Source organism: Capra hircus, chromosome 26 (genome assembly GCF_001704415.2).
Source record: "Capra hircus breed San Clemente chromosome 26, ASM170441v1, whole genome shotgun sequence".
NCBI lineage: Eukaryota > Metazoa > Chordata > Mammalia > Artiodactyla > Bovidae > Capra > Capra hircus.
The window spans coordinates 9171692-9232639 of NC_030833.1; the positions used below are offsets into that span (position 1 = coordinate 9171692).

Consider the following 60948-nt stretch of genomic DNA (forward strand, 5'->3'; position numbering starts at 1 on the left):
AAGAGCCTGCTGGACATCCAACTGGGACAGACCTGAAAAGAAACATTGTGTCTAACGACTCAGGAATTCTGGGACTGGTATTCCATGGTCTGCACTTTAAGACTCCAGAAGTTACTCTAAAGCACAGTGAGGATGTTGATACAAAGGATAGAAGATGAGTCATGGTAGAATCTTGATAAATGAAAGAATGTCCACGTAAGGGAAAAAAACCAAGAGTGGATCAAAAGTAGACGTTTGTCAAAAAGCAAAGGAAGCCGAGAAGAGGGGTATCCAACACTATAATGTCACCAATTATGGGTAAAAAGATAACTTTAAGAAAATCATTTACATTCACTGACAAAAGTGAACACCAACCAAAAAGGGATTAAAGGAACAGGAGCTAAGGATGAGCGGATACCAGAGCACTTCTGGAGACTGAAGGAGGGAGCCAATCGGGCTTGGTTTTTCAGTCGCTAAATCATGTCCGATTCTCTGCGACCCCATGGATTGCAGCACACCAGGCTTCCTCTGTCCTGGAGTTTGTTCATTTCCATACAATTGGCCTAGACCAACTACAAGTGAAATTATGAGAGAATAATGTCCAAGTTCCTAGGGAAGCTCTTCTCTCTCTCTTTTTATGATGTGACACCCGGATGAACCGCCCAGCTTTGGTAGCATCTGACTTACGAGGTAACACTCGTTGGCCAGTTTTTCTTTAGGCTTCGTGGGCAAGGAGCACACTTGGGGATATCAGGTCCATGTGTATCTAGCATTTTAAATGTAAAAAAAGAAATTACTTTGCAGGTCATAATAAAACCATGTCAGATTTAACCCCCAGGCCCTGGTTCTGCCCACCCAATTTAAACCTGGGTCCTTGGACTTGAGATGCTTTGAATGTTAGTTTTTGGGTTTTTTTTTTTTGGGTCCAAGAAAATATTATGTTTGAGTACTTCAAGTCAAATCACATATTACAAATTACAACCAAAGACAAGCTGCTAACCCCAAGGCCAGGGTGGATGGTCCAGTTCATGTGAGAGGCCCCCCCAGGGAAGTCTTCCCACTCAGCACACACACACTGCTTTGTGAGGGAGGGTCTTTCAAAGTGGTCAGCGCCGTTTATCCACAGAGGTTAAACCTTCAAGGAATCAGGTGTCAGACCCCTTTTCTGTCCTCTCAGTCCCGCGTGGCTGAATGCAGCTGACTGCATGGCTGTGCCTATTTGACAAAGGCAGAACAGTCAGTTAAAGGTAAACGAATGCACAAAGGGAAAACTTTCAGTAACCCCATAGGTAGCTTTAATTTTATTTTAAATTACACAAGATTATATTTACTTTATTACAATTGTATGTTCTAATATAATTATGAAATTCAAATAGTCAGGATGATACCAGTGATTCCCGTGGCTGCCCTCTTGACCCCCAGCCCCAGGGCAGCCCCCAGCATGTTGACTGTATTTTCTGAGTTTATTCCAAGAATTTATATACATGCTTGGACTTACAGAATATATAGATTTGTACTGTTGTGCACAAATCTTACATGATGTGTTATTTTCTTAAACAATGGAACTTGGTGATGATTTAATCTCGGAACATGGGTCTTACTCTTTTAAACTGCTGCACTGGATTACATGGTGTGTGTGTCCACAATTTATTCTCCCACCTAGCCATTTCTAATTTGTCACTACCGCAAACTCTGCTGCCCTCAAAGTCCCTGACATGCCTTCCTGTCCATCCTCCCAGAGGCACTGACCACAACAGCTGGGTTTCTTTTGTCAACAATCTGTAATTTATATGTTTATTTTCCAATTAACCAAGGTTATTTCAAGTTATGATGAGTTTCTTTTGCAGCCTACCTTTTGGTTATTTACTTCTCATTGTGTACAGTAAATGTTGCCTATAAGTCTGTCTTTTTGGCATTTACAAAAGCTTCCTCTATGGCAAAAATTCAAAATTAGATAAATCACTTGCATTTGAAAAGAAAAACTTCTCCCTGTATATGACTATGTCAAACTTGTTGATTATGCTACCCAGTCCCTCTCTGTTCTTACCATTTCCTACTTGTTGATTTCTAAGTCGGAGGCTGTGATTATGACTTTAGCAATGTTTTCACTGTATTTTTATTATTTGTCTGGTTGTCTATAGTTCCCAGCGACACTGTAAGAGGTATAAACTTCATGACTACTGGACCTTCTTGGTGAAGGCTTCCTGTTATATTACTAGATATTATTTTCTGCCATTTTTAAATTATTTTTGTCTTTAACTCCATTTTGATGCTGTTTGCTGTTCTTGCTTCCCTCTTGGTAGCATTGTGAATGGGCTTTCTCCTCTTCATTTCAGCTCTCCTGTGCTGCTGTTTTTTTTAGGTGTTACTAACATTACGTAGCTGGGATTTCAATTTTTCTTCTGTCCCATCTTAACATAGTTTAATGGGTGAGGTTAACCCATTTATACCTCTAAGTTTTACTATGTTTGGCTACCTTGCTTTGTTTTCCACTTACCATAATTTCTTTGGGGAAAAAAGCTGTGTAAAGTTAAGGTTTTTTAATTTATTTTTAAAATTTGTATTTTATGTATTGTCTTCACCGGGTCTTCTTTGCTGCTCATGGACTTTCTCTAGCAGTGAGCAGGGTCTACTCTTCGTGGTGGTGCACGAGGTTCTCATTGTGGTACCTTCTCTTACTGTGGAGCTTGGCCTCCAGGCTCATGGGCTTCAGAAACTGCAGCTCATAGGCTGACTAGTTGCGGCATTCGGGCATGTGGGATCTTCCTTGGACCAGGGATCAAATCCATGTCCCCTGCATCGGCAGGCAGATTCTTAACCAATGGACCACCAGGGAAGTCCTCAAAGTTACATGTCTTTTTTTCCCTTTATATTGTGAGTTACCCATACAAGTGATGCCAAGTCGAACATCCTGCAGCCACTCCCGCCCAGATCTGCATTCTGCTCCATCTTTCCTCCTTCCTCGGGGCAGTTCTTTGAGGGCTGTGATGGAGATGATTTGTTTCTTTTGGAATCTCCTTAGTTCCCTTTCAGTACCCTTCTCACTCCTCTGCTGCCTCTTCCTATTGCCCTATCCACCCACCCGCCATTCTTTCTCACCAAACCCACATGCTCCCAACCACACCGGTTTATTTGTCTTACAGGCCATGTTCTCAGCTAGTTTCTCTGCTTGAAATGATCTGAAACAATCTCTGAAGAATTATTAGCTAGTAAAGGGCTAGGTGGCAGCGACCTTTTTATTAGGACACTGCTAAAAACGAACAAACCTTAACGACCCAAAGGAAGGAATCTGATGGGGCCTTCACCAGACTGAGTCTGAATCATTTCTGTCAGGTATCAATAAGCAACTTATTTCTCTCTCCATGCCTCAGTCTCCTTGCCTTTAAAATGGGCTCACAAGAGCACCTACTGTATAGGACTGAGTTAAAAACGTGTCGAGAGTGTAGAATAATGGCTGGCATGTGATAAGAGCGAGAGAGACTTTAGTGCTATTGTTATCATTCTAATGGATCTAAAAAAATACTTTTCTAAATGATGAGTTTTCTAAAACTAATTTGGCTGTGATAGGTCTTGGTTCACATGCAAACTCTGAATTGTGGCCTGTGGGATCTAGTTCCTTGATCAGGGATGGAACCCAGGCCTCCTGCATTGGGAGCATAGCGTCTTAACCACTGGACCACCGGGGAAGTCCCTAAATACTTTTGCATAGGGTTGGCCTTGGTGGTTTTCTATGTGTGAGGATTCACTAATGAGAAGAGGAAAAAAAGACACCTGACATAAACATTTTGATAAGACTGTGGTCTTACGCATCTTTACATGGCAGCCTGGAGCGCACAGCACCTTGTGCCCTTGGCCGCAGTGACTGCCTGACTCACATCGCTGAATGAGAAATGTAAAGACGGACTGATACTTAGATTTCCAAAACATTGTAGGAAATGATGGGGAAGAGATAGGCTGAAACCTCCTATGAGCTTAGACAACAGCGTATCACTGAGGAAAAGGTCCGACAATACAAGATTTCCAGAAGTGATACTACAAACACAGGCATAAATATCAGCTAGATATTTATGTGAGCTATACTGTGAAGTGAAGTCACAGTTGTGTCTGACTCATTGCGACCCCATGCACTGTAGCCTCCCAGGCTCCTCCGTCCATGGTATTTTCCAAGCAAGAATACTGTAGTGGGTTGGCATTTCCTTCTCCAGATGATCTTCCCGACCTAGGGATTGAATCTGGGTCTCCCGCATTGCAGGCAGACGCTTTAGTGTCTGAGCCACCAGGGAAACCCCATACATACTGTGAAGATGTGCTCAAAAGAAGTGACCTCTCCACTGAAGAGCTGCTTTTTTTTTTTTTTTTTGCCTTAAAAAGAAGCAGGGGAGGGGGATGATCAATCTGGTAAAAATTTTATTTAGCATCAAGAATTTAAAATTGGTTTCTTCCCTGAAAACAAACAAAATCGGCTTACGTGACAGGCAAGCTACCAGCTTGGTAAACAAAGGTGCAGTGTCTGTCTTGCGGGAAGAGTACATGTTTTCTTACTTCTGTATGCATAACAGACAATTTGGCTTTATTAAAGTAGCAAAAACCTCCAGGTAGTGCTTTATTTTTTCATTCTCTGCAGAATATTGATTTTGTAACACTGATTACAGTCTGATGCGTACCATTATGACAAAAGTTTTACTTTCTGAAAGATCAGCAAAAATACATCAGCAAGGATATAACTAGGACATTTACTAAAACACACCATAATCATAAAACCAAGTGATTACAATCATCCTCACATTTGACATACCAGCTACATCCTAGGAGAGCTGGTATATTCGGCAGGTGATTTATAAGTATAAGTAATGACACCCATCAGTCTTAACACTTCTGAAATGTTATTCCTTTATCAGTTAAACCTAAAACAGATCAATAAGAGGACTAAAATATAACAAGGATGAAATCCAGAATGTGTTGAACAGAGACAGTGGTGAACAGGAGAAAGAGCACTGAATTGGGAGCCAGTACATTTGGATTTCTGTCTTATCTTTGGCCCTGGATGGATGATCTTGGGTAAGTATTCTGGGCTATATGAATCCTTCACTTTTATTTATTTATTTATTTATTTATTTATTTTACTTTTTAAAAAAATTTTTATTTTTACTTTATTTTACTTTACAATACTGTATTGGTTTTGCCATACATTGACAAGAGAGTTGGCTGGATGGTTCTCTTAGATTTGAAAGTGAAAGTGTTAGTCACTTAGTTGTGTCTGACTTTTTGTGACACCATGAACTGTAGCCCGCTTCTGTACATGGAACTCTCCAGGCAAGAGTATTGGCGTGGGTAGCCATTCTCTTCTACAGGGGATCTTCCCCACCCAGGGACTGAACTCTGATCTCCTGTATTGCAGGCAGATTCTTTACCGAGACACCAGGAATTGGGAGCTTTCCATAATTCTAAAATCTTTGACACTGATTCATTTTTGTGTTGTAAAGTGAAATTCCTGACAACACTGATGTGGCAGTTGGGGTGAGTCCAGCTCTGCCCCTATAAATATGACTTGGTGCTTGTGTTCAAGTCTCTTCCTTCTGGGCCCTGTAATGGCCCTATCCTCAAATTAACAAACAGTAATGACAGGTTTCAGGAAGTAAACAAGCCTGTCCTTCCACTAGACACAAACTCAAAACCCCCAAAGTCATGGTCATTAAGAAAAGCTATCATGGAAGAACTATGAGGAAAAGCCACCACATCCTCTTTGGTAAATGGTACAATAACAAAATTCACTAATGGAAGAAGGCAGGGACAGATATGAACTATAATACATGATTTTCAGTTGTTATTTGTGAACATGCACAAAAGTATACACACAACTAGAACTGTATTAATATGAAATAAAAATTCAAGGTTCAGGTATACACAGAAGCCTCTCTCGCACTGCTAATCTGAACAAGGTTTATTGTAGCTTCACATGTTTATAACTCTAGGGGAGGTAGTTAGCATTACTGATGTTGGTTTCTACTCTGTCATCTGAAAAGCCCACCTCACTCAAATAACCACAGAAATCAAAGGTGTCCCTGCCCCGCTTTAGGACGATTCATCCATCCCCTACTTTCCTTATCAGAGTACTATCCTTTTGTTCTGAAAGACTGAATGACTAGTTTCTGTCAGCTCCCTATCTGAAAGTTAAGTAGACTTGATCTCTTTTGATCGGAGGTCTAAATTTGTCCATATTTCTTTTTAACATTCTAACGTAACTATCTCCACTGTCCTTACACAATTCTGAATACTTAACCATGATACGCATTATACAAATTTGAAGAATATGAACGTGTAAAGCAAAATTACTTTGAAAATGTCATTTTCTTAATAAACGTCATCTTTTCATTAAAGTACTAAAGTGCTTCCCATTTGACAGCAGTGATTGCTTTAAACAACTGGATGAACGCTGAAACATTCTCCAACACCTTTAATCCTTGCCCTGTCTCAGGAAATATAACACACTCAGCCCTTCACTGTCCACCTCCCCGCTAGGGGACAGAGGACTTAGATCCTATTCTGGTCGAGAATCCCTGATACTGAAGAAGTGGCATCACCAGCTAGATATTTTGTTGAGCTTTGCCTTTCCATAATTTGTAAAACAACAGATTTTTGCCTTCCCAGATATGTCCTTTTTTATAATATCTCAATATGCTTTTCAAACCCTACAGCTCTCTTGTATTTCTCCTTCCTTACAAGATTTTAATACACTTCATTAAGAGGGTAAGACAACCCCTCTGGAGAATCACCAAACTAAAGTATAATTTCTGAATTACCTATCATGATAAAGCTCAATAACTAAGCTTGAGTAAACAATTTTACTCAGTATTCAATTTAAATTGAAGCTTAAGTATTCAATATAAACAGAAGTAAACAGCATCATTGGTAAAATTAATATTACAATGTTGAGTATATTCTGATTATTAAATCAAATTATTCAAACTTCATACTTGAAAACTAATGTAGAGACTTCTTACTCTTTTTAAGTCTGATCATCTTTTATTTATTTATTTAAATTTTTTTTTTTTTTTTTTTGCTGTCAGCTCTTCTGTCACCTGGGATCTTTGGCTGAGGCCCACAGGCTCTCTAGTTGGGTCACGGGGACCCTGGAGCATGCACATTCAGTAGTTGCCGAGTACGGGCTCAGTTGCTCCATGGCATATGGAATCTTAGTTCCCCTAGCAGGGCTCAAACCCACCTCCCCTGCACTGCAAGGCAGATTCTTCACCACTGGACCATCAGAGAAATCCTCAAGACTTGTTTTCAAAATGGTCTACTGCAACCATCATAAAAGACACCTTTTACACTGGTCAGTTACAGTAACAAATTATATTGCTTTCCTTTGTTAAAATGTTTTCTTCAATTATATAAACTATAGAGTTATACCCTCATGTTCCACTCACTTTCTTATATTTAGAACTAACACTTTTCAGTTCAGTTGTGTCCAACTCTTTGCGACCCCATGGACTGTGGCACACCAGGCTTCCCTGTCCATCACCAACTCCCAGAGCTTGCTCAAATTCATGTCCGTCGAGTTGGTGATACCATCCAACCATTTCATCCTCTGCCGTCCCCTTCTCCTCCTGTCTTCTATCTTTCCCAGCATTGGGGTCTTTTCCAATGAGTCTTTTCCAAAAACTTTTAGATTTTTCTAAATAAATTTTTATCAGTGTCTGCCTAGTTTAGCAACTTAGAATTGAATCTGTTTGTACTATAGAACTGCCAAAGATCACAAATGTCTCTTTGACTGATGATATATAATGATAGAATATAAAATAGCCATATCTGTAAGAAAGACTTAAACTGTCTTTATTTTTCCAAATTCTAATAAAGTGAAACTTCTGTATACTGAAGCTAGAATGATAATGCATACAGAGCTTTAAAAGTAGTTTTGGAGAAAATACGGGTACATTTCTTCCCAAATTTTAAAAATGATTTTCTGTGCCTAAATTAAGCAGATTGTAAGGAAAAGACAGAAAGGGTCTCAGATCCAAGATGAAGGGCCCAAATGAGATCATTCAGTGAGATGGAGGTCCACAGCCCCCAACAAGGCACAGAGCTTAAAGTTTAATACCAGTGGCACCAGGGAGGGCCCACTTCTTTGGCTGTCCTGTCAGTATTCCGCACGGATGCACTTTGCGATGGTGTTCAGCTGGATATTTGAAGTTCCTTCATAAATTGTGCCTTAAAGAAAGGGGAGAAAAGGAACATAAAAGAGTGGAGCCACAGTAAAAGAGTCTGTATGAGAATCAGGTCTGCAAACACCACCTCTGCATTTGCTATAAAACTTTACCAGGAACACTATCCAATGTCCCCTCAATGTGGTATTATTTGACAAGGTAACTCTACCTAAGAGATCACAATATTCCATTTGATTTACAGATTCTCAGAATCAGTATTAAACAGGTGAAGTTTCCCGTTACTAAACTATCAATGCACCAGCCTGTATGGTTTCCTGGGAATAGGCAGCTTTTATAACTGCTGAGTTTCTATCTTCCTACCTGGCAGTAGAGCAGTGGAACGCTCAAGCTTGGTTACCCACTTAATGTCTAAAATTAGAACTGAGCTTCCAGCAACAGCATTAAGCCAATCAAAAATATTAACATTTTCAGTAAAAGAAAAATTAAGACAGTAGAATCTGTTGTGGTTTTATTGAAAGGCCTTCAGAGGCCATGAGGCATTTAAAAAGACAATTTGATGTTTAAAAAAGAATAAACCTACTTTTTTGAAGGAAGAAATAGAGGGGGAAAAATCCAGCCACAAAAAAAGGAGAGCCAAGAAACATAGTAACTGAAGCGATTAAAACTGCCTCTGCCTAGGTACCAGTAACAACAACAAAAATATCAAACCAATACAACAGCCTAAAACACCTACAGAGTCAAATAAAACAAAATAAATGTTAAAAACTCTATTTACCAATCTTCGCATCTCGGAAATATTTTTCCACAGGGTAACTTTTGGTGTAGCCCACGCCTCCCATCCACTCGATACACTTGCTGGTAATGAGGCCTGCAAGCTACCAAAAAGAAGCACAAATGACGCTGAAACCACATAACTTACACATGACCAACACTCTAAAATATTCTTAGTAACATGGATTCACTGCCATTGGCAACTGGAAGGATCAAGGTTATTTTGTAAATTAACATTTTTTGTCCCAGTCTCTATACCATTTATGGAAAATTTCCTATTAGTTCATAAAATTCTTCTTTTCTTAAGACAATTAGGGTCTTTCTTTTAGACTCGTACACTTGTCAACGGTGTCATTTACTCAGCAAATGTTAACCAAGGGCCTTCCTGTATCATCCACTCTGCCAGCCACAATGTCTGGGTGCTGACCGGTCACGGCCCTTTTGGTCCTGCTGGTCATTCAGAGAGACAAATGTTGAACCACGATCACCGAAACTGAAAAACGTATGGGGTCAGAGAAAAGCCTGTAGGAGAAGCTTCCACGGTTTAGATGGGGCAATGGGTGAGGAAGGTACAGCCTCGCTGACAACTAAAGGACAAGTCAAAGGACATTTCAAACTGAGGACTGACACGTAGAAAGGCTCCAAGGAGGGAGTGGGTTCATTGAGCTCCAAGGCCTGAGGACCAGTGGGGTGGGATCGGGGTAAGCTGTGAACAGGGAATGGGTGTGGGCAGCAGTGGGCCTCATGTGATGTGAGCAGTTTAAATAACCTGCTGGCCCCCAAAGGTGTCCACAGGAGAATCCCCAGAAAGTATAAATGTGTATCACCTACATGGCATAGGAACTTGCAGGTCGGTTAAGTTAAGGGATGATCCCAGGAGGTCCCGTGCCATCACAAGGGTCCTTATAAGGGAAAGAGGGAAGTAGAGAAGGGTGATGTGACCACAGACACAGGAAGAGCTAAACACACGACACACTGCTGGCTCTGAAGACGGAGGAAGGGACCCTGAGACTCAAAAAGCGAGTGGGTTCTAGAAGCTGGGGAAGAAGAGGAGATGGACTTTCCCCTAGAGCCCCTAGGAAGGCAGCTCCACTGACACTCAAATTTCACCCCATGTGTATGTGCATGCACACGTGTGTGCAGACACGTGTGTGTGAACGTGCATGCATGTGCGTGTGTCTGCTCAGTCACTCAGTCGTGTCCAACTCTCTGCAACCCCATGGACTGTAGCCTGCCAGGCTCCTCTGGGATTCTCCAGGCAAGAGTACTGGAGTGCATTGCCATGTCCTCCTCCAGGGGATCTTCCCGACCCAGGGATTGAACTCGAGTCTCTGTGCATCTCCTGCATTGCAGGTGGACTCTTTACCACTGCACCACCTGTGAGGCTCATTTCAGATGTCTTACCCCACAACTGTGAGACAATAGAACTGTCCTGTCTCAGGCACTAAATTTTCGGTAATTTGTTCAAAGCAACAATAGGTGAATAAAAAGGTCCCATTTGTTGTGAAGAGTCACTGAAGGGTTTAAAACTGGAGCGTAGCATGGCCTCATGGACACCTTGAAAGGGACACTGGACTGGAGGAAGCCACAAGGACCATCGAGAAGTTAGAAGTTGCCTCCGGTGGTTTGGTAAAGACGTGGCACAGCTTGGACTAGATGACTGGTAATAAATACCAGGGGAGAGAGAAACAAATTCAAGACAAATTGAGGGGCAGAATTCTCGTAACGGATGACGGATTCAACAGGGAGTGGGAGCAAAGGAGGGGCGTTGAGGGGACTCAGGTTTGTGACTGTGCAGGGTGGGGAGGGAGGGTGGCGTTCGGGGGAGGGGGACGGGGTGGGTAAAGCAGAAGCGGATCTGTTAGTCTGGAGCTCAGAAAGGAGGCTGAAGCACAAGATTAGACCTGGGGACTGAAGGGGTTAAAGTAATATCTGAGGCCAGGGAGTGACTAACACACTACTGAGCCCTGTGATACAACCAAGTTTCAGCCCAAGTCCAATGTGTTGCATGCAGAGTACAGTCAACACGAGGATGGTATCTTCCTGCTATTTTCTATTTCACGTTACCTCCAGGGCATTCGCTTCGCCCCAACTTGGAACCACAGCCATGATGCCAGTGTTCAGCTGAGGCCCACCTAGGGATTTACAGTGGGGTTTCCACCTGAACTGGGTGACTTGGTTTCCACCCGAGAGCCATGGGAACACAGAAACCTTACAGAGTTAAAGCACCTCCTATGGCAGCTTTACTTTCTTGCATTTCCTGTGTAGCAACTAGAAGGTCCATGTTATTTTACTTGAAAAACAAACAAATGTTCGAGCAACATTCCTAAATGACAAGGTTAATAAATAAATATCTTAAAAATTAAAAGACTGCAACCTGAAACTATCACAGCATTGTTCATCAGCTATACTCCAATACAAAATAAAAAGTTAAAAAAAAATTTTTAAAGACTGCATTACTCTTGTTTGTTTTACCTCTGATGCATGGTACTTGGCCATAGATGCTTCTTTAACGATTGGCCTCCCAGCTTCTAAGAGCCTTGCAGCGTTGTATGTGAGTAATCGTGCAGCTTCCAGCTGGGTGGCCATGTGAGCCACTTGGTGTTGGAGCCCCTGGAATAGGCAGATCCAAAGTAGAGAATCACAGTTTCTGGAAACACAGCTCATTGTCAAAATCCTGCCTGTATATGGAACACTGACAGACTCAAAACATACTTGCCCCAAAATAAACATTCATTTTGCAAAAGTGTTAGTTAGTTGTATCCAACTCTTTTTGACCTCATGGACTGTAGCCCGCCAAGCTCCTCTAGTCCATGGAATTTTCCAGGCAACAATACTGGAGCGGGTAGCCCCTTCAAGGGGCTTCTTCCTTGAAGATCCCCTTCAAGGGATCTTCCCAACCCAGGGATTGAACCCAGGTCTCCTGATTGCAGGCGGATTCTTTACTGTCTGAGCCACCAGAAGGCAGTTTAAAACCTGCAATCTAAAATAAACTACTCCACATATTGCTTCTGAAAAATTTTTCAAAGCTCATGTAAATTGTTTACAACTGCCGAGATTTAAAGCTTTCCTTGGTGGCTCAGCAATAAAGAATCCGTCTGCAATGTAAGAGCCATGGGAGATGCAGGTTTGATCCCTAGGTCGGGAAGATTCTCTTGAGGAAGGGCATGGCAAACCACTCCAGTATTCTTGCCTGGAGAATCTCATGAACAGAGAAGCCTGGCGGGCTACAGTCCATCGGGTCGAGAAGAGTCAGATACAACTGAAGCAACTTAGCATGCACGTGAAGATTTAAAAGATCAATTATTGTAGAATTATGTTTAAAAATGTGTTATTTTTAATACTGTGTCAAGCACTTGGAACATCTGAAAGAAAGTGAAACTCGCTCAGTTGTGTCTGGTTCTTTGCAACTCCACAGACTGTAGCCTGCCAGGCTCCTCTGTCCATGGACTCTGCGGGCCAGAATACTGAAGAGGGTAGCTGTTCCCTTCTCCAAGGGATCTTCCTAATCCAGGGATCCAGGTCTCCAGCACTGCAGGCAGATTCTTTACCATCTGATTCACCAGAGAAGCCCCTTAAAACATCTATTTGATTCTAAATCATCCTAAAGAGTATGTAGTGTTATCTTTATTTTACAGATGAAGCAGCTGAAGTTTGCAGAGGTGATGTAACATGCTCAAGGACTAAGCCAGCAAGACAAAGAACCAGGATTCTAACCCAGGATGTCGGACCACAAACCCCAGGCTCTGGAATTTGGAAGCCATGAGGAGGCAGCTCCCAAGTGCTCACCGGTATATCCTGAATCATGCCATAACCAGGCCTCAAAGACTACTGTACTACCCTTGGAGAAGGTCAATGCAGTCACAAGTATACACACTGAGACCTATTCCTTCCTCCCTGTGCCTCTCCCATTAAAATCCCAGAGAGGATTCCCTTGCGGCTTTGTAATGAAACTTTTCATTAACAGGAAGACAAGAGAGTATGCAACGGTAGAAAGATGCTAATAATTACATACCTGAAAATCAAATACCCTTCTGCCAAATTGTTCCCTTTCTTTAATATATGGAATAGTGTAGTCAAAACAGCCTTGAGCCAGTCCCAGCATCTGTTAAAAAAAATCAGAATTTATTTTTTATTAATAGTTTATGTTCTTAATTATTCAGGTTACAAATTCTTTTTACAGGCAAATTGAAAAGTTGGGTTAGAGAAAGAACTAGGCATACCAAGATGGTGAGGCATATGTTAATGACCTTCACCCACTGCATTTATAGAATTTAAGTTCTAGTAATTGGGAGAACGCTTCCCTGATGGCTCAGAGGGTAAAGAACCTGCCTGCCAATGCAGGAAATACAGGAGACTCGGGTTCGAGCCCTGGGTTGGGAAGATTTCCTGGAGAAGGAAATAGCAACCCACTCCATATGCTTGCCTGGGAAATCCCATGGACAGAGGAGCCTGGTGGGCTACAGTCCATGGGGTCGCAAAAAGTTGGATGTGACTAAGCAGGCAGGAGGGCAGGGGGTTCCATCTCCCTCTGTGTTCTATTGCCACTGTTACTAAGCTTAGATTAGGAAGTCATGAAGTCGTGAATTGGGAGAAAATGTGAGTAATTTCCCATGAAGAGGAGTACATTTGACTCCAGCACGGAGGCAGACTTTTTGGCATGGTTATGCCCACTTTTATGGATTCTTCTTTAAGCTTGAGTCTCTAGGCACAAACTAAGCCTCAGAAATTTTATCGCTTCTGAACCTTCTATCTTCCGGTCCATTTCGTATATGATCAGGATTAATAACAGCTTTGGTGCTGAATAAGACTCTTGAGAGCCCCTTGAACAGCAAGGAGATCAAACCAGTCAATCCTAAAGAAAACCTTGAATATTCATTGGCAGGACTGATGCTGAAGCTGAAGTTCTAATACTTTGGTTGCCGATTACGATGAGCTGACTCAGTAGAAAAGACCCTGATGCTGGGAATGACTGAAGGCAGGAGGAAAAGAGGGTGGCAGAGGATGAGGTGGTTGGACGGATTCACCGACACGAGTTTGAGCGAACTCTGGGAGATGGTGAAGGACAGGGAAGCCTGGCAGGCTGCAGTCCAAGGGGTCGCAAAGAGTTGGATAGGACTTAGCGACTGAATGACAGAGAGCTTCAGTGGGTTGGGTGTCAGAACGTAAAGGAGCAGTGTTTCTCAACCCTGACAGCACGTCAGAATCATCTAGGGGAGCTCAAATAATAAAAATACCAATGTGGGGCCACCCTGAGCAGTAACCTCTCCAGGACCACAAATGCTCAGCCACCCTCCTTCCCTTGCCACTTGACTTAGAGCAGAATATGAGAGGGACCCTTTTCATACTGTTCATGGGGTTCTCAAGGCAAGAATACGGAAGTGGTTTGCCATTCCCTTCCCCAGTGGACCACGTTTTGTCAGAACCCTCCATCTGCCTGGCCTGCTACAGTCCATGGGGTCACAGAGTTGGACACGACTGAGTGACTGGACTGAACTGATGAGAAGGACCATAAAGGTAAGTCTACCCAGCACTCGGGGTGAGTCCTTCAAGGCACAGCGCTTCTTTCTGGGGCAACGAAAATGTTCTAGGGTAAGAGTGGTGACCGCTAAGCAACATTGGGAATATAACACATGCTACTGAATTATTCACTTTAAAATGACTAATTTTGTTAAACAAACCTCACCTCAATAAATTATTTTCAATGGTGGAAAAACAAACAAACAATGTGAGGGTCTAGCAACCAAACCCCAACCCTGGGCGTGGGACGGAAGGGGGAGGGAGAGCAGGCCTGAGCACTAGCATCCTGAAAACTCTTTAATGATTTAATGCACAGCGGGAGTTGGGGACAACTGACACAGAGGTGCCAGTAAAAATATCAGTGTATACATCTGAGGAACAAATCAGGATATGGTGGCAGTTATAGCTGGACTGTCTCACTGCCATCCCCATCTCCATCAGAACTGAATGAATTTGAGCTTAGAAACTGTTTCTACATTTCAACATTAGGTAGCTGTTAAATCACTATCTAATTACATCAAAGCATGTAGGTTTTAGAAAAAGGAAAAAGAAAATCAATAGTTAAAGCTTTTGGGGGAAATGCCTACAAGCTTATCAATATTTCATTAGTGTTCATTCAAATTTTTCCTCAGCCTTTTACTTTGAACTTTCTGGAGGATGGAATATTATGCCCCATTATATTAAGGACAAAACCCAAACCAAGTCAAAACCCCAAAAGCAAATTAAAATGAGGCAACAACTCACTGCACTTTCAGCTGTGAGAGAAGATGCTGCTGCTAAACTCTTACAACTAAAGTTCACAGGATGCCAACAATATAGCAAATGGACACAAATTGTAGTAATCACTTGTCAGTCAACACAGGCTTTTCCAAAACAGAGTACAATGTGTTCACTATAGATAGTGAAAAACTAAAATTCTTTACAACTATAGCGTTTTGAGGATGGACGCCTTCAGTTCACTGTTACAGGTACCTCCTTCTCTAAAAGTCATTCACAGTATTAATGAAGAAACAATAACTACCAGACCTTACTCTTTGTTTCTCTTTTTTCTGACCTTAACTTTTAATTAGGTTATACGATAACTTGGAGTAATTAGACTAAAGCCCAGGCTGTGTATTTACTGCCAGCCATCTGTATTATTTATGTGTCTGGGAAGAACAAAATCCAGTGCTATAGTTTTTAATGCCATATCTGATGAAGCTGAATCACAGAAAAACTTTAAAATGAAAAGCCAGTTCTCTTTACTGATATGTTATCTGTGCTTTGTGGGAAATATGGGTTAAGTTTTGAGCTAAGAATATTTTCAGCAGATTAACAGCAGTGAAGAAAAATCTAGAGTAAAATTATAATCTAACTACTCCAAATAGTTGATATATGCAGTATCTTCAAAATCTAAAAGCTGCAAGTTTTTGAATTCTGAACACTCATTGATTATAAGTTAATATGTTACAAAAATGAATTCATAAAACCAAAGATTTCATTTTGTGATTCTAGAAAGCAACTGGTGTCATCTAATACAAAAATTTAATATGCTATTTAAAGGGCAAATTTGGTTAAAAAAATTGAATAGTTCTTATCTTATATATGTTTAATTGTTGCCATTTTATCTCTAAGTGCCAGGCCAAAAAGTTGTTTGATTTTCACATGCAAAACACTAAGTAAAAATCTTTCATTATCTACAGAGACTCTCACTAAGACTGTAACGTCTTCCTTTTTTTTTAAAGATTTATTTACTTATTTTAAATGTTTATTTATTTATCTGGTTGCGCTGGGTCTTGGTTGTGGCACCTGGCACCTTTGATCTCCCTTGCGGCACGTGTGATCTGCAGCCGTGGCTTGTGCTATCTGGTTCCCCGACCACGGATCAAACCCGGGCCCCCTGCACTGGGAACTTGGAGTCAGCTACTGGACTGCCAGGGAAGTCCCCTGAATGTTACTTATTCTTAATTTTTAAAATTGCAAAATGAATTTCATGCTTTGAAAAGTTGATTTTCAAAAAAAAATACCACATTTAACCTACAATGTACTTAAGTTATCGATCTAGGTATTAGATAATACTTTAATGCTCTTAAAGCAGAAAAAAACTGTTAGCTCTAAGCCACTGTTTGGGTCTCAGGACATTACATAATTGACCAAAGCGGAATTTTAAAGAAATCAGCCAGAAGCTATTCTTTCACTTCATGGAAGGGAAGGGCGCCATCTTGTGTTAACAAACTTCCAAATACTCACTGGTTTTACTGATTTTTTTTTCTTTTTACATTTTAATTGACTGTGTGAGGAAGAGTCAAGTTAAAGGGTAAAATCTGACTAACCTGTGCAGCAATTCCTATTCTGCCTTCATTAAGACTCCCGATGGCATATTTATAGCCATGCCCAACTTGTCCCAGGATATTTGTTTTTGGAACCTGAAAAGAAAAATATGCAGTTATTTCTCAATTTAATTTGCCATAATTCATTTTGATTATATATTTTTAAATGCACATATACTCTCAATTTCTGTGATAACACTCTAGCATAGTATTCTTTAAACTCCAAGGAAATTGTCCAGTATGTCTCTGTAACTCCTTCTAAACTGCTTCCCACGCACTCTCAGAGAGATAGAACTCAAGTCTACGCTGTTCACTACTGCACTCTCCAGAGCCTAGCACAGACATCTGTTGGATCTAGAAGAATGAAATCTCATACAATTAATCAACAACATAAATGAATAACAATTTCCGCCCCCCTCCCCGAACTCTTACTTGTATGCTACAATGTGAGATAAACTATCAGGAATAACAGAAAACGTGGACAGGTAGTCAGCCTTTCTTCTGTTGAGACTATTATTGCGACAAAAATCAATGCAGGGGTGTGTGTGGACACATGCACGTGGACACAAGATAAAGGAGGAGTGAAGAAACAGATTAAGCTGTTTACTCATACTTAAAAAAATCTAGATCAGCAGCAATTAAAAAAAACATACACTTAGCAGAATTCCCTGGTGGTCCAGTGGTTAGGACTCTGCGCTTTCACTGCTGGGGGCACAGGTTTGATCCCTGGTTGGGGAACTAAGATCTCACAAGCTGTGTGGCATGGCCACAAAAATAAACCTGCTTTATAGATAGCAGGAGAGAAATTTAAAAAAATACACTTAGCTTCTTAACATGAGCAGTTAGGAGACAAGAGTGGGCAGCGTGGGGAAAGCAAAGGGAGATGAGAAGAAAGAGAGTTGGGGTGCAGCAGTGAGGCTCACACGACCCCATAAGGACACCCCAGGAGCACATATACAGTCACCAGGGAGCCAAAAAGGTGACATTCTCACCACTGGCAGCTGATGGATCGCTGCTATATCTCAGTCAAGTCTAAAGCACCCCATTCTAGTCATCGCTTCTTTTCTTTTTAAGACTCAGCTCTCACCTGCGGGGGGCTGCCTGGCTGTTTTCCACTCTTACTGGGCAACAGCCCCACCTTGTGGCCTTGCTGTGGGCTTCCTCCTCCAAAGCCATGTTTGGTGCACAAGTAACAGGTTGCTAAACTATGAATGAGATGACTTCTCGGGGTTGACACTTGAGACCAGCGGCTGGGCAGACAGGTTTCCATCCTTGGTCTCAACGCTTGTGAGAAGCACACTGAGGTCATGACCTCAACTAAGATCACTGTTCAAGAGGTTTACAAAATACTCTCCTGTGTAGGACTAACAATTTTGATACCTTACTCGCAACTATGCATACAGGCAGAGCGTATTCCTTGTCTAAGATACCCACCTTGACATTTTCAAATGTGATTGGGCAGGTGGAAGACGCTCTGATTCCCAATTTGTTCTCTGGTTTCCCTACATGAAGGCCCTCGGTATCACCATCGACCAAGAAGCAGGTAATTCCTTTATACCCCTGAAATGAAGATTTAAAATGCTATCACCACTTTGACTGAGAAGATCTCTTGTTCCCAAAGGGCTCAAAGTAAACAGAAAACTAAAAGCAGACTTTAGCATTAATTACTAATGAACTCAGAATTGCACCATGTGTGTTATGAAACCAGAGTGGTGAAAGTAGATTCAAAATAAAGAATTTTACTCTTTTACACTTTCAGAAACCACTGTTGCTATTAAAATTATTAAGCAACACAAAAGTATTACATGATTAATTCCCCATCTTCAATTTAACTTTATTTTATAAAGTTTCAAAATTTAATTTAATTAAATGTTACCCTAGAGAAAAAACAAAAGCAATGTTTACCATTTTGCTATATGTCTATTTTTCAACTGAATGTGTACGTGCGTGTTCAGTTATGTCCAACTCTTTGCAACCCCATGGGCTGTGGCCCACCATGCTCCTCTGTCCATGATGGATACTCTAGGCAAGAAAACTGGAACGGGTTGCCATTGTCTCCTCCAGGGGATCACCTAGACTCAGGATGTGAACCCGTGTCTGTGACTCCTGCATTGGCAGATTCTTTACTCCTGAGCCATCTGGGAAGCCCTTTTTCTTTTAAATAAGAATAAGCCTTTCTTGTTTTAAGAATGTAAAAAAACATTCTTAAAAATAAATGTGCTAGAAAAAGAATTTTAAAAAATAAATGTGCTAGGGGACTTCCCTGGCTGTCCAGTGGTTAAGACTTCACCTTTCAATGTAAGAGGTGTGGGTTCAATCCCTGGTTGGGGAGCTGAGATCCCACATGCCTCCTGGCCAAAAAATAAGACAGAAGCAACACTGTAACAAATTCAATAAAACTTAAAATGATTCACATCAAAAATAAATAAATGTACTAAATAGCTACTTAAATTCTTCATTATTAAACAGAAAATCTGAAATTCTATAAAATTCAATACTTTAGCCTCCTGTCTAACAGATTAGGAGATTAATTAAATGGTCTTCCATGCAGCTAAAATTTACTGTTAATTGTAATATTTGTTTTAGGAGTTTAGTAAATAAGCGGATGAAAAGATGTCGGCTGTCTAACTTTTCCAATTCTGAGGAGTATGAAGAATTTAAGACTAAGTCCTAAGAAGAAAATGCAAGCAAGGAAAAGAAACAAAGAGAAAAGATGAGGGGGGCAACAGTGAGCACGTTTGTCCTCAAACTTACAGCAGAAAAGTCTGCATTTGCCATCACCACGAACAGCCCAGCAATCTCAGCGCTGCTAATCCACATCTTTGACCCGTTGATGATGTAATAATCTCCCTTTTTATCAGCTCTGGTCTTCATAGCAAATGAATCGCTACCTGCTCCAGCCTCTGAAATACAGATACTTGATGCCTACACATGAGAGGAAAAAATTCCAAATTAAGACTTGTATTTATATTCCGCATAACAAATACCCACTTACAGCAAAATCAACATTTGAAAATCAAAAACTTTCAGCTACTTCCAAAAGCCTGTATGTATCAAAATAGTAATGGCATTCTGACAGCATTATTTCCCAAAATATATTCCACTATTTGTCTAGGTCAGACTTAAAGATCTAAGCACATATTCAAAGTTATGTTTCATTAAACTGGTTTTCATAATCGCAATGTAAATGAAACCACCAATCAAAATAATAGATAAAACAGAAATGATTTAATTGTGCAACGGTCATTCTCTAAATTTCCGAGTGTATTTTTCTAGTGTGTATTAGCCACTCAATCATGTCCAACTCTCTGCAATCCCATAGACTGTAGCCCACCATGCTCCTCTATCCATGGAATTCTCCTGGCAAGAATACTGGAGTGGGGTGTCGTACCCTTCTCCAGGGGATCTTTCTGATCCAGGGATTCAACCCAGGTCTCCTGCATTGCAGGCACATTCTTTACTGTCTGAGCCACCAGGTTAGCATTAATTTACTGAGCACTGCTTGAGTAATAATCACTCCATGGCAAATAGATGGGGAAACAGTGGAAACAGTGGCTGACTTTATTTTTCTGGGCTCCAAAATCACTGCAGATAGTGATTACAGCCGTGAAATTAAAAAACGCTTACTCCTTGGAAGGAAAAGTTATGACCAACCTACATAGCATATTAAAAAGCAGAGACATCACTTTGTCAACAAAGGTCCGTCTAATCAAGGCCATGGTTTTTCCAGTGGTCATGTATGGATGTGAGAGTTGGACTGTGAAGAAAGCTGACTGCCGAAGAATGGATGCTTTTGAACTGTGGTGTTGGAGAAGACTCTTGACAGTCCCTTGGACTGCAAGGAGATCCAACCAGTCCATCCTAAAGGAGAGCAGTCCTGGGTGTTCACTGGAAGGACTGATATTGAAGCTGAAACTCCAATACTTTGGCCACCTGATGCCAAGAGCTGACTCATTTGAGAAGACCCTGATGCTGGGAAAGATTGAGGGCAGGAGGAGAAGGGGACGACAGAGGATGAGATGGTTGGATGGCATCACTAACTCAATGGACATGAGTTTAGGTGGACTCCAGGAGTTGGTGATAGACAGGGAGGCCTGGCGTGCTGGGGTTCATGGGGTCACAAAGAGTCGGACACAACTGAGCGACTGAACTGAGCTGAGTAATTAGTGGTGCTGTGTTGTTGTCTTAAACAGAAAAGTCAACACTGTAGCTACTTTTCTCCTGAAAACATCCTACATTTAGACAAGATCAGATCCATTTAGACAAGACAGATCAGAACAACTCATGTCAACTCACCTTTTCAGTAGCTAGCTTGGGCAAATAGGTAGCCTTCTGTTCTTCGGTTCCATATTTTCCAATCATCCTGTTAATTAATGTGTTCTGAATGTCACATACCAGAGCCACAGATGCATCAACTTTGGCTAACTCCTCTATCACTAGGACAGAGGAAAAAAATGAAGCTCCTGTTCCTCCATATTTTGCGTCAATTTCAATACCCATCAACTAAAGGAAAAAGAAGGAAACATATATTAAGAAAGCTATTTTTTATATGGGACAATTTCTTGCAAGAATGAGTTCAAAAATAATTTGTAACTATATAAGTTCTTAATTTTTAAATTCTGTATATATCTCTTATTTTTATTTGGTATGGCTCTATCCCTCTAAGTAACAAAAATAAATCTATAACAGAAATATATATTTTCAAAGGATAAAATGACATGCTGGAACTATCAATTATTTGCTTTGGGGATCTAAAAAACAAAAATAAGAGAGGTAAAATGTTTTAAATGATACTGAAATGGAATAGTAATAAAATATGTAATAAGGAAACTGGGGAAAGCAGTGAATATCTCCAGTCTCATTGAGCAGAATGTCTTTGAGTCAGTCCCCTCCACCTTGACCCTTTAAACTGAGACAATAATTGAATAAATAACCGAATGGCCATTCCTTTTGGGGCCATTTCAGCAAGTCCAGATGGTTAGCAGACCACATGTGGTAGTGTTTCCTAGAATCACACAAGACAAGGCCCAGCTGCCTGGTAATCACGGTCAAAACTGATCAAGGCTTTTCAGTAACTGCCTGACTGTTCAATAACCAGTCCTCAGCCTGGAACATGAAACATCCACAATATTCCATTTTTTAAGTGTCCTCGTTTCAGAAAGAGAATGTGTGCGTATGTAATTCAAGACCCAAAACTGTGTATTTGCTGATTTCTCTTCACATAGAATAAATCTTCTGCCTTTTACTAAGGGGGAAAAGGAGAAGGAAATGACAACCCACTCCAGGCTTGCCTGGGAAATCCCATGGACAGAGGAGCCTGGGAGACTATGGCCCAAGGGGTCACAAGAGTCAGACATGACTTAGCAACTAAACAACAACATGCAAATCCCAGAGTTCCCAAATATTAACTTTTATATTCAGCAACTGCATAGACTTACTTAGCATACTTGGTTGCCTTATGGCCATCAGAATTCTTTCATGCTCACCTATCTTTAGTTTGCTTCCTGATATTTGTGGCTTGCATCAGCAATTCCCAACTTACTGTGACATTAGAACATTATTTCTGTGGGTTAATTCTACTTTATTAAAATTTAATGGGGTAAATAGCATACTTACTTAATACATCATTGGGCTTCCCTTGTGGCTCAGCTGGTAAAGAATCCACCTGCAATGCAGGAGACCTGGGTTCGATCTGTGGGTTGGGAAGATCCCCTGGAGAAGGGAAAGGCCACCCACTCCAGGATTCAGGCCTGGAGAATTCCATGGACTTTATAGTCCATGGGGTTGCAAAGAGTCGGACATGACTGAGTGACTTTCACTTCACTCACTTAAGAGGGGAAAAAAAGACACAAAGCTGTGACCAGGCAAAGAGGAATGCTTCTCTCTGCCTTCTCCAGGTAGTAGGGAGTTGCATGCGCTACAGCCAGGGTATGGCTGTTATGTTTTTAGCTGATGACAAACTTAGCTGATAGGAAGTGAGAACCACAAGGGGGAAGATAGAAAGGCTGAGCAAACCAGCAATGATGTTCTATGAGGAAGAATTCAGGACTGGGAGGTGCCTGAAGGCTGACGGAGGCATGAGAATATTGGACTATCGTATCTTTAACAGCTGTCAAGAGACACTGCTTCTCTAAAAAGGTCACCGATGGACGTATTTGTCAGTTATCTTGGCAGGTGACCTCTGTAGAGGTCAGAAGTTAGGAGTCACGTGAGGCTGAGAATAGCTGATCCAAGATGTGAAATGAAGCAGACCCCCCCAAGGGGTGTGTGACAAGCAGGCAGGAGTGACTGTGACGTGGCAGGCAACCTGTCGCTGCAAATGACGCTGCCTGCAAGAACTACCCCCTCGCGAGAGTGAAGCTCAAAGTGTGGGACCCCAAGACCGCTCAGAGAAGTCCTGAGGTTCTGTAAATGGACCTGGCTGAGAAATGGATGCTTTCTGAATCGTGACTTCACATAAGATTCTATTTTCCCAACAGTTTCATCGCTAAAAGAAAATTGAAAAACTACTATTGTATGGTATTAAAAAAAAACAAAGGTAGTATTATTTGAACAGTAAGAAATTAAAAAATTACTGGAAAAGGCTAATTTTCAAACAGGATAACTGGTTAGGATTTAAGCCAATGGCTCTGAACTAATAGGGACTATTAGTTCTGGGACAGCCTTGTGTGCTAACTTGCTAACTGTCCGACTCTGTGCGACCCCATGGACAGTAGCCCACCAGGCTCCTATGTCCATGGGATTCTCCAGGCAAGGATACTGGAGTGGGTTGCCATGCCCTCTCCGGGCGATCTTCCCAATCCAGGGATAGAACCTGCATCTCTGCCTAGGGTAGCCTTGCATGTGTGTGCTTAATTGCTCAGTCATGTCCCACTCTTGGTGACCCCATGGACTGTAGCCCAGCAGGCTCTTCGGGGATTCTACAGGCAAGAATACTGGAGTGGGTTGCCATGCCTTCCTCCAGGGTATCTTCCCGACTCAGGGATTGAACCCAGGTCTCCCACACTGCAGGCAGATTCTTTACCAGCTGAGCTATCAGGGATAGCCTTAGTATTGGGGCGGGTGCGGGGGGGGGGGGGGGGACAAAAACTTCCCACCTGTACAGAAGGGAGAAGCGAAGAGTCTGGTGATTCTGAAATGTTCTCCGTGGGGTTCCCATGATGATAACCTCTCCCTATATTCACAGTCAGAACATTTCTATTTTTATCCATTTTATATACTGTGCTTCTATTAAAGCACAATTAAAAAATTGGAAATTGGTTGCCTGGGTTAAATTTGATGGATTTCAGATACGAACCTCTTGCTTTTAGGTTTCCTACATATACAGAGAGTCAGGTAGATGCTCTGGTATGAAGTTTTACTAAAGCAAGGTTTTGTAACCTTGGCGTTACTGAGCTGGATAATTCTGTGTCTCAGCAGCCCATCCTGTGCACTCTGCGATGTTCGGCCTGCATCTTACTGGACATCAGTTGCACACCTAGTGGTGACTACCACATCTTCAGACATTGCCAGATGTCCTCTGGGGAACAAAAATAGCCCCCAGTTGAATACCACTGGTCTGAAGAAATCACTCTTGCTTCTAACCTTTTACTTATAAGGCACCGGTATTTCTAATTTTAAAAGTTAATTTGACTAAAAAAATTTTTTTAACTAGGCTCTCAATCTGAAAGAGAAGTCACATAATTCTGACTAGGAAATTATGCCATCATTATCATTTCTAAATTTAAAAGTATACATACATTTTAACACTGGAAGGTATTTATGAAAGTTTGAAATTAGAATAATTATTAATTATATACCCCTTGTTGAAATAATCCTTGTATTATGGATTTTTCCATTTTTGAATCTTCATCCATTTTTGAAACAAAAGGAGCAACTTGTTCCTGGGCAAATTTTTTAACTGTAGGGGGAAAAAAAAAACACTAATAAGTCTTTATTTTATAAATCTGGCACGTATTAATTTAAAAAAAAGAAGACTTAAAATTAATGACAAAAATTCCACTCACAAACTTAGGAGAACACCTCCGCAAGTCCTGTCACAGGCCGTGTGATCTCATACCAAAGGCCACGTCGTGACCCGGGGAGAACTCTGGTGAACCCGGGTTCACTCACCTGTGCTCTTTATCATCATCTCCTCATCCGTAAATGTTTGCAGAGGGGCGAGAGGTAGTCCATTGCTTGTCGCTTTGAGCTGAGCTTCTGACTGAGAAGAATTTAGGGCATGAGGAGGAGTTTTCCAGGAAGACAGGCAGCTTGGGAAGTTTCTTCGTAGCTGTGGGAACAGTCGCCACTGAGTAACGAATACACGCATGCGCGCGAGGGCAGAAAAGCCCGTCGAGAGGAGGAGCGTCAGCTGCTTTGGGAGTTACCTTTACAAACCCACCCTTCATAACTTCTTTCAGCAGATAAGAGAGACTGGCCTGGCGCGTTAAGATTCACCATCCTGTGACCAAAAACCCAAGCTGGGTTATCCGGGAAGGAGCTGTTCTAAAGGAATACGTCTCCCCACATAATTGCTTCTTACCTTGGAGGAAACAGAACGTTCCAGGTGGAACTCATTCTTCAAATGACACGTTTCTGTAACTTCTTGGCTAGGAAAACTGGACTCTAACAGTACTGACTACAGTGAAGAGAATTCTCTCGTGGGGCAGGGATGTGTGAGGGCCCGGGGACAGCTGAGGGAGCCGAGCGTCCCAGCTGCCCTGCCTGGCTGCAAGGAGCTCTGCTTCTTGGGTTTCTGTGGCCAGTGTTTTTTTTCTCTTCAGCTTCTCATTAATTAGTACCAGAAGATACAGGTTAAGAAAATGGGCTCCGGAGTCCGAAAGAACTAGTGTCAGTCTGGCTGCTTACGATGTGATTGTGAAGTGAAAAGTGAAAGTCGCTCAGTCATGTCCAACTCTTTGTGAGCCCATGGACTATACAGTCCGTGGAATTCTCCAGGACAGAATACTGGAGTGGGTTGCCTTTCCCTTCTCCAGGGGATCTTCCTAACCCAGGGACCGAACTCAGGTCCCCTGAATTGCAGGCAGATTCTTTACCAGCTGAGCCGCAGGGAAGCCTAAGGATACTGCGTTGGGTAGCCTATCCCTTCTCCAGCAGATCTTCCTGACCCAGGAATCGAACTGGGGTCTCCTGCATTGCAGATGGATCTTGGGCAGGTGGTTTTTAACCTCTCTGTTAAAATCTCTCAGTCTTAGTTTCCTTCCTTATAAAAATGAGGAAATAACCTTTGGAAAATAAGGATAATAACCGTGTGGAAGCAATCCACATCAAGGGTTTAACATGGGACCCACTGTATAGTAGGAGTTCAACAAATGGTAATGACTAACTCTGCTCTGAGCCCTAAGAACACAGCAGTGGTGGTCTAAGAGAAGCAGTTAGGGTTGTAACTCAGTGAAACTGCAAGGCTAGCTCCTCCTGCCATTAGTGTGTCCCCCTGTCACAGGGTCCCAAGTTCTTCAACAACAAATCCATTGTTGACCAGAAACAGAGACAGGCCATCCGATTTCAATGAAAAGAAGAGAGAGACGCCATCTGATCTCAAATGCTTGTTGTAAGTCTGTTCTCTGTGTCTGCATCTCCACTGCTGTCCTGCAAGTAGGTTCATCAGTGAAGTGAAAGTGAAGTGAAGTCGCTCAGTTGTGTCTGACTCTTTGCGACCCCATGGACTGTAGCCTACCAGGCTCCTCTGTCCATGGAATTTTCCAGGCAAGAGTACTGGAGTGGGTTGCCATTTCCTGGAGGGGATCTTCCCGACCCAGGGATCAAACCCGGGTCTCCTGCATTGCAGGCAGACGCTTTACCATCTGAGCCACCAGGTTCATCAGTACCATCTTTTAATATTCCATATGCATGTGTTAAGAGGGCGGAATGAATTGAGAGAATAGCATGGAAACAGATACATTACCATCAGTAAGATAAATAGCAGAGGGAGCTCAACCCAGTGCTCTGTGACCACCTAGAGGGGTGGGGTGGGGTGGGAGGTGGGAGAGGAGTTCAGGAGGGAGGGGACATATGTATACCTGTGGCTGATTCATGTTGATGTATGGTACTTTGGCCACCTCATGCAAAGAGTTGACTCATTGGAAAAGACTCTGATGCTGGGAGGGATTGGGGGCAGGAGGAGAAGGGGACAACCGAGGATGAGATGGCTGGATGGCATCACGGACTCGATGGACGTGAGTCTGAGTGAACTCCGGGAGATGGTGATGAACAGGGAGGCCTGGTGTGCTGCGATTCATAGGATCGCAAAGAGTCGGACACGACTGTGCAACTGAACTGAACTGAACAAAATATTATAAAGTAATTACCCTCCAATTAAAAAAAAAGTGAAGAAAAAAAGTACATAGGATATCTAGTATCACCTCTACCTGGGAAGAACCCAGAAAACACTAGGCAGATGGAGGTAAAGAGGATGAGAAGGAGCAAAGACAACCGTGGCTTGGGATGCAGGGAATCCGACGTCAGGTGTAGGGGTATTAAAAGATAGGAAGTTAAATAAATGGATAAGTGTAAATTGCATACATGAAGAAATTATATGAAAATGCCATTCAACCACACATAATTACACAGCATGAATTATATTGCTATGTAAATTAAACCTCAGTGAAGCTGTTAAAAAAAATTAGTGTTTTCCTTTCAGCCAACAAAAATTAACAGAATATACTCAAGATCTGCCAAATGCCTGCGAGCACATTGGGACAGAGTTCACCAGTTCTGAGAAGCTGAGGGCACTGTCAGGACAAGACAGAGTTCATGGAACAGGAAAGAAACAAAGTCAAGCTTTGCAAAATTAAAAAGCAAATGTAAAGTTGAGGGAAAAAAAAAAAAAAGCAAATTAGGCAATCTGACTAAGCCCACAAGGCATAGCCACCCCCCATTAAAAATACAGAGGAAGGAGTACAACTTTCACCCAAAAAAAAAAAAAAAAAAAAACCCCAGGGGACCAAATTCTTCTTAAAATCTGGAGAGAGGGATCTCTCCAAGACCATCTATTGTCAAAAGGGAAGGGCTCCTATAGAGTACATTTGACCACCCCTATTGCTGTCAAACTGCAGGGGATATCTAGTTGGGTACACTTGTCCAGACTAAAGCTTTTGCCCTCAGAAACCCTGCAGGTCACAACAGAAAATAGTATACCTGTAAGCCAGAAGAAGCTCTGAGATACCTGTTCAAAAGACAGGCACCATCAGACAGCTAAGAAAAATGATTTAGTGGGTTGGCTCCTATTTGAAGACTTACAGGAAGTTGGAAACGCTCTTGTTCCCTTGGCTGACATGGTTCTTGACAACTGTCTGACTCTTGATACTCTTCTGGCAGAACAAGTACTTCCTGCTGCACTTGGATCAATGTGCCAGAACAAATAAAAGTTAATATTAAGGAAATACAAGCCTAGGTTGTATATTGTCACCCTGCTTATTTAACTTATATGCAGAGTACATCATGCGAAACGCTGGACTAGATGAAGCACAGGCTGGAAACAAGATGGCTGGGAGAAATATCAATAATTTCAGATATACAGATGACACCACCCTTATGGCAGAAAGCGAAGAGGAACTAAAGAGCCTCTTGATATCAGAAAGTGAAAGAGGGGAGTGAAAAGCTGGCTTAAAACTCAACATTCACAAAACTAAGATCATGGCATCTGGTCCTATCACTTCATGGCAAATAGATGGGGAAACAATGGAAACAGTCCGAGACTTTATTTTCTTGGGTTCCAAAATCACTGCAGATGGTGACTGCAGCCATGAAATTAAAAGACACTTGCTCCTTGGAAGAAAAGCTATGACCAACCTAGACAGTATATTAAAAAGCAGAGACATTACTTTGCCAACAAAGGTCCATCTAGTCAAAGCTATGGTTTTTTCAGTAGTCATGTATGGATGTCAGAGTTGGACTATAAAGAAAGCTAAATGCTGAAGAACTGATGCTTTTGAACTGTGGTTTTGGAGAAGACTCTCAAGAGTCCCTTGGACTGCAAGGAGATCAAGCCAGTCCATCCTAAAGGAGATCAGTCCTGAATATTCATTGGAAGGACTGATGCTGAAGCTGAAACTCCAATACTTTGGCCACCTGATGCAAAGAACTGAGTCATTGGAAAAGACCCTGATGCTGGGAAAGATTGAATGTGGGAGGAGAAGGGGACAACAGGGGATGAGATGCTTGGATGGTATCACCAACTTGATGGACAGGAGTTTGAGTAAGCTCCAGGAATTGGTGAAGGACAGGGAGGCCTGGCAATCCATGGGGTCGCAAAGAGTCAGACATGACTGAGCAACTGGACTGAACTGAACTGCACAAGCCCAGGCAGAGAGGCTTCAGCTGAACAAGCCCAGGTGATATTGCCTCCCTTATCAACATTAAGGAAGACCAAAGTTAACCAGGTTCCTTCTCTTTCTAGGTCTTTCAATGGCTATTGCTCTCCTTTACATCCCTTGCTTGTTTAACCTTTTGGTTAAGTTTGTGTCCTTTTGGCTCCAACAGCTTGATGTAAGGCTCATGGTGGCTCAAGGAACTCAGCCCATTCCAGTGGAGAGGGGCCCAGGTCCCTACAGGTCCTTGGAACAGTCAGAGAGGGACTTCTATACCTCTAGGGTCTATGGTCCCTGTCTAGTAGGAGGAAGTTTCAGAAGAAGAGACCTTCAACATCTTAAGAACAACAACGTAGAGTCTCTCAGTGGGGAATGAGACAGGTCTGGGATCTGGGACCCTTTGCTGCACTGCTGCAAAGCTTATACCTGAACAACCTCTCCTCCAGCAATAAAATACAAAGAAACTATAGGGGATGAAAAATAACTGCCTGCATTTAGCAGTTAGGGCAGATTCTGGACAAAAGATACAAAGAGAACAAAAAACCCAACTGCCATGTCTGAAGAGCCTGGAGCAAAAGCATGCCACAGCACACACCACCACCTAAGGGATAGGCAGACCACCTAAGCAAGCTACCCTCCTACCTGACCCCTGGACACATCCCTACCCTTTCCCATATAAGGAACAAGCTCAGCCTTCCTTGGGGTGCAGAGCAAGCAAGGGAACCTGTTGATTTGTTCTCATACACCCCCACCCTGCAGCAGGAGTCCCAATAAAGCCTGGCCTGAAAAAAAAAAAAAAGCATATGTAGTAATATATTGCAATATATTTTCTTAATAGCTTTGAGTGCTCACTGAAAACCTTATTGATAAAAAGAGGAAAAAAGAAACAAGAGTCACCATGTCTGACATCACTGTTAATCTCGCCTACATAGGGGTTAGTCTTTGCAGTTCTGTGCCTAAGAGTACATGCGGTCTGCTCTGGGTTCTCCTGGGGAAAAGAAATACTGGCCAGTCAAGGGAAAAAAAATGTGTCCATCTCAATTTTTCTAGCTGATTCTGTTTTGAGAATTAGGAGACAGATAATTCAGGGCAAAGTTGCATGGACCTTTTTTTGTCTCATTAAAAGACAGAGCTGAGACATGAAGACTTGGGACTAGATAAAAGGCAGGGGGAAGACACTGCTTTCTGACTGTTGAAACAGACGACAAAAATGAAAACAGAGGACAAGAAGGAGTGAAGTAAGAAATGCAAATATGAAGGGGCTCCCCACTCGGCCTCTGGGGGGTGGGGCAGGCGAGTGTTGCTAAGCAGCAGCAGGAGACAGTGATCAGCAGTAGCAGGCACAAGGAGGGAAGAAGAGTGGGAGAAGGGGAGCTGGAGGTGAGTGTGCGTGCCCTTCTGGTCAGTAGCCGGATGGGGTCCTCAATCTATATTCGAATGAATGAAAGAATGGACCAAGCTACGTTCTCCACAAAATGCTCTGGAATCTTGCCTATTACATGTCAAAAGCTGTAATACACTGCCCACATTTCTTATTTCTAGGGGAGATTTGCTTCACTAAACCCACTACAGAAACTCACTGTACATCACCTTTCTACCAAAGCTGCTCTTCAGCAGAAAACCCAGCGCTGAGAAACTTAAGATGCCAGGGGGTCTTACTGCATCCAGTTTTCCCCGCTGACACAATTGTGACCCCCTTAGTCTCAGTATTGCTACTGATAAAGTATATGACTGTCCAACCCATAGCAGTTACTTTAGACACAAGATAACAGGGGCAAACGTACTTTTAAGAAGTGGTGCACGAGTATAGGAGATTACTGAAGATATTCATCATAAAATAGTGGCTGTATATGCTAAGTGAGTGGAATCCATTATAAACCAAAGCACTGAAAGATAACACCTCTCCTTTTGGGCAGGAAAAAAAAAAAAGATTTCCTTTTAATACAGCAGTTCTTAATAAAGGAGATGTCTCCTTGCCTTGCCTTTAACAGCTCAGCCCAAGGTTTCCACGATGATTTTCAACTGCCCCCTGCCCTTCAGTGTTGACCTCAGCCTCTGCAATTTGGTGTCCACTCCATCAAAATGATTTTCCACGGTTATAACCCATTGCACCACATCATCACATTTTTTGTATAGAGCAGCAATTGCTAGCTGAACGGAATAATGGTTATTTATGCCTTGCCAAATACTTTTCGAAGCTTGAGTCTGATCTGTTTCCTACTCAACCGCCCAGAGTTCTGCTGCGCTCAGAAGTACTAATGATCAAATCTGGGGTCTGCAGGCTCCTACAGGCAGAACAACAAAGCCCATGAAACATATATGGGGGGAAAACTATATTTTATTTCACTAACCTCTAACTGGAATATTAGAGAGTATGCTAATATTTGATTCAGTTCAGTTCAGTCGCTCACTAGTGTCTGACTCTTTGCGACCCCATGAATCATAGCACGCCAGGTAATGCTAATCAAAGAAATCCGCATTCTTTGATCATGAATGTTGGCAACAAGTTACAGTTGTTATCATCTGTGACTGTCACCAAAATAAATCACAGATACATTTACATCAGTTGAAATATTGTTGGGAGCTCATCACCACTTCAAAATTATAGTCGTTATCCAAACTTCTGTCAGGTCTTACTTAAGAAGCACATATTCTTGTATCACAACATAAGGTATACGTATCACTTTTATGGTAACTGATTTCCTTTATGATCCTATATATTTTATGCATTTTAAAACATTTTGAAAAAACGTCTATAAACGCAACTACATTTCTGTCTACCTTCCACAAACAGCACAAAAATGCTTAAGAAGGCCCAACTGCCGAGCGTTCTGGTGAAACTTGTTTAACTCATTGACGGAATTGCAGCCCTTCTCTGCTACGTTCCAGCTAACAAAGTGGTGTTGGAAACATCCTTCAAGTGTTTCGGTCAAGAAGCTTTCACACATCTGAAAGGTAAAAAAGGAAGACAGAGGAGAGGTCTTTTCCAAGGACACGATCGGATACAACAAGACCTTGCACCCCCGTACACAGCGGTTCCCTCCACTGTGCCTCCCTGACTCTCCTCCCTGTACATGTGCCAGAATCTCTCTCTCTTTTTTTTTTAATTCCATTAAGCGCCAGACTTCACAACAGTTCATTCCAGCCAGTTTTTCTTGTATTAACTTCTGACAATGAGAAACCTGGCTATGGGCTCATAATCTAGGATGAATTTGCTTACTCAAACGTAGCACATACATGAAATCATTTCAGAACACACTACACCATGAGAATCAAATTAATCAAGGTGCTTGAGTCCAGTTCTGTCTTTAGCCCCATGTACCCAGTCAAAGCTTTTGACTGTGTGGATCACAACAAACTGTGGAAAATTCTAAAGAGATGGGAATACCAGACCACCTAACCTGCCTCTTGAGAAACATATACGCAGGTCAGGAAGCAACAATAAGAACTGGACATGGAACAACAGACTGGTTCCAAATAGGAAAAGGAGTACATCAAGGCTGTATATTGTCACCCTGCTTATTTAACTTATATGCAGAGTACATCATGAGAAACACTAGAATGGAAGAAGCACAAGCTGGAATCAAGATTGCCAGGAGAAATATCAATAACCTCAGATATGCAGATGATACCACCCTTATGGCAGAAAGTGAAGAGGAACTAAAAAGCCTCTTAGGAAAGTGAAAGAGGAGAGTGAAAATGTTGGCTTAAAGCTCAACATTCAGAAAACTAAGATCATGGCATCTGGTCCCATCACTTCATGGGAAATAGATGGGGAAACAGTGGAAACAGTGGCTGACTTTATTTTTCTGAGCTCCAAATCACTGCAGATGGTGATTGCAGCCATGAAATTAAAAGACACTTACTCCTTGGAAGGAAAGTTATGACCAATCTAGATAGCATATTCAAAAGCAGAGACGTTACTTTGTCAACAAAGGTCCGTCTAGTCAGGGCTATGGTTTTTCCAGTGGTCATGTATGGATGTGAGAGTTGGACTGTGAAGAAAGCTGAGAGCTGAAGAATGGATGCTTTTGAACTGTGGTGTTGGAGAAGACTCTCAAGAGTCCCTTGGACTGCAAGGAGATCCAACCAGTCCATTCTAAAGGAGATCAGTCCTGGGTGTTCATTGGAAGGACTGATGCTAAAAGCTGAAAGTCCAATACTTTGGCCAACTCAAGAGTTGACTCATTGGAAAAGACTCTGATGCTGGGAGGGATTGGGGGCAGGAGGAGAAGGGGACGACAGAGAATGAGATGGCTGGATGGCATCACTGACTCGATGGACATGGGTTTGGGTGAACTCCGGGAGTTGGTGATGGACAGGGTGGCCTGGCGTGCTGCAATTCATGGGGTCGCAAAGAGTCAGACAGGACTGAGCGACTGAACTGAACTGAACTGAACTGAACCCAGTCAAGACTGCTTCTGAAAGTTCTTTCTTCACCCCATCTTAGCATGGTTGTGTGATTCACTTGTAATGATTCTGAGACCAATTCCAACATCTGAGGGTCTTCCCCACACCAACGAGCAACTTTCTAGCACCAACTGAGGGTCCTTCTATTCAACTTGATTTTGACACTACAGACCTGTGAAAGCAGCTCTTCGGCCCCTTTCCTGTTTCCCCATTTCTGTCTTCTTCCCTTCAGAGAACGTACTTAAAGAAATGAGAGCACACAGCAACCTAACTCCTGACTGAACACTCTCCAGAATGCACACCTTGCCTTGCCTACTCTGCTAATTCTTTTCCAAGACTAGCTGTATAACCCCAAGAGAATCAGCCAGTCTACATACAATGGAGAAGGAGGCGGAATCCAACTTTCTGCCTCAGGGATTCACTGATTTCTTCCTCTCTTTTTTCTCCTCTTTAAAAACTGTCAGGACTGAGCAGAATCTTTGGAGGTGGTCTCAGGACATGAACCCACCTTTCCCCCAGATTTCCAGCTTTTCTGATTAAAGCATTTTTTCCTTTTTTCTGACATTTGCCTCTTGATTATTGCCTTTGAGTAGCAAGTAGCCAAACCTGAATTCAGTAACAGATTTTGGTATCCAACGTGGGGCTGGGCTCTGCATTGGAGCTGCCAGCTGCAGTGACTTGCCCTTAAAATGGTGCGTCATAAAACTGCTTAATCTTCAAGAAGATTCAAAGAAAGGATTTTTTGACAACTGCAGGTTTTCAATAACTTTTAAATCATACTGTTGAACTAGTTAAGATATACAAAAGGTCTAATGGAAACTGATTTCATAGAACTGTTAAAAAGAAACTAGTTGACTTGAATACACTGATGAATATGGTTATAATTTTTTGGTTTTGTAAAATATTATTGGCTTTTAATCTTACTTTCCCAGATATGAGGAAAACCTTTCCCCTTAAGCTAATATGACTTACAGCAATTTGGTAAATTATACATTTGTCAGCAGACTTGAAACATTTTTTCCTCTCCACCTGATCCCTCCAGAGACTGAAAATGCTTACGTTCCCAGCAGCTTTATCAGGGAAATTAGGAAGGCCACATCTTAACAGGTGCAAAAATCTCACAGTATTTTGGGGATCTCAAAAAGCAAGGACTTCACCTAAATCCATAGCACAAAAACATATGGCAAGCCCTTGGTACTTGGTATGGTTTTCCTGGCCGTGAGACTCCTTATGAAACATTCTAGCACAGCCAATTTAAAGGAGCCACTATGATCAATCAACCAGATTCAGTTTACAAACAAGTTTAACCTTAATTTGGTTATATTTGATTAAAACAAGGATAATTTTAGATAGAGATGTTTCAATGGATATCCAATTCTGATTCTGTTGAGTTCAGTTGTTCAGTCATGTCCAACTCTTTGGGACCACATGGACTGCAGCACACCAGGCTTACCCATCTATCACCAACTCCCTGAGCTTGCTCAAATTCATGTCCATTGAGTTGGTGATGCCATCCAGCCATCTCATTCTCTGTCGTCCCCTTTTCCTCCTGCCCTCAATCTTTCCCAGCATCAGCGTCTTTTCAAATGAGTCAGCTCTTTGCATCAGGTGGCCAAAGTATTGGAGTTTCAGCTTCAACATCAGTCCTTCCAATGAATATTCAGGACTAATTTCCTTTAGGATGGACTGGTTGGATCTCCTTGCAGTCCAAGGGACTGTCAAGAGTCTTCTCCAACACCACAGTTCAAAAGCATCAATTCTTCGGCATTCAGCTTTCTTTATAGTCCAACTCTGACATCCATACATGACTACTGGGAAAACCATAGCTTTGACTAGATGGACCTTTGTTGGCAAAGTTTCTTTAAAAGATGCTGCAAAGAGTAACTTTTGATCTACATGATTTCACGTCTGTGCATTTTACTTCTACCTGCAGTATAAGAATTCTCTAGCAAAGGGCAAAATAAACTCAAAATACTGATGAATTTTTCCTTAATTGCGCTTTGCAGCAGCTAAACCATTCTCCCTCCCATTAACAAACATATCATGGTTCCTATGTCCCTAGCATCTTGCCAAAACAGCTGGTAGGCCAATGTTTAGGTCTCTGCATGCCTCTCATAGTTTAAAAAAAAAACAAACAACTTGTGTCATACTGTTCTTATACTTGTCTTCATTTATAAGTCTGCACACAGTGTGATCACTCATTTAGAGCCAGACATCCTGGAATGTGAAGTCAAGTGGGCCTTAGAAAGCATCACTATGAACAAAGCTAGTGGAGGTGATGGGATTCCAGTTGAGCTATTTCAAATCCTAAAAGATGATGCTGTGAAAGTGCTGCACTCAATATGTCAGCAAATTTGGAAAACTCAGCAGTGGTCACAGGACTGGAAAAGGTCAGTTTTCATTCCAATCCCAAAGAAAGGCAATGCCAAAGATTGGGCAAACTACCGCACAATTGCATTCATCTCACACGCTAGTAAAGTAATGCTCAAAACTCTCCAAGCCAGGCTTCAGCAATACGTGAACTGTGATCTTCCAGATGTTCAAGGTGGTTTCATAAAAGGGAGAGGAATTAGAGATCAAATTGCCAACATCCGCTGGATCATCGAAAAAGCAAGAGAGTTCCAGAAAAAAATCCATTTCTGCGTTATTGACTATGCCAAAGCCTTTGACTGTGTGGATCACAACAAACTGTGGAAAATTCTGAAAGAGATGGGAATAGCAGACCACCTGACCTGTCTCTTGAGAAACCTGTATGCAGGTCAAGAAGCAACAGGTAGAACTGGACATGGAACAACAGACTCATTCCAAATTGGAAAGGAGTATGTCAAGGCTGTATATTGTCACCCTGCTTATTTAACTTAGTGCAGAATACGTCATGAGAAACGCTGGGCTGGAGGAAGCACAAGCGGGAATCAAGATTGCTGGGAGAAGTGTCAGTAACCTCAGATACGCAGATAACACCACCCTCATGGCAGAAAGTGAAGAAGAACTAAAAAGCCTCTTGATGAAAGTGAAAGAGGAGAGTGAAAAAGTTGGCTTAAAGCTCAACATTCAGAAAACGAAGATCATGGCATCCAGTCCTATCACTTCATGGGAAATAGATGGGGAAACAGTGGAAACAGTGGCTGACTTTATTTTTCTGAGCTCCAAAATCACTGCAGATGGTGATTGCAGCCATGAAATTAAAAGATGCTTACTCCTTGGAAGGAAAGTTATGACCCATCTAGATAGCATATTCAAAAGCAGAGAGATTACTTTGCTAACAAAGGTCCATCTAGTCACGGCTATCGTTTTTCCTGGGGTCATGTATGGATGTGAGAATTGGACTATAAAGAAAGCTGAGCACTGAAGAAATGATGCTTTTGAACTGTGGTGTTGGAGAAGACTCTCAAGAGTCCCTTGGACTGCAAGGAGATCCAACCAGTCCATCCTAAAGGAAATCAGTCCTGGGTGTTCATTGGAAGGACTAATGTTGAAGCTGAAACCCCAATATTTTGGCCACCTGATGCCAAGAGCTGACTCATTTGAAAAGACCCTGATGTAAGGAAAGATTGAATGCAGAAGGAGAAGGGGATGACAGAGGATGAGATGGTTAGATGGCATCAGCGACTCAACGGACACGAGTTTGGGTAAACTCTGGGAGTTGGGTGATGGACAGGGAGACCTGGCATGCTCCGGTTCATGGGGTCGCAAAGAGTCAGACTCGACTGAGCAACTGAACTGAGCTAAACTGAAAGAATTACTTTAAAAGTAAATTAACACAGTGGGATATAATTACATACCTATGAGAATGGCTAAACTAAAACAATTTACTGAGTACTCCAACTGCTGGTAAGAAGGAGGAGAAACAGGATCTCTCGTATCCTGCTGGGAGGAATGGACAATGGTAGGGCTAAGGTGAAAAACAGTTTGAAAGTGAAAGCAAAGTGAAAGTGTTAGTTGCTCTGTCCTGACCAACTCTTGTGACCCCCATGGACTGTAGCCCACCAGGATTCTCTGCCCATGGGATTTTCCAGGCAAGAATACTGGAGTGGGCTGCCATTTCCTCCTTCAAAATATATACGAGTTACTCCAAAAAGGAAATAGAAGAAGAGAGGAGGAAGGTCCTTCATACCAAGTTTTTTTAGATAATACATACAAGATTAAATGTCAATTTGCTTAATTATGGGCTTCTCAGGTGGCTCAGGGGTGAAGAATCCGCTTGCAATGTAGGAGATGAAACTTCAATCCCTGGGTCAGGAAGACTCCTGGAGGAGGGCACAGTAATCCATTCCAGTATTCTTGCCTGGATAACCCCCTGGACAGACGAGCCTGATGGGCTATATAGTTCACGGGGTCACACAGTCAGACACGGCAGAAGCGACTTAGCACACATGCATGCGCTTAATTAGGCTCATTTCTTGTTACTGCTTTACGTTAACTAACCTAATCAAGACGAGAACTGCGATTTTCTGATGTTTTTATGCTCCATGAGAAGATAAAGGCGTAATATGGCATACAAACAGTTCTCTAGGTTGACAGGTCAGTTAACGCAGAATTTAGATTTGAAAGATACGGTTCCTACTCAATTCTGACTAAACACAGGATATCCATTTTAAGATCTGACATAAGTACTGCATACCTTACTGTAGGTTTTAAAGCTGATCCTTTCTCTGTTTTAATATGCTCGAGCCAAAACTTTAGCAGCAGAATCTCTTGAATTCCTGCATGCTTTCTCTCTAAACAGTAGCTTCTCTTCTAAGGTGTTCCCCAAAACTACTGAACATGTAATCTCTCCCTTCCATTGGTCTCTAGCTCTTCATTCCAGTCACTAGTAGTTCCTAACAATGCCACCACCTTCTAGAAGAATAGCAGACTGCCTCAGGAGTGGGCTAAATCAACCAAGACAGAGTACAGTGCCCGAACCAGCATAAAGGAAACCTGTTTGCCTTCTGTGTAACCTTTGCAAGTCAGCACGTTCTCCTTCCCAAACTACCAATGCACAAAAATGAAAGCAAAGACTAACTTCCCTTTACTTCCAAAGGAATCTTAAAAGAAGGAATTATTAATGAATCTGGTTTTTTAACTGTGCGATTAACTTGGGTCCAATACCTTCTGGGAGCTGGGAATTTCTTTGACCCTTCCTCCTCTTCAGGGAAGCCAGGCTGGTAGCAGATAAAACAAAGGTCAAAGTTAGCACACCTAAACTCCAGAACAGGCATGGCATAGTCTGACGCCAGCAGGGGCCAGGTGGCTGCCAAACCGGATGACGATAGATCTAGCGCCTCGGGCAGTTCTTCATGGTTCAATGAACCAAGTTCACACCCTGTCTCAATTTTCAATCCAGCATCATAAATTTGCCCTGGGTTAGGGGGCAGTATTTGGAACTTCTCAAAAAACATTTGCCTTTGCTTTCCTTAGGGTGTTTTGTGTGGCACAATCTCTGCTTGTACTTCTGCTCTTATGAAAGGACTTGAAATAGCCCTCTCCTTCTTTTGCTGGCTCAGAGGTTAAAGCATCTGCCTGCAACGCGGGAGAGCCGGGTTCAATCCCTGGATCAGGAAGATCCCCTGGAGAAGGAAACGGCAACCCACTTCAGTATTCTTGCCCGGAGAATCCCATGGATGGAGGAGCCTGGTGGGCTACAGTCCACGGGGTCGCAAAGAGTCGGACACAACTGAGTGACTTAACTTAAACTTTCTTTTGCTCCAGTTCTGAATAAAGCACGTTTGCCACAAACCCTCCTCAGATATCCTACATTTATTCTTCTTTTGCTTTGCCTTTCTGCAACATTCACCCAGAATGGTCTGTAATGTACCCCAAGAGGGACAGACTTATACTTTCTGGAGCTTTCAGTCCCTCAGATGTCCCATGATCATCTGTGACTTCAGCTAATACCTACTTCTTTAGTTCTTGTTTTTCTGATTTCCAGATCCTCATCCTGCCCACCTTCCCAAACTCTCCAGAGATACGTTTCACTGACATCTTTTAAAATTGAAAGTCTAACAGAGAATTATTTTCCCTCTGTTTCCTCTAAATTAATTTTCCTCCAAACATCCCAATCTTTGCCCATCACTAAGCCACTCCATTTAGAAAATATGTAATTTCTCCATCTCAGTGGGAGTCAAAGATAGGGTTAGTACCCAACGATTGTAAGAGAAAGGAGAAAGAATCTTATGGCTGCCAGAGAAGATCTTTAGGGTTAGCCTTTCGGGCACCAGAGAGAAAGGAGGGTGGTAAACAAACTGCAAAGAAATACCGTCCTTTCTGTACCGATGAGTAAATAGCATTTTTAATGCTGTGTTTTAGTAAACAAAAAAGGCTGTTGTCTGTGACTGTGGGCAATGCTGTTTGGGCTATACTCAGTGCTATAGGAACAAGTAGAGACAGACATAACCTCTGAACATGGTAGAGTCTTGCCGGCTGAATTCGTTCCATCCCTCTGCAAGCATCACGTCAGCTATCCTGGCACAATTATTCCTCATTCCAACCTCCACACCTTTGTTAACACATCTCTTGGTCTGGAACCTTGACCCCTCTGAGCTTTACTTAAACCTAAGATATCCCTTTTTTTGGTGCTCACGTCAAGCCCCACCTCCTGTAAGCACATCTCTCTGAACTATTTATTTAGCACTGGCACTAATTCATGCAAGGCAATATTAAGCTAACAAAGAGAGCCGACTCTATGCTGGGCACTGTTTCAAGTGCTTCACTCACACCTACATACGAATTAATTTAATGTTCACAAAGATCCCACTGTATAAGTACTGTTATTCTCCCCATTTTACAGGTCAAGAAACTGAGACCCAAAGTGGTTAAGTAAGCTGCCCATGACCTGAGTGATCAGTCTACGGAACCCATGTTCTAACACACTCTGCTACAGGCAACATCCTGTCCATCAGATTTTGCTAACTTAGGTAACAAAGCTACAAGTGAAAATGAAAGCCGCTCAGTCATGACTCTTTGCGACTCCATGGTCTACACAGGCCATGGCATCCTCCAGGCCAGAATACTGGAGTGGGTAGCCTATCTCTTCTCTAGGTTATCTTCCCAAGCCAGGAGTTGAACCCAGGACTCCCGCACTGCAGGCAGATTCTTTACCAGCTGAGCCACAAGGGAAGCCCAAAGAGCTCCAAAGGCCACAATAAAACCAACAAATCCAAACAATAGGCTTTTGATATCTCTGAGGAAGGGGAGGCACTGGTGCAGGAAGGTTAAGTTTAGAAACAGACTGTGGAGAAATTACCTGACAACATGGAGTCAGTCAAGCTCTCCTGTCCCACTCTCTCATGGTCTCACACCTTATGTTCTGTAAACAATGATATTCTGACCTTGGTAGCACTGGGCCTGTGCGCCCACTTGGCCATGGGTCACTTTGTCTGTCTTAGTACATCAGTAAGTAGTCTTTGAAGACTCCTTGCTGCTGCTGCCGCTGACTGGAGAATAAACACATGTCTGCAGTCCCCACAGCTCCTTCAGTCTTCTTCCAGCTTCCCTGGTCTTGCCTTATCTACCCTGGGTTCTGTGAACAGTGTGAGTGGAAAGACACAGACCAGTTAGAATACCAGCTCTACCATTTTCTAATTAATTGACTTTGAGCAAGTCAAGTCACTTAACCTTTTTTAGAGTGAGCCTCTGCTTCTGAAAGATTATAAACTAATTTTTAGAATGGTTGTGAGAATTAAATGAGATGATACAGGTAGAGCAACAAGCACATGGCTGCCACATAGTATGTGATCAATAAATGTTGGCTCTGGAACATGAAAGAGGCTCAAATTGTGAAATACAGTGACCTTTCTGTGCTAAAGTATTACACAATGGTTATAAAATGGTATTAAACAATAACCATAAAAACATAATTCTTTGTGACAACACACTAATGTGATTTTACTAATTTCCTTAATACCCCAAGCCTGTAAAAGAGCCAAACATTAATTATCTCTAATGAAACAAAAAGCCTTGCTTCTGGGTATCAGACTGAAACAGCAGAGGGCCTATAATTCACCAAAAACAAGAGCAAATAAGTATAAAAAGCAAACAGCCAGCAGTGGGAAAGTTCCCATAAAGTGCCCCAACAAACAGGAGTGCATTGGGATAGTTCTGGAAAGCGCGTTTTAAGGGCTGAAGGTTCAACGTGATGAGAACCCGACGCAAGAGTCTACAGTTTTTGGAGGCCTGGAAAGCGGAGTTCGGTACAACTCCTGGGAGGTAGGTTTCAGTTCCCTTTCTAGGGAGAGGGATAGGAAAGGGTTCCCCTGTGCCACGATGAGCCTACCCGTGCAAGATGCTCGCGTCCCAGCAGGGTTAAAGGGCAGAGGATATTCTCCTTCTGGCCGGTAAGGCCCACCAGCTCCGAGGTACCTTTCTAACTCTGGAGCAGGGCCGCGTTAAAGAGGACAGCGTGACTGCGCAGAATGAGGCCGCTCACATTTCAACAATCTTTTTAGGGGGGAAAGGTAGGCGGTGAAAATGTAAGCATTGGGAAAAGCCGGCATCAGATAAGTGACATCTCTGCAAAATGCCTCCAAAGATTCTCAGGACCCAGTGACCTGCAAAAGCTTCCTTGCAGCTCTTGTCTCTCCGACCGCACGCAAGGTTGACTGCTCCTCCAAAGAAGCTTCTAGACCAGCCCCTCGCCTACTTCTCACCAGCTGCTACTCCCAGCCTTCCTTACGGAAACTGAGGCCTGTTGGACCAGAGGCCTGGAAACAGGACGGGGTCGTGGCCCGCCCGCGGTAACGGGTCTTGGGACAGACCTGGCGGAGGGAGGGAACCGCTGGTCCCGGACAGGGACCGGGCATACACCACCCCAGTCCTGTTGGAAAAGACCCCTCTTGCCGCTGCCAAGGTCATCTGGGACCCCCCACCCCCCGCAAGACGCCGGCCTCGAGCGCACTCACCAGCGCGCCGCCGCGCAGCAGCCGAACAGTAGCTCGCTCCATTAGTGCTAGAAAACTGATGCTACAGATGTAGCGAAGATGTGCGTGGGGAACCTCGGGCCGCACGCCAACACCTGAAGGCAGGTAGAGCCAAAGCCCCGCCCACTCACCCTGCCCCCTGTCCCGACGGTACGCCGAGAGGGACAATAGCCTCTCTTCGCTTTTTGCTCTGCTCACGCGAGAGTTGGGCACGGCAGTGGGGCGGGAAGGGAACCGGAGACACAACAAACATGGCGGCGGCGGTGACGAAGACGGCGGGGGCGACAGCGACGGCAGCGGCGTTGAACAAGGCGGTGGGGGTTCCTCGGTGCGACTGTCAGGCGGTAAGTAGCTGGTCGTCGGCTCAGACGGCGGTGACAGAGCTGAGCAGAGCGGTTAAGGAGGAGCGGCGCGGGTAGAGAGCCGGGTGTTCTCGACGGGCCGGCTGACTCCGCCCGGAACTCAGCCCCAGCGGAGGGGCGGGCGTGGTTGGTCGGTCGGTCGTTAGGGTCGCGACCCGGGACCTTCCTGACAGGAGCGCGGAGGGTGCGGTGTCTGGGCCTCCGGAGCCCCGAGGGAGCGGTGCCTGCGGTGGGGTGGCCGCCAGTTGGGGGCTTGGAGGCTCCTGGGTAGGGAGTAGCCCCTCTCGCTCTGACAGGTGGTCGCGAGGGCGGGGGCGGGGCGCGCCCCGAGGTTCGCGTCATCACTAGGTCCCTGGGCCGGGGGGCTCCGCTGAGGCGCGGGTCTCCTAAGCGTTCCGGATCCTGGTGAGGATGCCGCCCCGACGCCAGTTGCGGGCTGCAGGTTGGGAGGACTTTTAAAACCTCCCGTCTTTTATCAGACAGCCCTGTCTTGATCCTTTTCTACTGCTTGAGCACTCCCTCTACCTGGGGGGAGATGTGAGATGTAGGGAGGATTTTGCAACAAAGAACTGTTGAGGTTCGTGCAGGATTTAAATCTTAACGTAACTGGCTGAAGTGCGAGTAGCCAAGCCATCCACCTTCTAAGTGCTCGGTAACTGAATCCAAAGTGAAGTTAAACCGGTTCCGGCTGCCCCTAACCGTGCGGCCCAGTGTCCCCTCAGTGTGCTGTTGAGGTCCGAAGTGGATCGACCAGTGGGAAAAGAAATACAGGCTGTTTAAGTTGTGAGCTCTGAAGAACTTCAGTTTGGAAGACACACGACTTCTTTAGAATGACTATTTAAACATCTGAGCTAACAGTTTTACAGATTCCCTTTAGTTTTTATTTATGTTGTGCATTTAACACGACTATATATGTTAATATAATCTTGGGAATTCGTTACAGAGAATTGAGGTGTTTGGTGTTTTTTTGCCTCCAGGGATCCCAAGAGTTTCCAAAGGAAACGCGAAGTGTTTTGAGTCGCGATAGAGAGGATAATAAAGATGGGGATCAGATATGCCATTATTTGGCGTGCCTGGTGGGTTTCTTTCTTTAAACCTTTCCCGGCAAAGGTTTCCCTACGGGGCTAGGCTAGTACCTTGTTTTTATGCAGTTACAGCTGTTCGGTAGTACTAAGCCTGAGCCTAGAAGTGTGCTATGAACAACTGAAATAAATAATTTAATTTAGAAAGACAAAATTTTTTGCCAAAAATGAAATCTTAAGAAATCCACCAGCGGAGGGGGAAAAAAAACGATAGTCACACTGATGCATGTTACTCTTTGTTGTTTAGTTGGAGCTTTTGCTGAAATGAAGCTGCTGCTTTGGTCTTTCTCTTTTAGCTTAGTTTTCTGGTACTAGTAAAATTGGCACGTTATTTTATTAGCTTATTAAACCTGTGGATGCTAATTTTTTGTCACAAAGGTTTTGATTTGTGGTATATTTTTCTTTGCGGAACTCTGTATGGCTTTTCAATTTTAGTTGAAATTCCCTCCATGGCCTTTGGGAGTCCCTTGGTGTGTCTCCAGAGTAAATTTCGATTACTCTACATTTCATCAATGTTGGAGTGGCAAGAAAAAGGAGGAACTGATTTGGGTGAAAAGGTTAGATTGCATACATCTTTATTTCTTCCAATGTGTTTTTATTTATGTTTTATATTATGTTTTATGATTTCTCAAAGCCTCATAATGTCCCTTTTGCCTTCGAAGAACTTGCTTTTTAGCCAGTTATGTAATCAGAGGAAATGTGTTCTAATGCTTTCTGAAGTTCCATGTTCTCTGTACAAAGGAAGCGTTTGATACGTATTCTATAGCAGAGTAATCAGTGACCATAATTGTTAAGGTATAAAAGTATATATACATTCATTGAACTGCAGTCACTGTATGTATATAGGCTGTCTAAACCCCAAATTAAGTTATTGTAAAAGGAAGTTAGTCAACTACTTTCTGTAGATTAAATAGAATAGATCCTACTGCTGCCTAATCATGTTCTCAAAACCTCTTTTTAAAAAGAGAGTGTAGCTTATTAAAAAAAGAGTTTGGAAGGAAGGTAGGTTAAAGAGCCCCTTCTGGTTCTCATATTACCTCTCTTTCTTATGATTGTCTTCTAATTTGCATCACGATGCCTCTGTTTTAAATTGTTAGCTCCTAGTAAGAGGGTTTGTAGGTGTATTGATGAGCAACTTCCCTTTCTTAGTGTGAGACTGAAGGAGATCAGAGGACTTGAATATCAGGACCCAGAGAAGGTCAGAGAAAAGTTTAACTTATCTGCTTAAAGAGGTTTTTGTGTTCTTTTGGGATATCAAAACTTATTTCTTAGATGCTTCTTTCTTTGACTAGCATGGGTAATTTCTGGTTGTTTTGTAAGAACCTTATTTTGTGAGTTTTGAATGGGTAGTTGGGGAGAGATGTTGGCATAAAAATAATTTAGGTGCATTCTAGCCAATTTCTATATAGACGTATCTAGAACCCGTGGAATACCATGCCAGCTTAACTTTAATCAGAGGGGTCACAGGGAGGACTCAGAATTTTGCTGTATCATAGGAAATAATAATAGTGAAGTATGGTAATGAGGACATTATAGTTGGCTGATTCTGAAAGTACATTTTTATGTTAATATTTGCGAAAGTTTTGAAATTTATCACTGTCTTAGCTGCATCTCTAGATACCAGTTAATTTATGGAGTTCTTAAATTAAACATTGGGTCCTGAGACTGACGAGTACTTTATTAAAGATAAGAAGATGGTTTGGATACAAAAACCCTTAAATTTTTTTCCTCGATAGTAGGAAGTCTTCTGTAGTTTCAGGATTATTGTTCTTTTTTTAATTATTGTGATTAGAACTACTGACTTGAGATGGAGAAAGCTTGGTTTTGAACTGTAGACTCTATTCGTATTTAGGCATCTCTCATATAAAACTTGCTTGTTTTATAGACTAGACCCCTGCAAGGGCTTGCAAGTCTGCCGTGGGGGAGGGGTCTTGCAGGTCTGCATGAGAGGAGGTGATGTAGGTCAAGTGGGCACAAAAATGCTTAGGGATGGAATGACAATTTTTAAATCATTGCAGGATGTCTGTGGTTATAAATCATATCGATATATTTAAAATTCTTAAGAATAGAGTTTCTCTCAAGTTGACAGTGTTCAGTTCAGTTGCTCAGTCGAGTCCAACTCTTTGCGACCCCATGAACTGCAGCATGCCAGGCCTCCTCGTCCATCACCAATTCCTAGAGTTTACTCAAACTCATGTCCATTGAGTCAGTGATGCCATCCAACCATCTCATCCTCTGTCCTCCCCTTCTCCTCCTGCCTTTAATCTTTCCCAGCATCAGGGACTTCAAATGAATCAGTTCCTCACATCAGGTGGCCAAAGTATTGGAGTTTTTCAGCTTCAGCATCAGTCCTTCCAATGAATATTCAGGACTGATTTCCTTTAGGATGGACTGGTTGGATCTCCTTGCAGTCCAAGGGACTCTCAAGAGTCTTCTCCAACACCGCAGTTCAAAAGCATCAATTCTTCGGCGCTCAGCTTTCTTTATAGTCCAACTCTCACATCCATACATGACTACTGGAAAAACGATAGCTTTGACTAGACAGACATTTGTTAGTGAAGTAACGTCTCTGCTTTTTGATATACTGTCTAGGTTGGTCATAACTTTTCTTCCACGGAGCAAGCGTCTTTTAATTTCATGGCTGCAATCACCATCTGCAGTGATTTTGGAGCCCAAAAAAATAAAGTCTCTGACTGTTTCCATTGTTTCCCCATCTGTTTGCCAGGAAGTGATGGGACCAGATACCATGATCTTAGTTTTCTGAATGTTGAGTTTTAAGCCAAGTATTTCACTCTCCTCTTTCACTTTTATCAAGAGGCTCTTTAGTTCTTTGCTTTCTGCCATAAGGGTGGTGTCATCTGTATACCTGAGGTTCCTGATATTTCTCCCAGCAATCTTGATTCCAGCTTGTGCTTCATCCAGTCTAGTGTTTCTCATGATGTACTCTGCATATAAGTTGAATAAGCAGGGTGACAATATACAGCCTTGACGTACTTCTTTCCCGATTTGGAACCAGTCTGTTGTTCCATGTCCAGTTCTTACTGTTGCTTCTTGACCAATGTTGTCTTCCCTTTTTTCACTGGCATCCTTTGTGGTTGTTTTTTTAAGTCCATCGTACATTTTGATTGAAAATCAAATTTATGGCGGGGAACACAGTGAAATTTGTAATGTGACAATGTGATAATAGCCAGGACTGTCAGAATATGCCAGCCATCCTCTGTGATTAGGCTCATTTGTGTTCTTAAAACTTGAGACGCATGTATAAAAATGTCCTGCTTTTTTTCCCTGCAGTCTTGTGCGTTTTCCCCCCTGCTTTGTCATGTGTACTTTAGCAGTGTTATGGTTTCTAATCAGGATTTGGTATAATTTATCTTGCTGTTTAAGAAGTATATTCAGATATCCAGTGGAAACATCGGTTTTTATGTGAAGTGATCAGCAAAAAGTGACGCTAAGTTGAAATGAAACACGAGGATTTCTTTCTAAACTACAGCCTTGATAATTAGAACACAATCTGTAGGGCCTTAACAGCTTTTATATTTTAAAAAACAATTTCCCAGATCTTATTCTTTTTGGGGGAGGGGTATCTCCCAGTCCTTATACGTTTTATTACTTTTTTCCTTTTTATATTGAGAGAGGCCTTTACCTGTGTTGAATGGCAGCAGTAATAGCAAGCATTCATGCGTTCTTGATTCTAGAGGGAATGCATCTAAATTTCATCCCTTAGTTGTGATGTAGACTTCCGGAAGTTAGCCTTTAGCAGCTTGAGGAAGTTTGTTGTTTCTTTGTACCCAGTGCTGCTACTCTGTTTTTCTATGTGGGTTGGCAGTCTTTTCCCACTAGAAAGTTTCCTATTACTCCCTTTGTCTTTGAGGTTTTAAAATTTCACGATAATGTGTCTAAGTGTTATTTTATTACATGTTCTATTTTGTACTCTATGCTCCCTTTCAGATTGAAATGAAAGAAATCTTTAATTCTGGAAATTTCTTGATCATTTCTTTAAAAAGCATTTCTCTTTATTTTTCTCTATCATTTTGGAATTCATTCTGCATCTTTATCTGCTATTATTTCTTACCTTTTTATGTATATTTTTATGTTTCTCTCCATCCCTGTATATTTTGAGGTGTGGTTTTCAGGTTTATTGAGATATAATCTTCTTATGAATTCAGTTGCTCAGTCATGTACAGTTCTTTGCTACCCCATGGACTGCAGCACACCAGGCTTCCCTGTCCATCTTCTTATAGATTATTTTTATTTTTTTTGGCTGCACTGTGCAGCCTGGAGGACCTTAGTTGCCTAATCAGGGATCTAACCCATGCCCCCTGCCATGGAAGTGTGGAGTTTTAACCACTGGACCGCCAGGGAAGTCCCTATTACAGATTATTATCATTATATTTTTTAATCTTATTCTTGATGGTCTTTTTCATTGTAGCTGACTGGCCAACTTTTTCTTTTTTCCTAAGCAAAGGGCAGATTTTAAAGGACAAATAATCGGCAGAATCAAGTGTAGTCATAAATACTAATACAGCGATTAGAAAACAGAGAAGCAGTTCGGGTTAACAGACAGGATGGGAAAACAACTGAAGCAAACTGTTCAGAAGCCAGCAGTAATCCTTAAAACTGAGAAAGCTGAGCCAGATTAAAGCGAGTGAGTTAAAGAGGTGGCCTAAAGGAGGAAAATGAGAAGAGATGAGTTTGGGAAGTTGTAAGTTGATTTGGGAAATTGCAAATTGGAATATATGAATAATGGAGAAAAGTGGCCCATGTTTGTTTCATTGTAACCGCAGATGAGATATATAAAATGATAACATAAGACACTTGGAATTTTGGACAATGGGGAATTTCTTAATCTAAAGTATAACCATTTTTGGCTGCAGAAAAGCTGCTGTTATCTGAAAACATACCATAAACTACACATCTTGCAAGACACTTACAATTATGTGTAAAACTTTAAAACGGTACTGCAAATTGGTACTGTTACTTCATTTTACAAAATAGGATACTAAGGCTAGAGAAGACACTGTTCAGAGTCTTTAAGGTAGTAGCTTTAACCTAATACCACAATAATATTCTGTTCATCTAGAGGACAGACTTTCAGTAGCCTCAACTTTGTAGAAAACGGTGAAAAGAGACAGTAATAATAATGACCCCCTAGGCATCTCCTCAAAAAGGAGCAAAGAAACTATTCAAACATGTTGCCTTAAGACAAGTGAGAATTACCTGCAGATTCTTACTTGGCTGAATGTGTCTGGAATAAAGAACAAATTAAATGTTAGGAGAGAGGAAGGCAGAAGAGACAAAAATAAAATGTATCGGTCTGGGGCCAGTGAACAAGAGAAACCAAACCAGCCCCCCACCCCCACCCCACCCCACCCCGCCCCGCCCCGTGTTCTTATTGGTTCCTCAATTCAGTTCTGTTCAGTCGCTCTGACTCTTTGCGACACCATGAACTGCAGCACGCCAGGCCTCCCAGTCCATCACCAACTCCCGGAGTCCACCCAAACCCACGTCCACTGTGTCGGTGACGCCATCCAACCATCTCATCCTCTGTCGTCCCCTTCTCCTGCCCTCAATCTTTCCCAGCATCAGGGTGTTTTTCAGTGAGTCAGCTCTCCGCATCAGGTGGCCAAAGTATTGGAGTTTCAGCTTCAACATCAGTCCTTCCAATGAACACCCAGGACTGATCTCCTTTAGGATAGACTGGTTGGATCTCCTTGCAGTCCAAGGGACTCTCAAGAGTCTTCTCCAACACCACAGTTCAAAAGCATCAATTCTTCGGCGCTCAGCTTTCTTCATGTTCCAACTCTCACATCCATTCATGACCATGGGAAAAACCATAGCCTTGACTAGATGGACCTTTGTTGACAAAGTAATGTCTCTGCTTTTTAATATGCTGTCTAGGTTGGTCATAACTTTTTTTCCAAGAGGTAAGCGTCTTTTAATTTTATGGCTGCAGTCACCATCTGCAGTGATTTTGGAGCCCAGAAAAACAAAGTCTGGCACTGTTTCCACTATTTCCCCATCTATTTCCCATGAAGTGATGGGACTGGATGCCATGATCTTAGTTTTCTGAATGTTGAGCTTTAAGCCAACTTTTTCACTCTCCTCTTTCACTTTCATCAAGAGGTTCTTTAGTTCTTCTTCACTTTTTGCCATGAGGGTGGTGTCATCTGCATATCTGAGATTATTGATATTTCCCCCAGCAATGTTGATTCCAGGTTGTGCTTCCTCCAGCCCAGCGTTTCTCATGATGCACTCTGCGTATAAGTTAAATAAGCAGGGTGACAATATACAGCCTTGACGTACTCCTTTTCCTATTTGGAACCAGTCTGTTGTTCCATGTCCAGTTCTAACTGTTGCTTCCTGACCTGCATATAGGTTTCTCAAGAGGCAGGTCAGGTGGTCTGGTATTCCCATCTCTTTCAGAATTTTCCACAGTTTATTGTGATCCACACAGTCAAAGGCTTTGGCGTAGTCCATAAAGCAGAAATAGATGTTTTTCTGGAACTCTCTTGCTTTTTCAGTGATCCAGCAGATGTTGGCAATTTGATCTCTAGTTCCTCTGCCTTTTCTAAAACCAGCTTGAACATCTGGAAGTTCACGGTTCACGTATTGCTGAAGCCTGGCTTGGAGAATTTTAAGCATTACTTTACTTAGCGTGTGAGATGAGTGCAATTGTGCGGTAGTTTGAGCATTCTTTGACATTGCCTTTCTTTGGGATTGGAATGAAGACTAATATTTGTATACACAATCTATAGTAGCAACACTGTCAAGTTAGTCTGTTTCTAGTAGATTTCTAGTTAATTAAAACAGAAGTTTTTGTTTTTAAAATATTGGTCAAGTTGTTTGGGACGTCCTTGCTGGTCTAGTGGCTAAGCCTCCATGCTGCCAATGCAGGGGGCCAGGATTTGATCCCTGGTCAGAGAGCTAGATCCCACATGCCATAACTAAAGACCCTGTACACCGCAACTAAGACCCAAAGCAGCCAAAAAGAAAAACAAAACATTTTTTTTAAGTTGATCATGCTTTTGTTAATTGGAAAATGTGCTTTTATCTCATTTCTACAACACTGTAATTCTTGCCACGGAAACACTTAGGCTGAAAACGGTGGTGGCTCAGACCATAAAGAAAAGAACCCAGAGTGGTCCAAATATTCTTGAAGGAGAAAAACAACTGGTGGACTTAAATTACTGAGATATTAAGATTTTTATTACTGAGACTATGTGGTGATAGTGTGAGGAGAGACAAAAATAGGCCAATGGAACAGAATGAAGAATCCAGAAATAGCATCTCATATATCATCTGGTTTAGAAAGGTGAGAAAAGAGGCTGGTGGAGAAAGACTGGTCTATCAAATGCATGTTGTTAGGACAGTTGGATATCTCCATGGGGAGGAAAAGTGTATTTTGACTCGTAACTTTACAATCGACAAAGCTCAATTCCAGATAAAAATATGAAAGGTAAAAACAATAAAAATTTCACAAGAAAATACAGGAGAACATCTTCATGTAAAATATAGGCAAGGATACCAGCAGCTCTAAATGTAAAGGTAGGGGGAGGATGGGTAAATTGGACTCTATTAAGAACTTTTGTTCATCAAAAGTTACCTTTAAGAAAGTGAAAAGGCGAACCACAGAGTGTGAGAAGTACTCAAGATATACATACCTAATAAAGGGCTTCCCTGGTGGCTCAGTTGGTAAAGCATCCACCTGCAATGAGGGAGACATGGGTTCGATTTCTGGGTTGGGAAGATCTCCTGGAGGAGGGCATAGCAACCAGTATTCTTGCCTGGAGACTCCCCATGGACAAAGGAGCCTGGCGGGCTACAGTCCATGGGGGTCGCAAAGAGTAGGACACGTCTGATTCACTAAGCACAGCACAATAAAGAACTAATATCCAGAATATTGTGAAGAACTCTTACATATCAATTAGATAGACAACCCAATAGAGAAATGAACAAAAGACTTGAACAGATGCTTCACTGGGTGTGAAGTAGAGGTTATGTAAGCGGGAAGTTAACATAACAAGTACACAGCTTAATTAATTATCAAGTCATACAAATTAAAACCAGTGCGATACCACCATACACCCATCAAGATGGCTAAAATGAAAAAGGCAAAAAAAAAACCTGAGCATTGGTGAGGGTGTATGGCAACAGGACTCTTGTTCCACACTGATGGGAGTACAGATTGGTATACTCACTTTGAAAAACTATCTGGCATTATCTGAAGCTGAACCTTTAGGGTTCATTATCTGAACCCGAAGCATACCCTTCGGGCCAGCAGTTTCAACTGTCAGGGATGTGGAGCCCTTGGTGATGCACGGCAGGGCTACTGGCATGCTGGGAGCCTTCTGTTTCTTGACATTAGTGTTCATTTCATGGATGCGTTCATTTTGTGACAATTCACTAAGCCTCTACCCTTAGGACTGCTGCTTTTTTCTGTGCGTGTGCTATGCTTTGAGAAAAAGTTAAGCATATATACTGAGACATGAGTGATTTTAGCTTTAGATGCCTACTACTGGCTATCAAAGATAACTTTCTTAGATAGTAAATTACTCATTAAGTAGTTGGGGTTTAGGGAAAGAAATTTTTAGCATAAGGCATATTTTAGAACATGTGCATAAGTATGTTTTTATTGGAAGGAAAGACTTGTTGTCTCCTAGGTGCTAGACTTCCTCAGCTTGTTTTTACTAGAAAACTTTTTGGTTATTTGATTTGTGAATTTGGGCCATACACCTATGTGAAGACCAGTTTTTAGTTTATGGCTGCAAAATCTGACAGAGTTTCTCTCCCATCAGCATCAGGTATTTTTTTCTTTTCTGTAAAATTTTTTTTTTCTTTTTCTCAGAATGAGTAGGATGGTGAGTGATGGTAGAGGTGGTGATTTGGATTTCTAGGGCAGGGGTTGCAAAGTTTCAGCCCATAGGCCAAACCTGGCTCTGTACCTGCTTAGACCCTGATGCATGAAAGATTGAGGCCAGGAGGAGAAGGGGATGACAGGATAAGATGGTTGGATGGCATCATCGACTCAGTGGACATGGGTTTGGGTGGACTCCGGGAGTTGGTGATGGACAGGGAGGCCTGGCGTGCTGCGGTTCATGGGGTCGCAAAGAGTCGGACACTACTGAGCGACTGAACTGAATTTAGAAGATGATCACATTTATTCCTTTACGTATTGTCCATGTCTGCTTTTAGCTATAGTGACAATCGCAGGCTAAAATATTTCTTACCTGGCCCTTTTCAGAAAGTTTGCCACCACTGTTCTAGATCGCCTACTTCTAGAGTTCTCATTCGTGTGAGAATGTTGTCTTAAGACGCTTTGCTGTTTGATATGTAGTCACTAGCCACATGTAGCTATTTCACTTTTAAATTGAACAAAACTCAAGTCATTTGTATTAGCCACATTTGAGCCCTCCGTAGCTACATGTGGCTAGTAGCTCCTGTACTGGCCAATGCAGGCGTGCACCATGGGCGTCGTCCAGAAATTCTCTCCACCAGCCCTGTTTGAGCCACTTGGTTTCTCTACTGTCTCCTTCAATGATAATCCCTGCTGATATGCCGATTTCTTTCATCTGGGTTTTTCTTTTTGTAATTTCTTTCCATCCCAGTTTATTTAGATATTAAATATATGAATTGTTAACTGTTTTTTGTATGTCTTCTTTAGTTCACCAGGAAGATTATAAGATATTTAAAAGCAGGGACTGTGTTCTCTTGCTTTGTAGTACCTGGCCCATAATAATCTTCGTCAGTGTTGTTGTTTTAATACATACTGCATCTCCCTAAATAGTGTAAAATTATTTTATTTTCCCCCCATAGGTATAACGAACTGTAAACTCCAGAAATATTCATATATATATATATATATATCAAAATCAAAGATGGGTGAGAAGAAACCGGAGCCTTTGGACTTTGTGAAAGATTTCCAGGAATACCTAACTCAGCAGACCCATCATGTCAACATGATTTCTGGATCAGTTAGTGGGGACAAAGAAGCAGAGGCTCTTCAGGGAGGTAGATTCCTCTTAATACCATTAAATAATTCATTTTTTATACATGTAATGTTTGTGTGTTGTTATCCATAGTGTAAAGCCACTGTTGCTTGCTAATGTGAATCATTCTGTTTTGGGCAGAAGATGGGCTGTTTTTTTCCCCTTTCTTTAAGCGGGTCAGGTTTTGCTGAGGGAGAGGAAGCCCCCTCCCCAGAGCTTACCCTGGGGTCCAGAGATGCATTCTCTCCTGTGCAAAAATTGGAGATTCTAAATTTCCTTCCCATTCTCCAGGTCCCATTAGCTAACAGTGGTTACAAGGAGCCCAAAGGGGGTGCATCTTCACTACACAAGGCCTTTGGCCATTAGGAAATTTGTATCAGACCTGAGACAAAATAGAGGTTTCTGTTTCTTCTCTTAAAATGAAGAGAGGGCCCACCATGTGTGCTCACCTAGGAGGTGAAACTAGCAGAGAGAAAGCAGTGAGTACTTGAATCTGTCCTGCCTGCCCTACAGAGAGACCAGCAAGTTTGCTCCCGCACGGACTGAGGTCTCTTCCTGACCCTCACTTGGGAGGCAGCAAACTGCAGCCTGTGGGCCCCATCTGGACTGTTGGTGTGGTTGCTAAGAGTGGTTTCTACATTTGTAAATGGTTGGCGGGAAAAAGAAAAATAATGTCATGACACATGAAAACTAACACGAAATTGAAACTTCAGCATCCATAGTTTTACTGAAACAGAGCCATGCTTGCTGAGCTATTTTCTATAGCTGTTTTTGAGTTACAGCAGCAGAGTCCAGTAGCTGTGAGAGACCCTGTGGCCCACAAAGCCTGAAGTATTTGCTATCTGACCCTTGTGGGAAAAGTATGCTAACCTTTGACCTAGATGGCCTAGGGCTTTGTAATCCAGGGACCACCAACAGCAGAGATAAGGCATCACCTGCGAGCTGGTGAGAAGTGCAAACCATCAGGCCCACCCCAGATCGACTGAATCAGCAGGTGTATTTTAATACACTTCCCAAGTGATTCCATATGCACGTAAAATTTTGGAAGTCACTGCCTTAGAAAAGCAATGGGAGGAAGGGGGACACTGAGCCTTGTTGTCCCTCCAGTGCAGTGGACCCACTGGATTTTGGACTTGCACTAACCAACAAAGTCCCTTCTCTCCTCCTGGTGAGGGATGGAGGAAGCCATAGAGCAGAGGGCTCAAACTGTCCGTACTGTCCATCCATGGCTGCCTCCTGAAGAAGGTGTAGAAGTGCTTTTCCCATGAAACTGGAGGAATAGACACTCCCTCTAAATGCTCTAGTGTACAATTCCTGGACTCAGATCCGAGAGAGCAGGGCTGTAGTCCCCACCATCTGCTGGTTTTCCAGACCTGAGCACTTGTTCCTTCAGTTTACCTATACAAATTAGTTGATTAAAATTGAACAGCCAAACGTCTCTTAACTGATATTCTTACAGGTTCTAACATCCAGAGATGTGAGGTACAGTGTTTCCCTTTATGTGCTTAATTAGAATTTTAAGATCCTAAATGCAACCCAGGGTCTAGAACATACATGTAAGCTGAGTGGAACTATAAAACTCAACATGAATTACTCTAGATTAAATAGACTAGGATTTGGGGAGTTGATCATGACAGCCCATTGTATTTATAGAAGTGGCTAGAACCTTAAACATGTAATTGCCATCACTGTTTACTCCCCTCTGTCTCCTTACCTGTCAGATAAAGGTAATGCCCTGTTCTCTTCCTCAAAAGCATGTTGAGCACTGATATGTGTTAGTGATTTGAGAACCCCTCCTATAATGCTGCTTTTGTATGGAATTAATGTCAGTTCAGAAAGACATGTGATTTTTGTGAATTTAACTTTTATGCTAAGTGACCTGTCAGTTTATGAAAGATTTCCTACCACTCAACACTAAATTGCTAAATTGAGTTGATGCTGAGATGCATAATTTCTTTTGCTATACTTTGTTTGTAGCTGGAACAGATGGTGATCAAAATGGACTTGATCACCCATCTGTTGAAGTTTCCCTGGATGAAAACTCAGGAATGTTAGTAGACGGGTTTGAAAGGACCTTTGATGGAAAGCTCAAGTGTCGGTACTGCAACTATGCCAGCAAAGGCACCGCCCGGCTCATTGAACACATTAGAATTCACACAGGTAACAGAGGAGGGGCTGGAGAGGGGCCAAGGAGGGCAGGTTGATCTGTCATATAAATAGTTGTGATTGTTTGAAAATGAAGGTTGATGTAAGGTTTGAGTAAATGGAGAAGTGAATCCAGTTTTACAAAGCAATAGCATGACAGCATACAAGGAAGGAAGGCCCCTTGTAAGCTCCCCCTTCCTTAGCTATCTTCCTTCGTGATCTAAACTCCATATCTGTCAGCTTCTCATGTTGGCCGGCAGAATGAAGTGATAAATGTTTTTATCTTTATCCTAAGTCCATTGCCATTGCGGACTAGGGAGGAGTTTTCTGTACAATTGCAGGCGACACTGCTAACCCTTAGACGTTGCCTTAGCCATCCCTTCTGTGAAAGGAGTGTCTTCCACTAGTCAGTATGGTATGAAGATTGTTGTATGCAGCTTTCTTAACAGATTTTAATAATCTTTTGTGCATGTGTGTATTTCCGAAAAGCGTTTTATTTTTGATCAGTTTCTAAATAATGAATGGACAGAATATGAAACTTTTCATAAATGAGCTACTCCTGCAGTTTCTCTCCCATTTTTCCTTTTAAACAGGTGAGAAACCTCATCGATGTCACTTGTGTCCATTTGCATCTGCCTATGAGCGTCATCTGGAAGCCCACATGCGTTCCCATACAGGAGAAAAACCATACAAATGTGAATTGTGTTCCTTCCGCTGCAGTGACCGAAGCAACCTGTCCCATCATCGAAGGCGCAAGCATAAAATGGTACCAATTAAAGGTACTAGGTCTTCCTTAAGCAGCAAGAAAATGTGGGGGGTTTTACAGAAGAAAACTAGCAACCTGAACTATAGCAGAAGAGCACTCATCAACTTAAGCCCGCCTTCCATGGTGGTTCAGAAGCCAGACTACCTTAATGATTTTACCCATGAAATCCCAAACATCCAGACTGACTCCTATGAAAGTATGGCGAAAACCACACCAACTGGAGGCCTGCCAAGAGACCCCCAAGAACTCATGGTTGACAACCCTTTAAACCAGCTCTCAACTCTAGCCGGACAGCTGTCCAGTTTGCCACCTGAAAACCAAAACCCTGCGTCCCCGGATGTAGTTCCCTGCGCCGAGGAGAAGCCCTTCATGGTGCAGCAGCCCTCTGCCCAGGCGGTAGTTTCTGCCGTGTCAGCAAGTCTTCCGCAGAGCTCCTCTCCCACCAGCCCCGAGCCTCGGCCGTCACACGGTCAAAGGAACTACAGTCCGGTGGCAGGGCCGAGCAGTGAACCGAGTGCCCACACAAGTACTCCAAGCGTGGGAAACAGCCAGCCGAGCACTCCAGCTCCCACCCTGCCCGTCCAGGACCCGCAGCTTCTCCACCACTGCCAGCACTGTGACATGTACTTTGCCGACAATATCCTTTACACCATCCACATGGGATGTCATGGGTATGAAAATCCTTTTCAGTGTAACATATGTGGGTGCAAATGTAAAAACAAGTATGATTTTGCCTGTCATTTTGCAAGAGGGCAACATAACCAACACTGAAAACAATCACGCTCTGCTTCCCTTGCTTTGCCTTTTTGTGTTTTGTAGTTTACTGTTGTTTCTTGCGGGGGAGGGGTGGGGTGGTGTCATCCCTAATAAGGTGTCTGCTAATTTAAAGTTTTATACATATAGAGTATAAGTTTGACAGTGGAAACAAAATGTCTGTTTTCTTTTTTTCATAGAAGCCTCGTCAGGGTCATTTATGTATTAGAAGAGTTGGACACATTGGTATCTTAATTTTTTTTTCCTTTCATTTAGACATTTGAGAATTTGAGTGCAATCATAATCTTACAAGTGGTTATTTAAATTTCTCACATTTACAGTCCATAAAAACATCAAGGCTGATGGATACTCTTGGTATTTCAACATCTAAATTGCCGCTAGATGTTATTTCTGCCATAATTTCAAAATGGTAGAATAAATTACTTTCTCTTTCAAAATCTATTCCAACTTATTTCAGTGTTTTGTAGAGGAATTGCCTTTGAAATTGCCCTTAATTAAAAATTAGTTAACATAGCTTAGTTGAATATTTCAACTATTACCTGGTAATAGTAAAGCAGTATCAGTGTAGTAAATCTTTCTTTTTTCCGTAAGGGCAAATGTAAAACATTTAATTCTTTTAAAATTAAAGTTATAAATATATGAAGTAAAGGTTCTGAAAATAAATGAAACTTTAAAACTGTAAATTGAAAATGGAGTTTAATATTTAAAATACCTGCTTATTCAGTTTCTAGTTTAAACACAGCAGTTTTCCATTGTATTTTTATTGTAATTTATTTTAAAAACTACCAGGAAGTACTCCAGAACGCTAGAAATATCAGAAGGTTATCTATGAAGATGGCTTTTTTCCTTTTAATTTGAATTTTTCATTTAAATCTTCATTCTAATGTTATATATGCATTTTACAACCAAACTGAGAATCTGTTATTCCTTCCATTCCTTTGGTGACCAAAGAGGTACAGTGGAAGTCATCCATCTTATTCCTAGGAAATGTGGTCCTTCCAAAAAAAAAAAATCTGAAGTTTCCTTTTCCTGCCTTCTATCCATTTATTGGCATAATTCTCAAGAAAAGGTAGATATAGAAACAAATGGGAAAATGTGTTGGTGAAGTAACATTTACAAAAATGAGAACATATGTCCACAACGAATTCTATCCTCCTCTTCAGAATTGGCCGTTTAAGATATTTTCTGTGAATTCAAGTTATAACACTTACTTGCAGTTTTACCAGTCTTTCATGTACGGCAAGAAAACTATATGAAAACTGTGAACTGAATTGTCGCCTTAGTAGAAGAGGATATACATATAAAAATGCATTTAAACATATTTGTTTACAAAAATAAAACTTGCTATATAAATCTAGAATAATTTTGAATAGGAGGCTGTTGTTTTTATATTGTGTAATAACTAGCTTACTCTGAGGACAGCTTGGTCAAACAATAAAATATATTGTTACTAACTGTTGGTTTCTGTGTACTTTGCAAAATTTTTGTTTTTAATTTGGTTCAAATCTTGAAAGTGTTACTAATTGGCCTCTTAAAGCAAACATTTTAATTATTAAGCATTAACTAAAAAGGACTTCTACTCTTAAAGTGAAAGGGAAATATTGGTGGTATCTGTCCACAAAAACCCCCAAGTGCCAAGTTAATGGATCTTTTGCCCTCTCTTCCAAATACTACAAAGCCATTAAAATGAGTTCTTGTGGTTTAATCTAATCTCCACTGCACTGTGGCAAGAACAGCACTGAGGAGTTTCTCTAGACAGCTCTCTTTGTCAGTCTGAGGCCTGTGAATCTCGAGTCTGCAGTCTCTTCTGCTCTGTCGCTTGGAGCTCTTGCTCTTCGGATCAGTTTTAGAGCAGCCTTTTCCAGATGTGTAACTTGACCCTCATATGTATATACTGTCAGAAACAGGGTGCTGTCATTTGGACTCTTTTGTATTTATTTTTTTCTTCTATATTATTCTTCATATAAAAGCAATACCACAAAATAGAAAATGGAAGTTTTCATTAAACAAAAAGGAAGAACTCTCATGTTAAAACCAGTTTATTTACTGTATATTCTGGGCCAAATAGTGACAAGTATTTTTTTTTTTTCTGACAATTAAAGATGCTTTGAAAGAGCATTTTAGTTAAGATAATTTTTTCATAATTACAAACTAGAATGTATAATGTTAAAATTCCTATGACTTAAAGAGCATAGTTGTATTCCAAAGGTATCAATGCTTGAAAGCTACAGTTAATTCTAAATGCACTAATGTTTTTGAAGCAAATCTAACTTAGAAACTTTTTTAGTATTGTATTTTTTTAAATATTTAGGATTTTATTTAAATTTTTTGAGAATTAAATTCTGTATTGGAAAGATATTATCTTCCATTAAGTATTGAATATGTTTCTCCCATTTTATTTTTAATCATATATTTTATAGAAATGAGTTGAGAAAAGTTTAACATGTACTATTTATAATACTTTGCTGATAACAGGCAATGTTCTGAAACTAAATTTATTTTTGTTCAGTGAACATAAGTTTAGATTTTTAAAGTTGGTAGATAATTTATCTCCACTAATATTTTTTTAAGAAACTGTGACGAGATTAACACGGAATAATTTTATTTCAGATTTTTATTAATATAGTATGTAGCTACAACTTCTTGAAACTCAAGTAAAAGCTAGACTTTTACTTTGAAAAAATTTAATTGGATATTTTCCAGTGCTGTCTCATTTTAGAAATGTGTTTGCCATTCATCTGCAGAACTGTTTGACAAAGGGAATATTACCTAAAAAAAATGTCCAGAGATAAACCTCATTTAAGTTCTACAAAAATATTTATCAAATGGAAATATTATTTTTAAAAAATTCCCTGCTAAGGACTTTTTATTAAGTAGTCTTAGAGGAGATATGATTTCTAGAACTTGGTTTCATTAATATGTACTTTGATGTAAAGAACATATTTTGTATGTAAAATATAAAACGAGTATGGTTGCAAAACACACTATATTTAGGGATTCCAGAGAGCAGTTTAATGCTGAAATAACTCTATCTAGTATGTAGTTCATATTGTGAATGAAGCTTTGCTTTTGTAATGTATGAATAAAAAAATCACACTTTCTAATGGATCTCGATTTTTCTTTTTTAAAAACTAGGATCTAGTTTTGTTAATATTTTTTCAGTATGTCAATGTTAATTTTTTTTTTTTTTTAAAGAAAAGGTTTTATGGCTACATTGGTTTCGATTTGTAGAATGCCTTACCCATGAGAAGATCTGTCACATGAGTTACCAAAAACAAAAATGGTAACATAATTAGCATTTTGTCTCCTTCCTAATTTCTCTGTATTTAAGGTGTGACCCCCTTAAAGTGTTGTGGCACAGGAATGAGGATCCTCTGCTGCTCAATTATTCATGTCATGTTGGGTTCCTTTAATGGACTGGAACCTGGTGATCCAGAGTCGACCGATAAGAAAGTAAAGGAGAGAGAAAGA

General features: G+C 41.8%; 2 protein-coding genes across 6 annotated transcripts; one reads left to right on the forward strand and one right to left on the reverse strand.

Annotated features, from left to right (window-relative positions):
* On the reverse strand, positions 7788 to 42530 carry ACADSB (acyl-CoA dehydrogenase, short/branched chain). 2 transcript variants are annotated; one of them, XM_005698580.2, is made up of 11 exons: positions 42345 to 42530; positions 24857 to 25016; positions 24544 to 24644; positions 21041 to 21247; positions 19499 to 19669; positions 18179 to 18304; positions 16748 to 16840; positions 12931 to 13020; positions 11391 to 11528; positions 8920 to 9019; positions 7788 to 8187 (listed from the first exon to the last, which is right to left on the reverse strand). In XM_005698580.2, the coding sequence occupies exons 1-11, from the start codon at positions 42384 to 42386 to the stop codon at positions 8117 to 8119; spliced, it is 1299 nt and encodes a 432-aa protein (XP_005698637.1). In that variant the 5' UTR covers positions 42387 to 42530; the 3' UTR covers positions 7788 to 8116. The 2 variants fall into 2 exon arrangements, with proteins under 2 accessions (XP_005698637.1, XP_017896854.1); XM_018041365.1 differs by lacking the exon at positions 42345 to 42530 and adding an exon at positions 40691 to 40782.
* Positions 42566 to 60581, forward strand: IKZF5 (IKAROS family zinc finger 5). 4 transcript variants are annotated; one of them, XM_005698579.3, is made up of 5 exons: positions 42566 to 42706; positions 44242 to 44363; positions 53620 to 53814; positions 55770 to 55952; positions 56531 to 60581. In XM_005698579.3, exons 3-5 carry the CDS (start codon positions 53682 to 53684, stop codon positions 57472 to 57474), a joined length of 1260 nt encoding a protein of 419 aa, XP_005698636.1. In that variant the 5' UTR covers positions 42566 to 42706; positions 44242 to 44363; positions 53620 to 53681; the 3' UTR covers positions 57475 to 60581. The 4 variants fall into 4 exon arrangements, with proteins under 4 accessions (XP_005698636.1, XP_005698635.1, XP_017896857.1 ...); XM_018041367.1 differs by lacking the exon at positions 42566 to 42706 and adding an exon at positions 42724 to 42991; XM_005698578.3 differs by lacking the exon at positions 44242 to 44363.

Coding starts and splice junctions, on each gene's coding strand:
- ACADSB (XM_005698580.2), bottom strand. CDS start 42,386: ATGGAGCGAGCTACTGTTCGGCTGCTGCGCGGCGGCGCGCTG. Junction 13,021..16,747: donor GAATAGGAATTGCTGCACAG/GTTAGTCAGATT, acceptor TTTTTTTAACAG/ATGCTGGGACTGGCTCAAGG. Junction 9,020..11,390: donor CCAAGTACCATGCATCAGAG/GTAAAACAAACA, acceptor TCTTTTTGGTAG/CTTGCAGGCCTCATTACCAG.
- IKZF5 (XM_005698579.3), top strand. CDS start 53,682: ATGGGTGAGAAGAAACCGGAGCCTTTGGACTTTGTGAAAGATTTCCAG. Junction 53,815..55,769: donor AGCAGAGGCTCTTCAGGGAG/GTAGATTCCTCT, acceptor CTTTGTTTGTAG/CTGGAACAGATGGTGATCAA. Junction 55,953..56,530: donor ACACATTAGAATTCACACAG/GTAACAGAGGAG, acceptor CCTTTTAAACAG/GTGAGAAACCTCATCGATGT.